The sequence below is a fragment of the Cricetulus griseus genome, chromosome 3 (assembly GCF_003668045.3).
Source record: "Cricetulus griseus strain 17A/GY chromosome 3, alternate assembly CriGri-PICRH-1.0, whole genome shotgun sequence".
NCBI lineage: Eukaryota > Metazoa > Chordata > Mammalia > Rodentia > Cricetidae > Cricetulus > Cricetulus griseus.
Window position 1 is genome coordinate 91,854,576 of NC_048596.1, and position 72,089 is coordinate 91,926,664.

At 40.0% G+C, this 72,089-nt stretch overlaps 4 protein-coding genes and 2 pseudogenes across 4 annotated transcripts; all 6 read left to right on the forward strand.

Annotated features, from left to right (window-relative positions):
- The first annotated feature begins 5,641 nt into the window (after positions 1–5,641).
- Positions 5,642–7,983, forward strand: LOC100774456 (annotated as a pseudogene).
- A 5,914-nt stretch (positions 7,984–13,897) lies between these two features.
- LOC100771748 (olfactory receptor 10A3) lies at positions 13,898–14,872 on the forward strand. Its single transcript, XM_027410339.1, has one exon. The coding sequence runs from the start codon at positions 13,928–13,930 to the stop codon at positions 14,870–14,872; it is 945 nt and encodes a 314-aa protein (XP_027266140.1). The 5' UTR covers positions 13,898–13,927.
- Positions 14,873–32,806: 17,934 nt separating this feature from the next.
- Positions 32,807–33,787, forward strand: LOC100765215 (olfactory receptor 10A3). The gene has a single exon (XM_027410338.1). The coding sequence runs from the start codon at positions 32,807–32,809 to the stop codon at positions 33,785–33,787; it is 981 nt and encodes a 326-aa protein (XP_027266139.1).
- Positions 33,788–43,635: 9,848 nt separating this feature from the next.
- On the forward strand, positions 43,636–44,595 carry LOC100772035 (olfactory receptor 10A6). Its single transcript, XM_027410337.1, has one exon. It carries the CDS (start codon positions 43,645–43,647, stop codon positions 44,593–44,595), a length of 951 nt encoding a protein of 316 aa, XP_027266138.1. The 5' UTR covers positions 43,636–43,644.
- Positions 44,596–45,312: 717 nt separating this feature from the next.
- Positions 45,313–46,453, forward strand: LOC100773196 (annotated as a pseudogene).
- A 5,807-nt stretch (positions 46,454–52,260) lies between these two features.
- Positions 52,261–53,211, forward strand: LOC100773478 (olfactory receptor 10A3). Its single transcript, XM_027410336.1, has one exon. It carries the CDS (start codon positions 52,267–52,269, stop codon positions 53,209–53,211), a length of 945 nt encoding a protein of 314 aa, XP_027266137.1. The 5' UTR covers positions 52,261–52,266.
- The last annotated feature ends 18,878 nt before the right edge of the window (positions 53,212–72,089 follow it).

Sequence of the window (72,089 nt, forward strand, 5' to 3'; positions counted from 1 at the left end):
CTGTGAACCCACTATTCTAATTGTGGTTTTAATTTGTATTTTTCCCATGAATAATAATATTGAGTCTCTACACAGTTTAATTGGTAAATTTTATGTCATTTATTTTGAATTAACTATTAAAATAAAAAGTCTATTTATAAAGATGTTATTGATGATATCCTTCATGGACAAATATTTAAAAACCTCAATAAAATATTTCTTTGAAGCAAATGGAACATGATAATGTATAAAATCACAACTGAGTGGGATTTTTCAAGGTATGGCATTTTAAGGCTGGATAAATATTCAGAATTAATGAATACAATCTATCATATCCATGAGTGAAGAAGAAAAATTATGTGATCATATTAACAAATGCAGAAAGGATACAATTCAAAACCCAACATTTGTTCACAATAAAAACTTGCAGCAACTGAGGCTGTAGCTCAGAGAACAGACTTGCACAGCATGTGTGAATCCTGGGTTTGATCCAAATCACTATGGGAAAAAGAAAACAAACAAGAACTTCTAAGAGATTAGGGGTAGGGGAAAATGTCCTCGGTTTGATAAGAACATCTAGGAAAGCCTATGCTGGTTTTGATGAGAATGGCCCCTGTAGGCTTGTATATTTGAATGTTTGCTTCACACTTGATGGAACTGTTTGGGAAAGAATAGGCTGTGTGGCATTGCTGGAGAAAGTGTTTCACTGGAGATGGGCTTTGAGGTTTCATAGCGCACACACTGGACACAGTCTTTCTTTCTCTGTCTCCATCTTGGGAATAAGATGTAAGCTTTCAGATACTACTCCAGCACCATGCCTGTCTGTCTGTGGCCATCATGTTCATGGACTAAGCCTCTGAAACTGTAAGCAAGCCCCTAACTAAATGCTTCCTTTTATAAGCTGCTTTGATCATGGTGTCTTTTCACAGTAATAAAACAGTAACTAAGACAAAGTCCCGTGGCTTAAAGTATTCATATGAACAATATTCATAGTTCTGAGACATTAAATGCCTTATGACCAGAAACAAGGTAAGCATATCCTCTCTAATACTCCTATTCATGGACATCCTAGTGATGCAATAAGACAAGCAAGAGAAATCTTATTCTAATTGAGAGGGAATAAGTGAAGCAAGAAATCCTTGTTGATAGATGATGCGATTGCCCATGCAGAAAATTCTAAAGAATTTATTTTGAAATACTTCTCTAACATGACTAAGCGACTTATACATGTTAATTATATGTGATATTAGATAATACATGACTAATAATTAAAGCTAAAGGATACAAGCTGAATATGCAAGAGTCTATTGCTTTCTTATATATGCACTTGGAATTTGAAATTAAAAAATACAACAAGCCAGGCAAGATGTTGCATACTTGTGCAACTGTGTGGGAGGCTGATTTGGGAGGATCATCAGTGCCTAAAAGGATAAGGTCATCATGATTGACACAGCAAGCCCTTGTCTCAAAAAAACAAGAGACCTCACACAGCAACATTTACTTAAACACTAAGAAGAGAATCACCTAAGCATAAATCTAGTGAAATATATATGAGATCTTGGAGAGAAAATCTACAAAATGCTGTTGAAATGAAAGATCTAAATGAATGGAGAGCTATTCCATACTCACAAAAGGAGAGTAAATATTGTTATGATGTCAGTTTCCTCCAATTTGACCTATTAATGTAATGCATTCTAAATTAATACAGCTAAGATTTTGTAGATTGAAAGACTGAGGTTCATATGGAATAGCAGAAAGTCAGGAATATGCAAGAAAATACTTAAGGACAAAGCTGGCGGACTGACTTCAAGGCTTGCTATAAAACCTTGACAATCAAGACAGTGTGGTAGTTGTAAAACAATAAATTAACGGAGGAGAATGGAGATCTAGAAATAAGCCCAGGAAACAAGTCAATTGATCTTAGACAGTGGATTAAAGGCTATTTACTTGATGGAGAATAGTGTTGTCAATAGATGATGCTAAAATGACTAGGCATCCACAGGTCAAAGACATAAACCTAGATAATTATATAATAATCCCAAAAATAAAAGAAATCATTAAAAATGAACTTAGTTGTAAAATGCAAATATGTAAAGTTGCTAGAAGACAATGGAAAAAACAATCTAGATTTGGTGATGACTTTTTAAATATAACACTAGGACATTAGCGTATTGAGTCATAGCCACTGTTGAGCCTCCTTCCTTTAGACACAATGCTTTCTTTTTGCTAGGGAGTATTATTTTGTTAAATGTTTTCAGGGAGGTACTGTTGGGGTTGACATCATGCCAAGTTATAGAGCAGCTCTATGAAAATTATTCACCTAGCATCATAATCCATCCCCAAACAATCCTGTACTATAAAGAAACTTCTGAGCCGGGTGTTGGTGGTGCACGCCTTTAATCCCAGCACTCGGGAGGCAAAGGCAGGCGGATCTCTGTGAGTTCGAGGCTAGCCTGGTCTCCAGAGTGAGTGCCAAGATAGGCTCCAAAGCTACACAGAGAAACCCTGTCTCGGAAAACAAAACAAAACAAAACAAAACAAAAAAACAAAAAAAAGAAAGAAAGTTCTGGAGGCATCACCATCCCTGACTTCAAACTCTACTACAGAGCTATAGTAATGAAGACAGCTTGGTATTGGCACAAAAACAGACAGGTGGACCAATGGAACCGAATTGAAGACCCTGATATTAACCCACACACCTATGAACACCTGATTTTTTTTGAACTCCTGATTTTTGACAAAGAAGCTAAAATCATACGATGAAATAAGGAAGGCATCTTCAGCAAATGGTGCTGGCATAACTGGATACTGACATGAAGAAGATTGCATAGATCCATATCTATCATCATGCACAAAACTTAAGTCCAAATGGATCAAATACCTCAACATAAACCCAGCTACACTGAACTTCTTAGAATAGAAAGTGGGACATACCCTTGAACGAATTGATACAAGAAAACATTTCCCGAACATAACACCAGTAGCACAGACACTGAGATCAACAATTGATAAATGGGACCTCCTGAAACTGAGAAGCTTCTGTAAGGCAAAGGACACAGTCAACAAGACAAAACAGCATCCCACAAAATGGGAAAAGATCTTCACCAACCCCACATCTGACAGAGGGCTGATCTCCAAAATATACAAAGAACTCAAGAAGCTAGTCACCAAAGCGCCAAATAATCCAATTGAAAATGGGGTACAGATCTAAATAGAGATTCTCAGTGGAGGAATCTAAAGTGGCTGAAAGGAACTTAAGGAATTGCTCAACATCCTTAGCCATCAGGGAAATGCAAATCAAAACAACTCTGAAATACCATCTTACACCCTTCAGAATGGCTAAAATAAAAAACACCAATTGTAGTGTGAACTTTCTCTGGCCTGGCTAGGTCCTGCTGCCCTTCTCTGCCCCAAAGAAACAGACACTATATTAGTATAAAGTTGTTGGTCTTTAGCTATGACTTCTTATTGGCTAGCTCTGTCATAACCACTAATACATATATTTCTACAAGGTCTTATCTTTCCAAAAATCGACAGACTCATTTGTTCTCTCCTGGGATTACATGGAGACTTCTACTACATTTCCCAGAATCCTCTTTATCTCTTAGTCCTGCCTATGTTGCTTCCCTATTGGCGAACAGAGTTTTATTCATCAACCAATAAGAGAGACATATTTACAGAATGACATCTCTCATCAACCAATGCCAGCTTATGCTGGAGAGAATGTGGAGAAAGGGGAGTGCTCCTCCATTGCTGGGGGGAATGCAAACTTGTACAGCTACTTTGGAAATTAGTATGGTGGTTTCTCAGGAAAATGAGAATTGATCTACCTTAAGATCCAGCAATTTCTATTCTTTGGCATATACCCAAAGGATGCACACTCATACCACAAGGACAACTGCTCAACTATGTTCATAGCAGCATTATTTGTAATAACCAGAACCTGGAAGCAACCTAGCTGCCCCTCAGCAGAAGAATGGATAAAGAAAATGTGGTACATTTACACCATGGAATACTATTCAGTGGTAAAAAACAAAAACAACAACAACAACAACAACAACAACAACAACAACAAAACAATGACATCTTGAAATTCACAGGCAAATGGATGGCACTAGAATAAACCATCCTGAGTGAGGTAATACAGGTACAGAAACACAAACATGGTATGTACCCACTTATAACTGGATATTAGATATAGAACAAAAGATAACCAGCCTACAATCTACAACCCCAGAGAATTTAGGAAACAAGGAGGACCCTAAGAGAGAAATACATGGTCCCCTGAGAAGGGGAAAGGGACAATATCTCCTGGGTAAATTGAGAGCATGGAGGGAGAGGGTAGGGATATAAAAGGGAGAAGGGGAGGGAAGGAGAACATGAGGGATCAGGAAGGTGGACTTGGGGGAAGAACAGAGAAGGAGAGCAAGGAAAGAGATATCTTGATAGAGGGAGCCATTATGGGCTTAACAAGAAACCTCACACCAGGGAAATTCCCAGGAATCCACAAGGATGAACCCCAACTAAGATTCTAAGTATGCCCTTCCTCTATAATAAGATTGATGACTACCTTAAATGCCATCATAGAGTCTTCCATCCAGTAGCTGATGGAAGCAGAAGCAGAGAGTTACAACTTAGCACTGAGCTGAACTCCTGGAATCTAGTTGTGGAGAGGGAGGAGTGATGAGCAAAGGGGTTAAGACCATGCTGGGGAAACCCATAGAAACTGCTGACCTGAGAAAGTGGGAGCTCACAGGCTCCAGACTGAGAAAAGAATTTATGTCTTGGCCACATCATCTGAGTTCTAGAAAAAAGCTAGGTCCTGACTGATTCATCCCTATATCTTCTGAGGCAATGTTCCCATTGATTGGTCAAGTCATTTGAACTAACATTCATGTCCCCTGACTCTTATATAGGGCCCAGGAGAATAAATATGATTATTTTATTTCACTAAAAAATAATAGGAATAGAGAATTTACATGATTTGTTCAAGGTACTATATCTAGCCTAGGTAACTTAAATTTAAGTTAGTAAGGTCCAAGTATGAAAATAATCATAAACACTTTTTTTTTATCCACAAAAAGTTCACTCTGAACTACATCTATTGGTTCTTGGTTTTTGAGAATTATATATATATATATATATATATATATATATATATATATCTCCATTTACCCTTTTAATGCTCTCCATGCCACCCCCATCATGTCCTATTCAACTTCATGTCTGTTCTTAGATCACTAAGTTCAGCTAGTGATGCCCATATATGCATGGGTGTGGGGCTATCCAATAGACCATGGAAGACTTGACAGTTGCCAGATCCTCAATAAAGAATGGTTCTAGCGTAGGAGGCAGACTGAGTGGGCGAGGCCGGGCGGGAAACGTTAGGGGAGCTGTAAGCGCGGGGCTTGGGGTCCGGGCGAGCAAGGACGTCGGGGCCGAGGTCCGGCCTGATGAAGATCCTAGCGGCTGGGCCGATGCTCCCTCAGGTCCGCCAGCCGGGTTGCCAGCACTTCCGGAAAAACATCCCCGGGCGCCGCCCAGCATGCACGGCTGCGGGCCCTCAGAGATGCTGGGCAGTCCGTGGAGGCGCGGCCGCCGGCGGGATGTGCTAGCACGTGACACTGGCCCGGCGCGCTCCAGTCGGATCCGGTCCCCTGCGCAGGATGAATGACATGAATTTGAGCCCAGTGGGGATGGAGCAGCTGTCTTCATCCTCTGTGAGCAATGCCCTGCCAGTCTCAGGAAGTCACCTGGGTTTGGCTGCCTCTCCCTCTCACAGTGCTATCCCTGCCCCAGGTCTCTCAGTGGCAATTCCAAACCTGGGTCCCTCCCTGAGCTCTCTGCCTTCTGCCTTGTCCCTGATGCTCCCCATGGGCATTGGAGATCGAGGGGTGATGTGTGGACTATCTGAAAGAAACTATACCCTACCTCCACCGCGGTATCCTCACCTAGAGAGCAGTTACTTCAGAACCATTCTACCTGGCATTTTATCTTATTTAGCTGACAGACCACCTCCTCAGTACATCCACCCCAACTCTATAAATGTTGATCACAGCAGCCCTTCAGCACTAGATTCCTATCAGGCTAATGGAAATGTTGGATTAGAATTAGGTGTTGTTTCAATAGACTCTCGCTCTGTGAACACACATGGTGCCCAAAGTCTTCATCCTAATGATGGCCACGAAGTGACACTGGACACAACAATCACTATGGAGAATGTTTCTAGGGTTACTAGCCTAATCTCTACAGATGGAATGGCAGAGGAGCTTACAATGTATGGTGTTGCAGTAGAACATTCGCAAATCCCAAATGGCTCCAGAAGTCATGAAACTCTCTCTGTGGATTCTGTGAGCAACAGCAGACATGGTGGTGTGATCCCCATTCATGGGAATGGTTTGGAGCTTCCTGTGATCATGGAGACAGACCACATTGCAAATCGGGTCAATGGGATGTCTGACAGTGCTCTCAGTGACTCCATCCAGAGGGTGGCCATGAGCACCAACTCTGTAAACGTGGCACTCTCTACCTCACACAATCTTGCCTCCCTAGAATCTGTCTCTCTTCATGAAGTTGGCCTAAGCCTAGAGCCTGTGGCTGTCTCTTCCATCACGCAGGAGGTTGCCATGGGGACAGGTCACAGACAGCTTGGCTTTTGTACCACCTTCACTGCAAATGGAAGACTCCAATTCAAACAAGGAAAACATGGCAACCTTGTTTACAATTTGGTGCATACTTTGTGACTGAGCTTACCCCTCAGACTGCCCTGATCACGAACCAGTGACTTTTGTTCCTGACACACCAATAGAGAGCAGAGCAAGGCTGTCCGTCCCCAAGCAACTTGTTTTCTGCCCGTCCATTGTAGGGACAGAAATTGGTGTATGGACTGCAGAACCATTCCTGTGTGAACTTGCTTTGGGCCTCTAATTGGTCAGCAGATCCACTCCATGGAAGTAGCAGAGTGGACAGACAAGGCAGTTAATCAAGACTGGAAGATACACCATAACTGTGTCCTACAATTCTGCATCATTACAACTGATGAAAATGAGTGTAATTGGATGATGTTTGTGCGCAAAGCCAGGGACTGTGAAGAACAGAATTTGGTGGCTTATCCCCATGATGGAAAAATCTATTTCTGTACTCACAAGACATCCTTCCTGAAAATGAGCTGCTTTTCTATTATAGCCAGGATTATGCCCAACAGATGGGTGTTCCTGAGCACCCAGATGTACACCTCTGTAATTGTGAAAAGGAGTGTAATTCCTATTCAGAGTTCAAAGCTCATCTAACCAGCCACATCCATGGCCATCTCCTTGGCCAGGGCCACAGCAGCAGTCATAGGCCAAGCCACAGCAAGGAAAGGAAGTGGAAGTGTTCCATGTGCCCCCAGGCTTTTATCTCTCCTTCCAAGCTCCATGTTCACTTTATGGGTCATATGGGCATGAAGCCCCACAAATGTGACTTTTGTAGCAAGGCTTTTAGTGATCCAAGCAACCTATGGACACACCTTAAAATACATACAGGTCAGAAGAATTATAGGTGTACTTTGTGTGACAAGTCCAGAAGGCTCACCTGGAGTCACACATGGTCGTCCATACAGGAGAGAAGAATCTCACATGTGATTACTGTGACAAGCTGTTCATGCAGAGGCAGGACCTCAAACAGCATGTGCTTATCCACACACAAGAATGCCAGATCAAGTGTCCGAAGTGTGATAAACTGTTCTTGAGAACAAACCATTTGAAGAAGCATCTTAATTCCCATGAAGGAAGGTGAGATTATGTCTGTGAGAAATGTACAAAGGCTTATCTAACCAAGTACCATCTCACTCGACACCTGAAGACCTGCAAAGGGCCCACCTCCAGTTCCTCAGCACAGGATGAGGAGGAAGAGGAGGAGGAGGACGACTCTGATGATGATCTCACAGACTCCATGAGGATGGACGACTGTAGAATGAGCAGTGTTGTTTACTCAGCAGATGAGTCTCTCTCCACACACAAATAAAGAAAACTGCTTTGGATGGGCCATGCATTGGGAAAACACAAAACCAACTCATGATGTGGAATGCTTCTTGATCTTTCCAGCCCACTGTCAAAAGTGGACTGAGCGGGAATAGCTAAAGCACTTACTGAAGAATATCCAAATGAATTCTTTGAGATGGACTGGAGACAAGGCATGTGTCTGTCTTATTTTTAAGTAATGATTGGAGAGGAAAGGGCCAGCTTCTGATACCTGTTCTTTAGTTACATAGTAATTTGGTAGATGTGTTTATGCCTGAGTCAGCCTGGCCTTTTCTTTATACAAACCATGTTTATCTCACATTGTTCCACTTTTTCCTCCAGCCAACGTGACTTGACCCCAGCCATCCCCACTGTTGACCACATATTATGCACTGTTATAAGGTATGCATTTCACAGAGAGAATTGCAGCACAGCAGTGCCAATATTCAGTGACTGTAATTCATTATATAAAAAAAACAAAGACAGAAAGTAATACCTTCTGGCCACTGAGAGTTAAGATACTGTTTCCCCATCTCAGCAGGTGTTGAGGGGGCAGGTAAAGAAGCAGTCATAGGTCAGAGGACAGTGACTGGTAGAAGAAAAGGCCCAGAAAAGCACTTTCAATGGAAGCCAAGGTTAGTCACCTGGTTATGTATACACACATGTCTTTGCAGTCTAGACATGTCTGTCTTCAGGAAAGCCTTTCCATCATTCAGAGAGTACCTGAAACTAACAGTGTCCAAATAATGCGGGCTGTGTAGTCTCCTGTCAGCAAGTGCACATGGACTCCCCTGTCAAGACTGGTACTTCAGCCTACAGGAAGGAGGAAGGCAATGAGCTTTTAAGTAGGTTAACTTTATGAAAACCATTAAAATGTTGCTCTCTGAAAGCAACATGTAGATCCAAATGAATTGGTGGGTTTCAGTTAGGCTTTCCCAGTTGTCTTCCATATTAAAGGTCCTCACCAGCTAAGTGTAGAGAATAGCAAAGGATCTGGAAGACAGAGGCTATCTGTCACCATTTGGGTCTGTTTTCAGGGCTCTGTGAGCAGGCATAGCCAGCTTTTGGCAAGAAGCAGAAACATCTGAAGTTGACAGGATTGATAGAACATGTCTTCCTGCTCAAGGTACAACCTTTCTTGACTTGAGTAGAGGAAGGACTCTGCTGGGAAGGTTTTGCTGCTAATGTATTTATGGGATGAATGTCTGTCATTCGAATCTGTATTCCTTTAGGAAGAATTAAATCCTGTTATAAAGCACATGGCTGGGAAGGTCATAGGCCCTACAACAAAATCTGTCAGTGCTATTTTGCTAAATGTTCATGCTGTGAATTTGTCTTTAAAATTTTTATGCTTGCATTTATAGGCCTGGGTTGCTCTCAAGTTGGCCAGTGAAGTTTCTTGCTCTGCAAGTGGTGGATGGAAAGATTTATAATTGTTCAGAGTACTGAGAATGAGGCTCAGTGTACAGCCCACATTTTATTTTTTATTATTTCTTTTATTTTTTTCTGCAGATTTTTTAAATTTGAGTTAGAAGCAAGATTGTTTTACATGACAATCCCAGTTCCCTCTCCCTCCCCTCTTCCCCTACTACCCCCCCAACTAAAACCCTACCTATCACATATCCTTTCTGTTCCCCTAGATGGTGAGGCCTTCCATAAGGTGTCATCAGAGTGTATTGTATCCTTTGTACAGCCCACATTTTTATGTTCCTAAAGTCTTTCTAGAAAATTTGATGATGATAACCATGTTTTCCATAAAGGAACTTCACATATTTCTAACGTCACACAAGATGTCCACCTCTGATCCGCACCTCCCCTGGATCAGCTTGCTCTCACTTCTCCTTTCTTAGTCCTATTTCTTGGCATTCATTGAATCTCCACTTTAATTTTCTTAATTGGGGAGACAATGGTGAAATTAAATCTCTAGTGTGAAGACATGTTTATTAATCCCCGTAGAAGCCTGGAAGAGGGGTGCAACTAGTTTGCACCATGGTGTTTTCTGATCTCCACAGAGGGCGTGTAAGCTCTCCAGAGAGAAGGCTTCTCCCAGAGCACACAATGTTATAAAATCAATGTGCTCATTCAGCAAATTGTACAGATGGGAATGCTTTTTAGATAAGAGGTCAAACATCTGACCCAGTAGGGGGAACATCAGTTGATAAGTTAGGAGCTAAAGATTATGCTTGAGTTCCTGTCAGTGGCTTCCACCTTCCCGCTCCTGTCAGTGGGATCACATTTCAATTATACTGGCTTTGGAGGTACTTGTTAAATATGAAGCTCAGTTGCTCTGGCTTTCTTCTTCACACAAGGGTCTAGATAATAGCTGGAGCTCTAAGGGCAAGCCTGCACAAGTCATCAGCTCACAAAGGTGTGGAGCTGAGGTGGCCATGGCCAATTTTGTAGAAAGATGAACTCTTAAAGAGAGCTATTTGCTCAAGGTGGTAAGGAAAGTTAATGCTAAAGCCAGTGAAACCTGCTGTGAGTTAGCCAAGTTAGCACCAGCCATTTCATATTAAAGAGACGAGATGGGGCATTCAGGTCCAGTCCTTATACCTCAGGAAGGTATTAGATTTATTTCATAAATTTTCTTTACATCCCACTTATGTTTGTCAATTTAAATAAGATACTCTCTATATTATCTTATATTACAACTTAATTTGTTTTATTCATTAGAAATGGATATAATATGTAACTTTGTCTTTTAGTTAAAGATGATATTTTTCTGCTGAGATTATTTTTCTTATTTTATAAATTTATTGATATCAATAATGTATTATTATAGTTAGTGTAGACATTTGGTATTGGTGTGTGTGTGTGTGTGTGTGTGTGTGTGTGTGTGTGTGTGATACACTTACATTTGGACGCCGACATTGGGTGGCTTCTTCTGTGATTCTCTACCTTACTCATTTTCTTCTTTGAGACAGGGCTAACTGTGTAGCCCTGATGGCCTAGAACTTACTATACTATACTATACCAGGCTGGGCTTGAGTTCAGAGACTCACCTGCCTCTGCTTTCTGGGTGCTGGATTAAAGTCATGCACCACTGTGCCAAGATATTTACCTTATTTTTTTAAAGACAGAGTCACACAGGATCTTGAGCTTGCTGTTTCAGCTACACTGACTGAGAAGTGAGTCTTGGGATCTGCCTGTCTCCCCATACCCCAGTGCTGGTGTTATAGATGTGTACAACTACATAGACCCAGGTATTTCAAGTGGCTGCTGGGAGCAGCATCCAAACTCAGGTTCTTATGCTTGAACAGCAAGCAAGCTACCCACTGAGCCATCTCCCTACCCCTAGGTGTTTGGTTTTAGTGTATCATCATGGTCATATTTAGTGAATCAGTTGGTTTTTACTGTGTGTAAATGTCCTAATAATCTGAACCCAAGCTATCATGTGTTTTCCGTTTGTTATGCAATTCTGTCCTCTGGCTTTCCTAAGTCATGTCCCATACCGTAGTTATGTGTTTTTCTAAAGCCTTAAATAAGGCCAGCGTCCTCTATTCTAGTACTCAGTATTCTAGTACTAGAGTGGCAGGTCTGCCTCACTATGCTTTCTTTCGCTATTCACTGGCCCTTCCACCCTTCACATCTTGTCATGATTCAGTGATGGCTAATCACCCTCACCTCCATGTGGAAGGAACATTCTCCTCATTTATGTTTCTAAAACAGTTATTATCACCCGGGTTTCCTTACGTGATGCCGGATAAATGAACATTTTATTCTGTGAACCAGGGGAGGCCGGAAGGTGTTGGGAGGAAGCATGGAGCTGTTTTGATGGAGGAACAGAATATAGATGGGAAGTCATCAGGGCTGCATGTAATGACGAGAAGGAACAGAGGATCTTGAATGGAGGCAGGGATCTGGGAAGTGTTTGTGGGTTTCTGGTTCTTAAGGTGTGTGAGTATTGACAGGGGGAGAAAGCTGGGAGCAGGGGCAGTTGGTCTAGGTAGTGCAGGGAGGGTGGTGAGCCTTGTCTAGGGAGCCTTGTCGAGGGGAGGAAAAGAGCTCTACATAAGATTGGCTGGCCATAGAGAATCAATAATTTCATGTTGGTTTGCTGCCTAACTTCTATTATTCCACTGACCTCAGTCTAGGCCTCATCTGACTGGAGTGGCAGCCCAAGTCAGAGCCAGAAGGGCTACCCAGGGGCATTTCTGACATACAGATGTGGATCTTCATGCATCGAGATACACAGGCCCAAGATTGGGGTTTGTGGCAGAGTCAGGACTCATTACTAAACCGTTGGTGCTCGCACCCCATAGCAGACTCAAGCTTCTGGAAAAGTCAGACAGTAAATGCAGCCTCTTCTTTGTTCTCTTGTTTTTTCATTATCTTCCCTGTAGACCAGTAGTCATTGAGGGTAGAGTCTGGGTTTTCTTAATTTAAGTATTTATCCATTCATGGATTCATTAAATGTCAACTTAGCCACATTTATCTAATATGTATGTGGTCACTTCTTTTCTGTTCTGAGAACAACACAAAGTATAGAACAAAATTCTTGTTATCATTCAGTTTGTATTCTAGAGGGAAGAACTAGGCATTAAGCATAAATAGATGTGGATTATTTCCATTGGTGGTGACTGCTCTGGCAAAATGATAAAGCCAGTGATTGGAGTTAGATGCCTGGGTGGTGTGAATGCAGTGTGGCTTGGGATGTCTTCTGCATGGCTTAGGTTTCTCTGACAGTGGGTGCTCAACCAGTGAGTGAGTGACACAAACTCCACAGTATGGCTGTATTTTCTTTCAAATGGAGCTAGTGAGTCACAGAATTACAATGCCAGATACGACATTTTCTGTAATCCTAAAAGTCACTTTCTGATTGCAAGAACCAATGGTAGGAAATTGGTTTCCTAAAATTTCTCATTGGGGACAATTTCAATACATTTGGACCAGACCCAAACCAATATTTTGGAAATCATTTGACTTATGTTCACCTGAGGTCAATTTATCTACAAATCAACTTTTTTGGAATATGTTATTTTTGTTCATATATATTATATATATATATAATATATATATATATATATATATGGTTTTGCTTTTCATGTTTAACAAAGTATGTTTTTACTTTGGTATTTATAATAAATATTTACCTATATATTTACATTTAAAATTATCATAGTTTTAATTTGTCTGTATTTTTGTACTATTTGTCCAATTTGAAACTTTATTTAAAATTCATATATGAGTACACAATTAAAATCAACACAGATATGCCTGCACCAGGGTAACACAAATCTTGTGTATGTTCTAAGAATGGGTTTACTAATTTTTTCTACTGAGCAAAACGTTTCTACCTAGCCAAAGACCATTATTCTATTATTTCATTTTTAGCTTTAAACTTATATTGTGTGTGTGTGTGTGTGTGTGTGTGTGTGTGTGTGTGTGTGTGTGTGTGTGTAAATATGGATGTACATATGCCATGGAGAGCTTGTGGAGATCAGAGGACTTCTAGGAATTGGTTTTCTTTTTCCACCATATTAAGGAGAGTTTATTTGGTTTTTGTTGCCTCCTGCACTCTGGGCTAGCTGGCCTGAAAGCTTATAGGTATTTCACTTGGCTTTGCCTTCCATCTTGTCATAGGAGTGTTAGGATTACAGATGAGTGCTTCTATATCAAGCCTTTTTTTTTTTTTAATGTGGGTTTCAGGGATGGAACTGAAGTCAGGCTGTGTGGCAAGTGCTTTTTACCATTGGAGTATTTCACCAGCTGTTTTATATTTGCTAAATGATTTGGTAGCCAAAGTTTTGTAACATGTTCATTTGCATTTTAAAGATTCATTGTTACAACTTATTGGCCATTCTTTAAAACAGACAGTCTGAACCTCTGTCAAAATGGGTATGTCTTTACAACTTCTGCCAAGATGTCCAAATTTGAACTCAGCTCCTTCTCTGTGACTTCATTTATGTATTGTGTTCTTAAGACCAACACAAGGCTCTACTATTGTAATGAGGAGGCAAAATCATAGCTCTGCAGTTGAATTCATCCTCTTGGGGTTTTCTAACTATCCTGAACTTCAAGGGCAGATGTTTGGGACTTTCTTGGTTGTTTATCTGGTGACCCTGATGGGAAATACTCTCATTATTACCATCATCTTCCTGGACCAGAGCCTGCACATCCCCATGTACTTGTTCCTGCAGAATTTATCTTTAGTGGACCTCTGTTTTAGCACAGTCATCACACCTGAAATGCTGGTGGTCCTGACCACTGAGAAAGCAACCATTTCCTTTGGGGGCTGTTTTGTACAGATGTATTTCATTCTTCTGTTTGGTATGACTGAGTGTTTTCTCTTGGGGGCAATGGCTTATGACCGATTTGCTGCAATCTGCCATCCTCTGTCTTACCCAGTGATTATGAACAAAAGTGTCTTCATGAAACTGGCTATGTTCTCATGGATCTCAGGTACCATGATGACTACTCTGCAGACTTCATGGGTGTTTAGCTTCCCCTACTGTGGCCACAGGGAAATTAACCATCTCTTCTGTGAGACTCCTCCAGTGCTAGAGCTTGCATGTGCAGACACGTTCCTGTTTGAAGTCTATGCCTTCACAGGCACCATTTTGATTGTCATGGTCCCCTTCCTGTTGATTCTCTTGTCTTACACCCGAATTCTCTTCACCATCTTGAAGATGCCATCCTCTACAGGGAGACAGAAGGCCTTTTCCACATGTGCCTCTCATCTCACATCTGTCACCCTCTTCTATGGCACTGCCAGTATAACCTATCTACAGCCCAAATCCAGGTACTCACCAGACACCAAGAAACTGATGTCATTGGCTTACACCCTGCTTACTCCTCTGCTCAATCCACTTATCTACAGCTTGAGAAACAAAGAGATGAAAAAAGCTGTGGTGAAATTGTGGCGAAGAAAAGTGGTTTTACACACAGCTTGATTTGTTGGGGGAATTTGGTGTTTTTCTGTCACGCTATTGAACTTTATATGGATTTTGAAGGTGGTGAAAATAGAGTATGTTTTCTGGTTAGAGAATTTTTTTTCTTGATATCTCCATGCTTTCAAATACATCACATTATCCTTTTCTTTTAATACTGTAGTCAATTGTTTTTAAGAAGTGTATGTTTCATAACACACGATTCACAGTTTATTGATCCACCTTCTGTTCTTGACATACAGGTCATTTCTAGAATATTGTCATTAAGACGATGCTTCAGTAAACATCTAATTCCTTATGTTCATGTGCTTGTTATTTTATTTTTATGTGATAGATTCCTCAAGGATACTGAGGAGATGAATTATTGTGTATTTACACACTTTAATAGGTATTATAGATGCCAAGTGAAGTGGCACATGTGGTTAATTCCAGTATGTGGAGGGTAAATGCAGGGAACCCCAGAATTCAAGATCATCCTGGGGTACATGTGCTCCAGAATACTGTGATATATATATATATATATATATATATATATATATATATATATAGAGAGAGAGAGAGAGAGAGAGAGAGAGAGAGAGAAAGAGAGAGAAAGAGAGAGAGAGACTCATCCTGAGAATCAAAGGCTGAGGACATCTCTCAACAATAGAATGCTTGACTAACATGCACTGGTTTGAATCCCCAGTACCACAAGCAAAGCAAGAACAGCAGAATTGCTGTTCACACTTTATGCTGATGTTGAGCCCCAGTGGGTACCACTTGTGTGGGGAGCAACAGGAGACCAATGACATAATATGATTTTTCTAGAGAGAAGATCCATTCCAAGAAAGAGTAACAAATACATTTATTCTAGAGTGCCCAAACCCATTTGAATTCATAGATTCTCAGATTATAATCACAAACTGGGTTACTTTTGGCTATATATATTGCCTAATGGAACCCAGTCATGCTACCCACCTTGCCATGTGGGCAGCAGCACCTAGCATTTGATAAACAAATATGTGATGGGGAGGTGGAAAAGACGACAAAATGGAGCTGTAGGTACATGCACTATGGATAGAGGTGGAACTGGAGATGAGACAGTAGTGACAGTTGAGAGAGAGGACAGGGTTGACAGTGAAACAAGTCATTGCCCAGTAGGGCCAGAGGAATAGTGTGCAGCAGCCTGGAACTTATGAAGGTACAGATACAGCCCTTGAACACACAGACCAACTGTGGGATTGCCCTGGGCAGCGATGGAAGCCCAAGACGAGGAAAGTTTCACAATCTGGATTTGAGTTCCTTGAAGTACCACCATGGCCTGAGATGCTACTGTAGGCCATGATAGTGTTGATGGTTCATGCTGCTGCCCCGGGCTGCAATGAAGCCTGAGATCCATGTGGATATTTAAGGTCTATGTGGCTGACTGAACCCATGCGGATGTCCGTGGACTGTACTGCTGCCGGAGGTCATACTGATTTGAGTGGTTCTTGCTGCCACTGAGGGCCATGTCTGGGTCTATGGTCCTGCTGTGGCTTTGGTCTGTGTTGATGCCTGTGGCCCATGTTATCACCAAAGGCCATGTTGATGTCTGTGGTCCGGATGGCCTTGGAAGGCATTGTCTGGATCCATGGTCCTACTGTGGCTGGGGACATGTTTATGGTCTGTGCTGTCACCAGAAACCATGTAGAAACTCATGAACTGTGTTCCCTGCTGACTGTAAAGAGCAAGGGACCTACTGCATATACACAGCTGAGAAAGAGGGACATGGAAGGCTTCTGTGACAAACCCCCTCATCACCCAACAACACGCCCCCCAACAAAAAAGTAACAGCTTAAGCAGGAAGCATTGAAGACAACTCTGTGATAAGGATGCTGAAATGTAACTCTCCATAACTGATGGCTTCTGCTGAGGGTGTGGGTGTGGGAGGGGAATGACCCACCTCTATTTAAGGGGCAGGCCACTGAGAATTTGATCATGCTCCAGTGAGTATATAGATAATACAAACTGGACTTGTTGTTTTCATTATTTTTCTATTTAAAAATTGGGGGAGTACAAGGGGGGCAGACATGGAAGGCCTGCGAAGTGAGTATGATCAAGGTGTATGATGTGAAATTCCCAAAGAATTAATAAAATGTTAAGTTAATAAATAAGAAGTTAACAACACCGTTTTCCTTTCCAATAATGTGAAGTTATATCAAGTTATGTAGAAAGCCCCTGTTTCAGAAGAACATTATCTCTTTAAAAGTAAGAGGAGGAATCCCTTCCTGTCTATGGAGATATGTGTGCTGATAAGATCTCTATGGATTGTGTAGAATGACAGATACCATAACATATATATTAATATATATATATTAAAATTTGTTCTTTGAGAATTTAATACATGTATGAAATATATTTTGATTGAATTTACCCCCTAATCCCTCTTCCAAGTCCTCTCAGATTTTCCTCGCTATGTCCTCTTCCCAGCTTCATGACCTTTTATTTATTTATTCTTAAGACTCCATTGAGCCTAATTAATGCCACCCATGTCCATGTGGGTATAGGACCATCCTCTGGCACATGGCCACACTTCTTTAGAAAATGACTCTCCATCAGCATCCATCAAATGTCAATAATTATTCAGGTAAAGTTCTTGTGCCCCTCCCTCTTTCATGCAGGAATACGAATTGGCTTGACCCTGTACAGATTTTGTACAGGCAATCATGGCTGCTATGAGTTCATGAGTACAGCAGTTCTGTTATGTACATGAAGATAACTCTCTCTTCCTAGCCTTCCTGACTCCTGTCTCTTACAATCTACAATCTACAATCTACAATCTACAATCTGTTTACCTCCTCTTCTGTGACATTCCCTAAGTTTTATGGGGAATGCATGTCATATAAACATCCCATTTATGAATGAGTACACACATATTTATTTTCTGCACTTTGGCCAGTTGTGAGTCTCTGTATTAACTACTGTTAGTGAAAAAGAAACTTCTCTGATGAAGAATAAGAGTGTAAGCCTCTATTGCTGAAGACACCACATACTTTGGTCACCAGATGGGAAAATCAAGCTATTAGTGATTTGGAAGCTTTCTTCTTTCTAGCTTGTGTTCATAGTACCAGAAGATGCTGCAAGGCTGCTGGAAGATGAAAATTATCACCATTTTTACCCAGCTGTGAACCTTGTGAGATAGAATAAATGAATGGCCTAGCAACAGATGCTCCTGGGTGCAATACATCACAGATGTTATGGGGACAACCGAGCCCTTCCTGACTGGATTTAAGACCTGTGGTATAGAAGGAAATTCATGCCTGATCCTTTAAATCTATTAATCTAGGCTCTAGGAGAGAATATACTTCTATTTTTTCATTGAATAAATAAACTGCTTACTTTTGGTATTCTTACAAACATTTATAAAATATTAGTGGTCAGAAGCTATGTGGGAAGTTCTTGAATTCTCACTTGGCAGTGCTGGTGTGGTTTCCACTTACAAAATAAAATGCCTCACTCATGAATAATAAATTGTTCTTGTCATCTACTGTGAAAAAGTGTCTGTCCTGTTCTCTGTGTTCATTGAGTCAGGTTACCAACTGTGTAGCTTTTTCAGACTGAATACCTCCACAGGTTGAGAAATTCCTAATATTTTCTGTTTACAGCCCTGTGTCTCATTTCCTTGTTGCATTTAGAGAATATGGAGATGTTTGTCTATTGAATCTACACCATGTGAACTATTTTGCTTTTGTATTCTTCTCCATGGATGAAAAAAGGTGTAAAATGTTCTTTTTTCCAAGTTAAATACTATTACAATTGAACCCTAAAACTGATCTACTCAGTCAGAGATTGCGAGCGCGCACCCGTGTGTGTGTGTGTGTGTGTGTGTGTGTGTGTGTGTGTGTGTGTGTATGTGTGTGTAGACAGTGCTGGTGCCCAAGGAGGTCTGAAGCATCAGATCTCTTGGAACCAAGTTGCAGGGAGTTGTGAGCTACCCATTGTCAGGTGTTGGGAACCAATTCAGGTTCTCTGAAGAGGCAGTATGTGGTCTTAAGACAAGAACATCTCTCCAGATGTTGAGCCATCTCTTCAGCCACACCTTACTTATTGACTGATTTTGAAACAGGATCTCCCTTGGAGCTTGGAGCTCACCAATTTGCCTAGACTAGTTGTACAGTGATCTCTAGTAGCCCCCTCTCCCTCTCCAGCATTGGAGTACAGATACGTGCCCTTATTACATTCATGCTGGCAATCCAAACTTAGGTTCTCACGCTTGTACAATAAGCACTTTATGGACTGAGCCATTTCATTAGCCCCTGCTAATGTTTTTGTGAATCTTCTCTTGCAAAATATTGCAGTGATGCATTTGAACTGGCCCATAGGTTTATCATATTTTTTTAGATGCTTTAAATTGAGAGAAATGGTGATGACATATTGAACCTCTACCAGATAGATACAAAGTGCCACAAAATGTGGCTATGTACTTCAATACACATTATAAATAAAACAGCTTCTAGAATAATATGATTGTAAATATCATTTACATGGGGATAATATAAATTTCATGTGCTCTGTGAACTTATTTACATTATCCATACTATTCAACATTATTAATTAAATATAGATAAGGTATCACCATGGCACAGTTTAGTATGAAATTCTGGAATCTTGAGTAAAAATGAAAAAACCCTAACTGGCTCTAGTGGCACATCCCTAGTTATTCCAGCATTTGAGAGGCTGAAGTAGCATCCTAAGTTCCAGGCCAGCCTGGGCTACATAGTATGCCCTGTTTTCAAACCCAAAAAGCAAAATAAAACCAAAGAACAAACAAACAAAAACTCACAAACAAACATATAAAGATAAAAATATCAAAACATGTATGGAAACAATCATTTCAAACGCTGATTCCACCTTCTTCAAGTTCATTGATGTTTATCTCTCTTTGGTGGACTTAAGCTTATTTGCAGAGAAAGGACAGAGTGCTGATGATGGCAACAGTACTTGTATTTAAGAGACACCACAAGGATCAGCTGTACTTGTCTGAGCATAGGACTGTTCCAGACCCCCTGAACGAAGATGTCAGTTTGGAGGGCTGGTTAATCTATGGGGCCTCTGATAGTGGAATAATATTTATCCTTAGTACATGAATAGACTTTGAGAACCCATTTCACATAGAGGGATACTCTCTCAGCCTAGATACTCAGGGGAGAGCCTAGGCCCTGCTCCAAATGATTTGACAGAATTTGAAGATCCCCCATGGAAGGCCTCACCCTCCCTAGGGAGCAGAAAGGGGGTGGAATGGGATTGGTGGGGGCAGGGGAGGAGGGGAGGGAGAAAGAACTGGGAACAACATGTAAATGAAGCTTGTTTCTAATTTAAATAAAAAAAGGAAAAGGGAAACAAAAGGTCTTCGCCTTTCTCATCTTCCCAAAAACTCCACAAGAGATGCTACTCAAGCTCCAATATTGAATCTTTTTTTTTTTTTTTTTTTTTTTTTTTTTTTTTTTTTGTTCATTTCACAGGTACATCAGCTGCACACACACACTGGGTCTTTTTACTCACTTCTCAAGTTTGGGTTTTCCTTTTGCATTATCTGTTTTTTTTTTTTTGTTTTTTTTTTTTCCATCCCAATCCAGGGTCTTATGTAGCTCTGGCTGACCTCAACATTCTTCTGTAGTCTCCTCTCCTGTCTGCACCTGACTGAGTATTTTCCACTCTGTTTTATGTTCATTCTGATTTTATTTTCCTTGCTGATTCTGTCCTCTCTTTAGGACTGTCTTTTCATGTGCTCACTCTCTTTATGCTTTCAACACCGACTTGTGATTTCCTTACATTCATCTCCTGTGAACACTGCAGATCAGATTTTACTTATTTCTGTTGTTCCAGAAAGTCTTCCCTTAGCATTCCTGGTTTTGTTTTGAGCTTTTCTTCAATAAAATTAGTTTCTATGTGAGTTTAAAAAATTGTTAGCTTTATTTTCTTGTCACAATTTATTCCTGTTCCATGTTTCTTTCTCGGATATTTTTTTAATACATCCTATGCTTTTTCTCATCTCTTTTATCCTTCTGTTTGATTTTAGAATGTTACTATGGTGTATGATCACCTTGGGTCAGCTCCCATCTTTTCTCTTGACCATTTATCTGTAGTATTTGTTTGGAGAAAGGCCCACATGTTCCCTGTCAGCAGGAATGACTCAGGATATACAGAAACATTCCCCACAAACTCTCCACTCCGGGTTGAGCCAGGCAGGTTTCATGATTCTAATCTGCATTCCATTAAGCTCTCAGGTGACACCCACACACTTTGAAGCTTGAAACTTGCTGCTCTGTGACACAGATTACATCTTCAGCCTGAAGATGAGGCGTTTTCCTCCTCTGCTCTCCTGTTGTTGGAACACTGGAGCTCACAGAACAAAAGGTCTCACTCAGGCTTTTCTGAAAGCACAGTAGAGTTGAGTGATCTGTGGTCATCCACACCCACTTCCTCTCTTCTGTGAAAACAGGCCCAGGGAAAGCTTTATTGCCATCTTCCCATGCAGTTGTTCTTGCTGGAGCAAGAAGCAAGAGGACCATAGGTTTTGTCCTCCAGGGAATGGCACTGCAATGGTTTAGTGTGCATGAGATGTAGGAGTAGAAGGCTCTGCTGGCATACTCACAGGGACTTCCCAGGCCTGAGAGTTCAATTGACACAAGATGGATTTCAGGGGTAAGAATAAGGAAAGAGGAAACACAGGCAGTCACTCACATACTGGTTTGGACTGGCAATGCCAAATTCTGAAGAAGCAAGTGAGTTATGTGGAAAGCTTAAGGAATGAATGATTTTTCACAGATGTTTGTGGAATCCTCATAGTGTCAGTGTGTCATGCTTGAGGACAAGGATGCTGCATATTCCCCATGAAGACTCCATCTCCTGATTTGAGGGTCAACAGGAAGGTCAGAGTGACCTTGTACCTGCATTCTTTTCAGGGCCTTTAATCTCAGTATTCTACACGTGAGAGAAAAGCTTATTTTATCCCTTCTGAGAATTGCCCAGATAAATAGTAAAACATCTGTATTCCTGTCACACCCTGGAGGTGTGGATACTGTAGGTCTGTTGTGGGATCTAGTAATGCTCTCTAAATACCCTCTGGGGTTCTGATGCTGACGACAGGGGAATAACACTTTGAGAACCCATCTTGGACACCAAGGCTCTTGTCTTGGTCTCTGCTGCTCTTGATGTGTCCTTTCTAATTGCCCTGCTCACACCTCACCACTTTCTTTGACCTCACTGTATCTCTCCTATGTTGTAGGTTATGCCCTGGGATTTTTAAAAATGAAGTTTAGATTACCATTTCTCATTATTTGGGTAGTGTCTTGTATTACAGTGCCATTTTCTCTTTTTGTTTGTTTGTGTTTTTCAGATGAGGTATAGCCCAGGGCAACATTTTTCAGATATTGTTTCAATGTGTAGGCCAAGCTGGCCTTGAACTTGGTATCCTACTACCTCAGTCTCGGAAGTGCTGAGATTATAGATTTGTTCCTTTATCCTGGGGTTGCTTTCCCATTAAATAAGTCTGAATTTCACTCTTTCGCTTAAAAAAAAATCCTTTCATATATTTATTCCAAAAAATAAAAAATTAAGCAGGTGATATCTCAAATAAATTCTGACTGTCTTGCAAAATTCTGCTCACTCTTATTTCCAATGTCATTACTAAAAACAGTTATTTTAAGTTCATTTGTAAATTTTCATACCCTCTGGCATTTCCTGTGGTCTGAAAACACAGTGTGTGTAACATAAGGTATTTCCATGAAACCGGATGGGCATTTACACCCTGCTTGCCTTGTTTTCCTTGTTCCCAAACTTTAGTTAGTTTTTTTTTTTTTTTTTGATTTTTGACTTTGTGCAGATTTAGTGAAATAATGTTTCTTTAATAATCTGTATGATTTTGAAACTTACTGGGATTTCCTTTCTGTGAGAACAATCTATTTTATAAATATTATCGAAACATTTTGGGCTGAAAATATATAGTTATGTATCTACAATGTATTCTTTTCACTTCCTATTTATTTTCATTGCCATATATTAATTTAAGTATTATTTAAATATCTCTGCATGCTACTTATTTGCTCTCATTGAAGAAGCCGAATTTCTCCACATCTTGACTATTGTCATGGCGATGATATTTTTGTTTGACTAACAATTAGTGTTATTATTACCCATTGCCTGTGGGTAATAACAACCCTGGAATTAGCTAATTTTTACTGAGGTATAATGTACTTGTGGAAAGGGCACACACCACCAACTCCAGACATAGAGGATACTAGGGAAGAGAAGTTCCCATGGAAAAATGTGTGCAGGAATAATCAAAGTCATAAAAATCATGATTTAGGAAAGGGCCTGGACTGGACTCTGAAAATGAAAACATCTTTCGTTAGGACATGTGGTCCACTTCACACTGGACATAGATCAGGGAGAATACATCTTCAGCCTATGGCTGCAGGAAGGAAGAACTTTTCTGAGTCTGATAAATAAGGTAAATTATAACTATCTAGTCTTCAACTCCCTCAGAGACCCGAGAAGGAACTAATATTAACTGAGTAGGCAGGAAGTGTGAGAAAGTGACTTACAAAAAATGTGAGAAATGGCAGAAACAGGTGGCTGAGGACAGTCTCTGAAGTTTCTCTGCAACATTGGGGCATCCATCTTTGGCCTACAGGCAGTGAATATCTGACAGACTTTTTTATGAAGCAGGATTTTTGAAGGATTATCCCACTTTGTCTTGACAAGGTTTTCAGTCACTCTCTTTTGTGTCCTGCTTGTCCAATTTGGACAGCCTACTGTCAGCAGTCAAGGCAAGGGCACTTTCTTGCCCAGAGGCTTACTTTTGCCACAAAGAAAGTAAACTCCATGTGGAATTTCTTCAGTGCCCATCATCTTCTCTGAAGTAGATTGGTGCTGACAGAAGCAAACAAGTCTCATTGCCATAAAAAACCCTATGTTTTTAAGACATCTGAAATGTCATATTCTGTAGATCCCTGAAGTGTTTGAAGATGACCTGTCTATCTAAAATATATCTCTGTTTGACCTTGAAAACATACCTAATGTGACTACAGGTTTAATTGTAGTAGGTGACTAATTATTAACCTGCATTTCCTTATTATCCTAAACATTTGGGAATAAATAATAACTTTCAAGGATTAGAAATTTGCATTACATTGTTAAATGTGCTGTATAGGTACAATACCTTGAACAAGATTAGAAATATATGGACAGTATGTTTTAACCAAATTAATCTCAAATTTGTACACAATATACAGAAGTCCAAGCCAGTGTAAAATATTTAAAACTAGTAATTGCTTTTTAAAAGTAGATTCAGTAATCTACCTTTTTATCTTATATCTATATCCTCTTTTTTTTCTTCTCAGAGTAGATTCAATAATCTACCCTTTTAAGCTGGGCGTTGGTGGCGCACGCCTTTAATCCCAGCACTCGGGAGGCAGAGGCAGGTGGATCTCTATGAGTTCGAGGCCAGCCTGGTCTCCAGAGCGAGTGCCAGGATAGGCTCCAAAGCTACACAGAGAAACCCTGTCTCAAAAAACCAAAAAAAAAAAAAAAAAAAAAAATCTACCCTTTTATCCTAGCATATCTATTTTCCCTTTTTTCTTTTCAAAACAAGTACCCTGATTCTAATCTCCTTTGTTTAGCTTTTTTTCTGACCATTACCAATAACAATTTGTAACCAATCCCCTAAACAATGACAAATATCCATAACACATTGAAAAACTAAAAACCACCCACTTTACCTCTTGGGAATATGGCATTGTGTTCTTACATTTACATCCAGCTGTCTGGTGGGTGACAGCATCTTTAGGGGTTCCTGAAAAGAAAAATTTGGGTTAAATGTAAGTCCTGGGAGAGGTAGCTGTGTCATTTGCTTTCCAGCCTCTGTGTAATGGGAAAGGTCAGGGTTTGTCTCAAATCCTGGCTAGTGTAGTCTATGAGGCTGGATCATCTCAGTTAGCCACATCGAAATTGTTCTGAATGGTCCAAAGTCCATCTTTAGGTGCTGTTTTTCAGTTTAGTGGTGTTATCGTCATTGTGGGATTCCATCTTCCTTTTGAAAACTTCAGAGATTACATTAGGTCAGATTGTTTCTTTTCTTGGCAATTTTTTCCCAGGTAGCTCTCCCTTCTTCTTTGGATGTTTATTGTCCAAAGGTCTTAAATTCTTCAAGATTCTTGTTTTTATTTTCCCAAAAAGACCAAATCAAGACCCTTCCCTAACCCTAACTTGGGGCATTTCCCTTTTAGCAAAATATATTTGATCAAATGAAAAGCATTCATTAATCTTATAAGTTAGTTTAGATTGAATGGTTAAGCTGTTTGATGAACTGTGACCTCTTCCAATAAAGAGGTCTCTTGATCAAATTTGATCTTTCAGTTGCTCTGGGAAGGAGTTTCTCTTATGGTGACAGGGAACCACTGAATTGAATTTAGCATAGGGGCCTTCAAGAAGCCCCTCAAGGAGTTTCCCAATGTCAAAGGGTTACCTTTAATGCCCCTTGTTGATCTACATTCATTAGTCCACTTCCTCCCTTTGCCACACCTTCTGCATAATCCATAAAGGAAGAGCATTCTGTTTGGATTATGCTAAGAAAAAACATTGTTTCTAGGAATTCACTGTTTATAGTCTCTTTTACAGTGATCTTGTTTGCCACAACTGAAACACTTGACATTTCAATTTTTCTTCAAACCTTTGGAAATCACCTCTCCTATCCATGCATCATCATGGTCATGAGATTAAATATTGATTGTATCTCAGATCCATTTTTCCAAAGGTGCTGACCTTGCCTTTAAAGGACTAATTATCCTTTTGCATTGTGCATTAGCATTTTCAAAAGTCAGAGATTCAATTATTATTTGTCTAGCTTATGAATTTTATATCATTCTATTTACTGCTGAAGTCAAGCTTTGTAAAAAAAAAATCAGTGAAGGCTTTCTTAGGGCTCTGTATAACTTGAGTAAATGATTCAATTTTCTTTCCTTCTTCTCCAATTTTGTCCCAAACATTCAAAGCTGCTGTATGACATAAATACAAGACATGGTCATCATATAGAGATTGCCTTTCTATAGTAGCATATCCTTCTCCAAGAAGTTGATCTTGGTAGATTTCCATACCTCTAAATTAACTTCATTGTTCAGTGGTCTTAGCCTCTTCTTTGAACCAGGCACTCCATTGTAATTGAGGACAAGGATCTAAAGCAGCTTTAACCAAGTATCTCCAGTCTCTAGTGATAATACTATTACAAAGTTGACCACGAGTTTAGCATCTGCTTCACAAATGGTGAATGCATGCTACACGAGGCTATTGTTTCCTTGAATCTCCTTAGATCTATCATTGCCACAGGAGTTCAATAGAGGCTCTTACAGATACTCTATCATTAGGCAATTCCTGTAAGGTTACTGGATATATTGAGATTGGTTGTTTGAACACCTTAGGCTGGGGACAGGAGAGATGACTCAGATGTTAAGAGCACTTGCTGATCTTCTAGAGGTCCTGAGTTCAATTCCCAGAAACCACATGGTGGTTCACAACTATCTGTAATAAGATCTGGTACCCTCTTCTGGCCTGCAGGCATATAGCACAGGATCACCAGCCTACAATCCATACAACCAGAGAAGCTTGGAAACAAGGAGGACCCTAAGAGAGACATACATGGTACCCTGGAGAAGGGGAAAAGGACAAGATATCCTGAGAAAATTGGGAACATGGAGGAAAGGGAGAGGGAGTTAGGAAAAAGAGAAGGGGAGAAGAGCAAGGGAGAGGAGGACATGAGGGATCAGGAAGATTGAGTTGGGGGAAGAATAGAGGAGAGCAAGATAAGAGATACCATAATAGAGGGAGCCATTATAGGTTTAAAGAGAAATCTGGCACTAGGGAAATGTCCAGAGATCTATAAGGATAACACCAACTAACAATCTAAGCAATAGTGGAGAGGCTACCTTAAATGCTCTTCCCTGATAATGAGATTGATGACTACCTTATATGCCATTCTAGTGCCTTCATCCAGTAGCTGATGGAAGCAGAAGCAGACACCCACAGCTAAACACTAAGATGAACTCTTGGAATCCAGTTGCAGAGAGGGAGGAGCAATGAGCAAAGGGGTCAAGACCAGACTGGAGAAACACACAGAAACAGCTGACCTGAACAAGGGAGAGCTCATGGACCCCAGACTGATAGCTGGGAAACCAGCATAGACTGACCCAGACCCTCTGAATGTGGGTGTTAATTAGGAGTCCTGGACAATCTATGGGGCCTCTAATAGTGGATCAGTATTTATCTCTAGTATATGAATGGACTTTGGGTGCCCAATCTACACAGAGGGATACTCTCTCAGCCTAGACACACGGGGGAGGGCCTAGGCCTTGCTCCAAATGATATGACAGACTTTTAAGATTCCTCATGGAAGGCCTCACACTCCATGGGGAGCAGAAAGGGGATGGGATAGGGGGTTGGTGGGGGGCAGGGGAGGAGGGGAAGGAAAGGGAACTGGGATTGTCATGTAAAACAAGCTTGTTTCTAAGTTAAATTTAAAAAGGAAAAAAAATAAAACAAGCAGAAAGAAATGTTACAATTCAACCAAAATGAAGTTTTACAAAATAGCATGGCCTTTGCAAGCAGTTACCTTCCAAGACTAAAAACCTGAAAGAAAACCTTAGGCTGTTCCTCTCTTATAAAGCAACACTGACTTGGTTTTCCTTTAAATTCCTCTGTCTGTGTTTAAATATCTCTATGATCACTTTTATTAAGTTTTTCTAAGGCTTGTATCTTGACACTCATACAAAACAACTTTTTAAGAGATAAACCAAGAATTATCAAAGCAACAAGGATTATCAAGTTGATAATTAGCAGTATGTCAATCCTGGTTAAGCTGATTATCCCTTTATTTAATTGTTCCAATTTTAAACCATCCATTATGTAATCATACAGAGACCTAACTCTTTCCATTGTAATATTTTTCCCATTTTTCACTGTGGAAAAAAGCTCTCTTTTGTAACTAATTCCTCCCTTTAAGAATTCCCAATTTTCTCACCAAATCTGCCAGTTATGGAGATGTGAAGCTGACTGTTGCTGCATAGAACAGTAAAAGCCTGACCTGATTTCAAGGCAGTTTCCTAGTTTGGCAGCAGCTGGAGAAGTGGGTCTAGGGAAAGCTCCCCCCACCCCCAGAGTAGAAAGAAAAACCTAGCCAGTAGGGTGGAGACTCCAGTCTCAAGTGGATCTGGCCTATGCTGGTGGCTGCAAAGCCACAGGCAAATGGCTTTTTCATGAATTCAGACCCCAAAAGTTGGGCGCCAGATGTTGCACGAATTCTAAATGTTCTTAATAATAAAAATTCAGAGTTAGACATTGGGGTTAATGCTGAAGATCAGAGAAGCAAAGCGGCCAGCCACTACAGAGTTTTTTTTCTCTCTACTAATGCTCAGACCAAAGGGGCGTTCCTGTCCTCAGACAGCCTGCCTAGACTGCATCTGTCTCTATGAAATTTCAGACTGCACTGAACTCCTCTCTCCTCCTACCTTTATATTCCTCTCTAGTGCTGGGATTAAAGGCGTGACACTCCAAGTGCTGGGATCACCTTTGTGTGATATCATTTCTTGTTTAAACTGGATCAATTTTGTGTAGTTCAGGGTGGCCTTGAACTCACAGAGATCTGTCTGCCTCTGTCTCCCCATTGCTGAGATTAAAGGTGTGTGCTACCAATGCCTGGCCTCTATGGCTAACTAGTGTTGCTGCTGGGATTAAGGGTGTGTGCCACCACTGCCTGGCCCCTATGGTTAACAAGTGTAGCTAGCTTTGCACTCTGGTTTTCAGGCAAGCTTTATTTGTTAGATGATAAACAAAATATCACGACAGAACTCTGAGTTACTGAGTCACATATATGCTCTATGAGATTAATAACACGGTTTTCTTTTTCAGAGAAAGTGAGTGAAACAGAGAAGTGTGCTCAAAATTAGGTAACCCTTCAAACATTTGGACTCTTAGGATAAGAATTTCTGTGACTGATATCAACTGTAATGATGTTCATTTTTAAATTTCTTATTTTCCTTCTAGAAAAAGGAAAGATCTGGGCATGGGAGCTGGAAGCTTTCTATCTAGAGTCTTGAATTACCTGCCTTGTTTCCCACCATTGCCCAAACGGTTCTTTCTTCTGATCAGACTCTCTCCCTCCAGATCACAGTCTCTTCCACACCTCCCTTCTTCCTGTTTACAGGATCATTCAGTCTTTGCTTTCATCTCTTTCTGAGAGTGCTACTGTGCTGTCAAATCTCTCATGTAAGGGGAGCTTATTATTCCTCATGGACATTAAAAGGAGTGATGCTCTAAGTTTGTTCTCTAGAATGTTCTCCTCCTAGGGGCCAAATTATGGCCCCTTGAGTAATCATATCAAATATGAGGTTGATTCCAAGTTCTTCAGGGAGCGACTCTCTAAGGAACATGGCTGGAGCCATCTAATGCTATAAAGTCAGCATGGAATCATTGAGTCAAACTACCAGTAAGTGGGTTTTGATCAGTGTTAAAACTGCTGATAATGTATGAAAGTCGTAGAGACAGTCATGAGGTAAGAAAGAGCAGCCTCTGCTTCTGCTGTGTGTCTGTTAGAGGGTTTCCTTCACAGTTCTTACCACTGATGGCTAGAGATGCTGTGAAAGAGACACCTCGGTGTTCAGGGCTTCCCATGTAGAGTCCAGTTGTTTAAATCATCAGTAGAATTGTTTTGATGTCTGTTCATGTTTTTTTCTTTCTTTTTTGAGAGGTAAGTAGACAATGATTTCAGGAATAAGTACTTTGCACACATTACCCATCAAATCCTAGACATTTCTTTTTTCTAAAACTTATGTATTTATGTATGGTGTATGTATGTATGTATGTATGTATGTATGTATGTATGTATGTATGTATGTATTTTACATCCCGGTCACAGTTTCCCCTTTCTCCTCTCCTCCCAATTCCACCCCAACTCCTCTTTGTTCCCATCCCCTTATCCAACTCTCCTCCATTTCTGTTTAGAAAAGGGCAGTCTCCCATGAGTATCTAGTATCAAGTTGCTGTAAGACTAATATGTATCTTCCCATATATTAAGGCTGGGCAAGGTGAACCAGTATGAGGAGTAGGGCCCAAAAGCCAGTAAAAGAGTTGGAGGCTGTCTCTGTTCCCTCTGTTAGGAGTCCCACAGAAGACCTACATAACTGTAGCATACATACAGGGTGCCTAGGTCAGTCACATGCAGCCTTCCTGGTTGTCAGTTCAGTCTCTGTGAGCTCTGACTGGGTCACTCTGTCAGTTCCAACCCTTACTGTTCTCAGTGGGAAGGCTGAAGTTTAAGGAAAGTCCTGCCTGTTTGTGACTACCTGCTGGAGAGTTATTTAAGATATTATGGTCTTTTAATAATTGAGTGACCATTCATGATATTTTTTCCTACCCATGACAGGTTTTTTTTTCTTGTGAAATTTTGGTTTTTTAAAAATATGTATTCTTGCTTTTCATTTGCCATAGGAACTTCACATTTATGAAGTACATAGCCATATTTGTATAGTTGTATACAATGCATAAGGCTCAGGTTAGGACAGTTGGCATTATGTTGCCTCAGATATTTATCTCTTTTTAGGAAAAGATTTATGTGCCTCCTCTCTCTCTCTCTCTCTCTCTCTCTCTCTCTCTCTCTCTCTCTCTCTCTCTCTCTCTCTCTGTGTGTGTGTGTGTGTGTTCACATGAGTGAAGGTGAGGCCAGGGAAGCCAGAAGGTATTTGATTCCCCAGAGCTGGAGTTATAGGTGGCCGTGAGCCTCTTGATGTGGATGCTGGAAACTAAACTCAGGTCCTCTGTAAGAGTAGCAAGCACTTTTAACCACTAAGTCATCTCTTCAGCCTTCCAACACTTTTTCATTTTGCTTTGCTCTGGGAACATTTCAAATCTTTACTAGTTGTTTTGAAATATACAGTGAGTTGTTGTCAGTTACAGGCTTCCTACTGTTATTAAAGATACATTTATTCCATAAAGAGTTTTTACTGAGTACCATAAAGGTTTCCCATTTAAAACTTTTAAAGAAACTTTTGAAATTATAATGTGATCACATAATTTCTCTTTTCCCTTCCTCCCTCCAGCTCTTTCTTCTCTTTAAAAAACATGGCCTCTTTTTCTTTAACTGCTGTTACACACATTTGCATAGGTGTGTATTCCTAAATACACTAAATACAACTGCTCAAACTGTGTAATGTTACAATGTAGTCAGTTTCATATACTTAGAGCTCAGTATACATTGTTGTATTTGTCTCTTGGGAAGGACTTTGAGGTTAGCAGAGTCTGTTTTTTCCTATTTGGGGAGACTTCAAAGCTAAGTGTGTGTGAGCATTCAGGCATTTGGCATGGATATGTAAACATGGTCCAAATCAAGAATAAATGAACTTGTTCTCCACTGTTTGCTAATGCTTTCCAGATCTTCAGTGAAAATAATAACATTTATGTCTGCTGCTGTCAGTGTCAATCTGTACTCCTGGCTTCCTCATCTCTCCTGGTGGATTTGCTCTGCATTTCAGAGCATCACATACAGGCCAGTAGGCTGCATTCTAGACCTCTGCTACATTTCAGGACCCCCTCCTGAATAGGACAAATCAGTCTTCTTGAATCTTTCTCTTCCTGAATTAGGGATTCTTGTATTGCAGCATCCTGAGGTTATTTTCTCCCCATCTCCCACATTCCATACCTTAAAACTTCCCAATTGTTTTCCCAATTGTAATATGTTTTGGTTCCACTTCAGTACATTTTATAGGTAAAGGTAAAAATCTAGATGTTTCTAAGTTCTTTACTCTCAAAATATTGTATTAATGTTTTTTATGAGCCAAGAACTGTTGTAGGCATTGTATGCAAGTAAACAAAATATTTGTTCTCTGTTCTGCTCTAGAGGAGTTAGGTTTTTCCTGTATGAAAAGAAATGCCAGTTGGTAATACCAGGGTAAAACAAAGGGAGAGTTATGGGCTGTGGGAGGGGTCTGTTTGATGTTGCATACTGGTCAAGGGGCAAGCCAATTTCATGCAGCATGATTAGCTTCTATTGATCTCTAGGTTCTAATGTATTTGTGGCCACACAGAACCTGGGGAGTGATGGTTAACCAGAACTTTCAGATCAATTAATATTTTTATGGATTTCTGCATGAAAAAGGAACTGGAGAGGGGGAAGAATGTGACAGAGAAGATTGAGTAGAAACTCTGAGATCACAAGTGCACAGTGACTCAAATGGGCTTAGAAAAAGTCACTAGGGTCATACGAAAGGTACTTGGACATCTATCCCTAAAAATGCCACATCTGGGTTCCTCCTAATAGAACCCAGTAGCACCAAGTCTTGGCAGAGATCTGAAACTGATTTAAATATTATGTGTATCACCTAATAAAAAATTTCAAATACACCTCCTTTGTGTGTTCCTGTAAAATGTTGAAGAGTTTTGAACTGTCAAAATATTCATTTAATTTTCTTTTTGAATGTAATAGATATTTTCAGTAAATATATAATTTTAAAAATTAAATACCAGGTTATAAACATTTTGAAGCTAACTTCAAAAATCTATTTGCTTTTTTATGTTACAGTTTTAGGTGCCTTAAATTTGTATTTATGTATGTTTAAGTAAAATAAATAACACCTACTGAGAGAACAACTAGAGTCATGTAATTTATGTTTACTTTAAATGATATTTAGTTTTTGAATTACTGTATTACTTGCAATAGAAAACTGACAATATTTTTATATATTTCAGAATACATTTTAAACCATAACCTTTTATTTCTTCTTTTACATTTGAATGATTGATTATTGCAAGCGTGTAGCAACTCTCCAAATTGACAATGGGCATTTTTGTGGGGACAGTCTCTTTTTTTATAGTTTGGCAGAATTCTTGCAATGAATGCAGGCTGGAGCTGAGATCATGATTTCTTTCTTACATTTTATGACCCTAAGAACAACATATGGCTCCAGTACTGCAACAAGGGGCCAGAATGACAGCTTTGTGGCTGGGTTCATCCTCTTGGGATTTTCTGCCTTTCCTGAACTCCAAAGGCAGATGTTTGGGGTTTTCTTGGTTATTTATCTGGTAACTCTTATAGGAAATGCCCTCATTATCACCATCATCTTCCTGGACCAGAGCCTGCACATTCCCATGTACCTGTTCCTGCAGAATTTATCTGTGGTAGAAATGAGTTTCAGTGCAGCCATCACACCTGAAATGCTGGTGGTCCTGACCACTGAGAAAGCAACCATTTCCTTTGGGGGCTGTTTTGCACAGATGTATTTCATTCTTCTCTTTGGTGGGACTGAGTGTTTTCTCCTGGGGGCAATGGCTTATGACCGATTTGCTGCAATCTGCCATCCTCTTTCCTACCCGGTGATTATGAACAAAAGGGTCTTCATGAAACTGGTGATGTTCTCATGGATATCTGGGATCATGGTAGCTACTGTGCAGACTTCATGGGTATTTAGCTTCCCCTACTGTGGCCACAGGGAAATTAACCATCTCTTCTGTGAGACTCCTCCAGTGCTAGAGCTTGCATGTGCAGACACGTTCCTGTTTGAAGTCTATGCCTTCACAGGCACCATTTTGATTGTCATGGTCCCCTTCCTGTTGATTCTCTTGTCTTACACCCGAATTCTCTTCACCATCTTGAAGATGCCATCCTCTACAGGGAGACAGAAGGCCTTTTCCACATGTGCCTCTCATCTCACATCTGTCACCCTCTTCTATGGCACTGCCAGTATAACCTATCTACAGCCCAAATCCAGGTACTCACCAGACACCAAGAAACTGATGTCATTGGCTTACACCCTGCTTACCCCTCTGCTCAATCCACTTATCTACAGCTTGAGAAACAAAGAGATGAAAAAGGCTGTGGTGAAATTGTGGCGAAGAAAAGTGGCTTTACACACAGCTTGATTTGTTGAGGCACTTGGTGTTTTTCTGTCATGCTATTGAACTTTATATGGATTTTGAAGGTGGTGAAAATAGAGTACATTTTCTGGTTAGAGAATGTTTTCTTTCTTGATATCTCCATGCTTGCAAATATGTCACATTATCCTTCTCTTTTAATACTGTAGACAATTGTTTTTGAGATGTATATGCTTCTCTAACAAATGATACACAGTTTATTGACCTACTTTCTATTATTGACATATAGATCATTACTAGAGTGTTGTAATTCTTCAATAAACATCTAGTTCTTCATGTTCATAAGCTTGGTGGTTTTATTTTTATGTGCTAGATTCTTCAAATAGTGACTGATGGAATGAATCATATTGTTACTACATATTTAAAATTTAAAATTGTATGTGTTTATTACTTATGTGCATGTAGGCTTGTGAGCATGCCATGATATATGTGGAGGCCACAGGCTCTTATCTAGGAAGTAGGTTTTACATATGATCATAAATGGAACATAGTGGGACCTCTTTCTTATCTTGCAAGAGGTCTATTTGGAGGTCCTAGCTGTTTTAAAGCAAATGGTGTTGGTTTTGTGTGGCTTGTGCTCCATGGCATCCTGTCTGGTTTCCTATAGCCTGATGGAGTTCCTATACACCATCAATATGAGCATCTGCCATGCTAGGCCAGGTGACTTGATGATCATGCAAGACTGTGACCTTCTATGCATTTCAGAAGATTCACAAATAAAACATTAGTCTTACCAGAGCCTTTCTTGGTCCTAAGTCTCTTAAACCCCTGAGAGTAAAGAAGGGGATATTGTGGGTCATGTCTTCACCAAAATTGTGGAGGACCCTGATGATAACCTCATGGACAGACTGCTTGTGCAATGTTCATACCAAGGCCTCCGTTTGACCCAGAAGCTGATAGACCAGGCCCAATGGCCCATGACTGAGAACTTCAGTGCCAAGTATATGTCCCTGTACGACAGAAAGATGAACCAGGCTGCCTTGCACCTTTGTTCTGACACCCTCAGCTTCTAGGCTGGTGAGGAAGAACCCAGCTAACTGTGCAGATGGAAAGATGCATTTACTGTGAAGTGGCATGCACGTCTCTTAAAAGATGAGTGAACTGAGATGGCAGCTGATGTGAGGAAGAGTAGATATGTGGTTCTGGGAGTCGAGGAGAGCTGATGGAAAGTTCAGGGCAGCACACTTGGTTCTGAAGAGCTTGTCTGCAGGGGGATCTGGCTGGAAAGGACAGTGGCAGGGGCAGGGACAGGACTAATGTCCAGGGCAGTTCACAGGATCCAGATTCCACTACCTAGAGCCTGCTCAAACACCAGAGGTTTTAGTCACATTTACATTCGGGCTCCTGACTGTCTGTTTTGCAATATCTGCCTTGAGGTCCTCTCTCAGTAATGTGAATGGTCTCTACTCTGAAGACTGCCATGACCTACCATGACCGCAAAGGCACACAGAACCTGCTGTGAAGGCACCAAGGAAGCTGGAGACCTGCCATGATTAACCTTCCTTGGCTGGCTTAGCCCATGCTGGTTTTGTTTGCTGTATCCTAGGCTGGGTTGTAGTGATCTTGTGGGGTGTCTCCTAGAATATGATACAGGAAGCACTGGCAAGTCTTAAAGCATTTACCACTTTATATGTTTTATATTCCTGGGAGCAATCAGGACCACCAAGTTAGATCTCATGCCCTATTTCCTTCTTTCCAGTGTGTTAACTGTTCATTCCTGCTTTCTATCCTTGGAAGTCTGTACTTTCTCTACATTTTCTTGTGGGGTCTCCTGTAACCCCAGGTGGCCTCAAATGTCATCTGTAGCTGGTTCTGATCCTTCCTCCTCCACCTCCACCACTCTTGGCTGAGTGTGTTTTTCACACTTATTTTAAGGTCTTTGATTCTCGTTTTACTTTGCCTGACTGTTCTATTCTATCTCTAGCTCCATCTTTCCTTATCTATGTTCCTAATCTGTATTCTGGACATTGTAGTTTGATTTTTAAAAACTAATCTCCTTTGCATACCATTAGTTGTTGGTTTATCCATTTTTATTGTTCTGTAATATTGTCTTTGAGTATTTATCATTTTTAGTTTTGTGATTTTATTTCATAAAATGGTTGTTCCATGAGTTTTTAGAAATTCTTAGCTCTTGGGCAAGGAAGATTGTTCAGTGTGTAAAAGGCATTGGCTACTAAGCCTGAAAACTGAGTTTGATCACCAAGACCCAGGAAAGAACTTATTGTAGCAAGTGGTTTCTCAACTTTCATGTGTGCAAAGTGGTATCATGTGCGCGTGCGCGCGCGTGCACACACACACACACACACACACACACACACACACACACACACACACGACACACTTGCATGCACAGGCTCTTATGTGCACACACACATAAAAACATATACTTAACTCTTTTTTTTTGTGACAGCTGTGTCTGCTTCCTATTACTTTCTTAAATACTCTTTATGTCTCCTTTAGTTTTCTCATTCTTTTCATCGTCTACTGTTCAATGCAATGTGCAATATCTTTGGGTCAACACCAATCTTTTCTCTTGATCATTTATCTGTGATGTTTGTTTGGAGAAAGGCCCCATATATTTCCTGCCATCAGGAATGACTCAGAATATACAGAAACATTCACCACAAAAGTCTCCACTCTGTGTTGAGCCAGGTAGGTTTCATGATTTCAATCTGAATTTCACTAAGCTCTCATGTGAAACCCACTTTGAAGCTTTAAACTTGCTGCTCTGTGACACAGATTACATCTTCAGACTGAGGATGAGGCGTTTTCCTCCTCTGCTCTCCTGTTGTTGGAACACTGGAGCTCACAGAACAAAAGGTCTCACTCAGGCTTTTCTGAAAGCACAGTAGAGTTGAGTGATCTGTGGTCATCCACACCCACTTCCTCTCTTCTGTGAAAACAGGCCCAGGGAAAGCTTTATTGCCATCTTCCCATGAAGTTGTTCTTGCTGGAGCAAGAAGCAAGAGGACCATAGGTTTTGTCCTCCAGGGAATGGCACTGCAATGGTTTAGTGTGCATGAGATGTAGGAGTAGAAGGCTCTGCTGGCATACTCACAGGGACTTCCCAGGCCTGAGAGTTCAATTGACACAAGATGGATTTCAGGGGTAAGAATAAGGAAAGAGGAAACACAGACAGTCACTCACATACTGGTTTGGACTGGCAATGCCAAATTCTGAAGAAGCAAGTGAGTTATGTGGAAAGCTTAAGGAATGAATGATTTTTCACAGATGTTTGTGGAATCCTCATAGTGTCAGTGTGTCATGCTTGAGGACAAGGATGCTGCATATTCCCCATGAAGACTCCATCTCCTGATTTGAGGGTCAACAGGAAGGTCAGAGTGACCTTGTACCTGCTGTTTTTTCAGGGCCTTTAATCTCAGTATTCTACATGTGAGAGAAAAGCTTATTTTATCCCTCCTGAGAATTGCCCAGACTAATAGTAACATCTGTGTTTTTTGTGTCACACCCTGGAGGTGTGGATACTGTAGGTCTGTTGTGGGATCTGGTAATGCACTCCTCTACATGCCCTCTGGGGTTCTGATGCTGATGACAGGGGAATAACACTTTGAGAACCCATCTTGGAGACCAAGACTCATGATCTATCTCCTTTGGCCTCCCTCCACCCACTGTCTTTGACCTCACAAAATATCTCCCATGTCATAAGTTATACCCTTGTTTTAAAATATGAAGCTTAGATTCTAGGTTTTGAAGCTTAGATATTTTTTTGGTGATGTTTATAAGAGGACAGATCTCCATCTCTCTCTTTCTATGTTTTTCATTTTTGTTTGTTGTATATTTTTCAGATGGGTTTTCATTGTGTAGCCCAAGATAACCTAGGACTTGGAATCCTTTTGCCTCTAGAATGCTGGAACTGCAGGTGTGTTCAACCATGCCCTTTCTATTAAAAACATTCAAACATTTTTCCTGGCTCACAAACCTTGTTTTAATTTATCACAAAAGAAATTCTGCAGGAAATGCGTTAAATAAATACAAACCACTTCTCAAAAGTCTCTGTTCTATCTTTTCCACTGCCATTCCCAGGAACAGTTCTTTCTAAGCTCATATGTGCCCTCTGACATTTCCTGTGCTCTAAAAACACTGGCTTGTGTACATGTTAATTGATTTTTTTTGAAAAAATAAAATTAGGGCAAGTGTTTACATCCTAGGCTTAGCTTTAGCTTTTTGACCTATGACTTTAGTTCTTCTTCTTTTTTTTTTTTTTTTTGAGTTTTGATTTGCTACAGTTTTCGTGGAATAGTGCTCTCATATAATTCCTAAGATTTTGGAATGTACAGAGATCACACATCACATTCCACACAGTATATATATTTAAATCTTTGTATATAGCTAAGCTATAGAATGGCTTTAAAGTGTTCCGAGGTCATAGTAGAGTTTTAAAGGTTTCAGAAGTAGGTGGATAGAAACCCAAGTAGAGCCTGTGTTGATAAGATAAAGACCAGAACAGCTGCAGATAAGAGCCTGAGGAAGTGGCAGATATCCTGGGCATAACAGGCTTAAGATGAGAGTTATGGAGTTGAGTTCAGGTACAGAGGTGGAAGGGGAAGCGCAGGATCAGAGACAGAATGGGTGGGTGGGTGGCTTGATGGTGGGTTCGCAGGAGCAAACAGGATGACTGGCATATAACAGTTGAATAGTGTGATGATATTTGGTTAATGATCTAACAAATAAAGCTTATCTGAAGATCAGAGAGCAAAGCTAGCCACAGTCAAAGAGGCCAGGCAGTGGTGGTACACACCTTTAATCCCAGCAGCCACACTAGTTAGCCACAGAAGCCAGGCAGTGATGGTATATACTTTTAATCCTAGCACTCAGGAGACAAATGCTGATGGATCTCTGTTAGCTTAAGGCCATCCTGAGCTACACAAAATTAATCCAATCTAAAAGAGGAACAAATCTCAAACACAGGTGACCTCAGCACTTGGGATCCCAGCACTAGGGAGGGATATAAGGCAGGAGGAGACAGGAGCTGAGGGAAGTCTGAGGTTTGGTGAAGACTGGTGCAGTATGAGGAGCAGTGCAGTCTGTAGATGCAATCTGAGGACAGGATAGCCCTTTAAGTCTGAGATAGAGGTGAGAGCTAGTGGTTGTCTGTTTTGCTTTTCTGGTCTTTAGCTTTAACCTCAATATCTGCCTTTGGGTTTTTATTATTTATGCTATAGTGTAGATTCCTGCAACAGTACAGGCTGAACAGTTGGGAATTCTCTGTCAGTGGGTCCTATATGATGACAGGTTAGTAGGGGCCACCTCCATCACAGTTTTAACTGTCCATCTCATTGTGGGGTCCAGATGAGGACAGGATACCCATTCCAAGTCTTGCACTTCTCATATCTATTGGGACTGATTTCTTTACATAATCTTAATATACTCATGTAATTCTACAGTATCAATTCCCCTAAATAAATTTATAGATTGGCATCTTATCTACTCCCGGGAATATCATTTATCAATCTGTGCTGTGTGACTGGTATTGGACAGATGGTGCCATTTACCTATGAAGTCAGGTGAATAGTCATGCCCCATGCTCAAAATGGAGCCAAATGCTGCTTGTAAGAAATATTGATCAAAACTCATAGGGATAAAGGTCTCTAATGGCAAGGTGCAGTCTGAGAATCCATTGTTTTATACAATATGGAGCAACTTAGAGCAGATTAACTTGGTCTCAACAGATATTCCGGGGTAAGAAAAATGGAAGTCTATGTTTTGCTGCTTCCTGTCCCTGAGGCATGTAACTGGTGTATGCTTGGACATGTCATTCCACTATAGTGATTAATTCAGGTGTGTGTGTGTGTGTGTGTGTGTGTGTGTGTGTGTGTGTGTGTGTGCGTGTGTGTGTGTGTGTGTGTGTCCTTGGAGTGGTTCATTTCACAGTTGACACATATCAGAGAGAACTCATCTCTGTTATACACAGTCTAATTGATGTAAGAAGGGAAGGCTTTCTTGGAATGAAAGATCCTCTCCAAAATCAGAGGTAAGAAGTAGGAAAGGAGAACTTTGGTGTACATCCCCTGACTTCTGGCAAGGCCCCACTTGCAGGCTTATGTAACTAACTATGTTTCCTTCAGAGTTGTGAACGGTGTCCCACTGCTCTAGCCAGCATTGTCAGAATCTTGAGTTCCTGGTTTATATATGCCCTATGAGATTAATAATAGTATTTCCCTTTTACAGAGAAAGTGACAGAAGCAGAGAAGTTCAGCTCAAAGCCATCCAAGTCAGTCAAGCATTCATGTCTGAGTTCAATTGTAACGAAATTTTTTGTAGAGCATTTCAGTTATTCCATTAGCTTCTATAATAGGTTGAAGCTCTGGTTGTGGGACATGCAGGGTTTCTACAGAATCATATATCTATCTGCCTTGCTTCCCACCATTGTATAGACTATGCATTCTGTCCAACCAAATCCCCTCTCTCTAGACCATATCTTCACCCACCCCTCCATTTTTCCATGTTATGCCTCTTCATTTAGCCTCTGATTATCAATTCCTATTGGGAGATGTCATGGTGAAGTCAAGTCTCCTATATAAGAGTTGTTTATTCACCATGGACTTTTGAAGAGTAAGTACTAAGCTTATTCTCCTGAGCTTTCTCACCTGAGAGACCAAGTTATAAAGTCTCTTGAGTCACAATATCAAATATGGGAAGATCTATATATAGTGATTCCAAGTTCTTCAGGGAGAGATTCACTAAGGCATATGACTCCATGCTATGTAATATTATAAAACAGTATTGAGTCACTAAATCATATTATGAGTAAGTGATTTTTGATCAGTGTTAAAATAACTGATAATGTAGTATGAAAATCCTAGAGACAGTCATGAAGGAAGAGATCACAGCCTCTGCTTTTGTTGCTGTTTCTGTTAGAGGATTTCCTTCACAAATCTTGTCATTGATGACTGGAGATGCTGTGGAAGAGTGATACGTCAGTGCTCAGGGGTCACTAGGTGTGGTTGAGTAATCCTGTCAAGAGACATTTTGATTTGATGTCTGCTAATTCCTTCCTTCCTTCCTTCCTTCCTTCCTTCCTTCCTTCCTTCCTTCCTTCCTTTCTTTCTTTCTTTCTTTCTTTCTTTCTTTCTTTCTTTCTTTCTTTCTTTCTTTCTTTCCTTCTTTTGAGGAGAGCAGACAATGATTTCAGGAATAAGTACTTCATATGCATTAACCATCAAATTCTAGAAGTTTCTGACTGGTGTACTAGGTCAGTGAGTCCACCTCTTACCTTTCTTTGTGTACAAGGTGAAACTTAAAGAAAAGAGAGCCTGCCTAAAACTACCTGTTAGAGTTATTTAGAACAATGTAAAAGTGTTCTAAAAATTGAGAAAACATTTATGATCAGTTCATCTTAATCCTCATGATAGTTCTTTTGCTTTTAGCTTTTAAAGATTTTGTTTTCATTTTCTCATAGTAATTTCACAGACTTATGAAGAACAGAGTCATATATCAGTACTTGTAAAAAATGTGTAATGATCACGTCAGGACAGTTGGTGTTTATGTCACATCAGACATTTATCTTTCCTTTTTGCTGGTGACATTCCAAGTCTTTGCTAGCTGTATTGAAATGCACAATGAATTGTCTGCTATAGCCATTCTATCATGCTACTAAAGACAGTATTATTCTATTGTACATTGCTAGTTGGTCCAATGAAGGTTTTAAAAATAAAATAATAGTTAAAAAACTCATAACCAATCACTTTTATACATTTAGAACTGAGTACACATGAATTTTGAATTTTCTCAGAATACATATTACCTGTTGTAGGAGGTGTGTGTGTGTGTGTGTGTGTGTGTGTGTGTGTGTGTGTGTGTGTGTGCTCTCATGCATGCACACAAGGGCATACTTGCTTGTGTGCTTGCATGCATGTGGAGGCCAGAGCTCAATGCTGTATGTTCCTCAGGAGCTTGTTTTTTTGACATAAAGTGTACTAGTGAGTCATGGGGCTTGATGATTGGCCAGTGAGTCCCAGGGAACTTCTTGTCTCTACTTGTTCAGAGTTGGAATTAGAATTGTACACCACAATGCCAGACTTTTTGTGTGGATTCTAGTGATTGAATCTCGGGTTCTCATGCTTGCACAGCAAGCACATTACCAATGGAGCTATTACCCCAGCCACAACACCAATTTTAGGAGTTTTTTTTTCTGACAGTCAAAATATGTGTAAGTACTGATTTTGGATACAGGCAATTGTCTTGAATCAATGACCACAGGCCAACTTAAGGATAAACAAGCTTGTCTTCTACTCTTTACTAATGTCCTACAGATCCACACTGAAGGTCATATTATATATCTTCAAATGGCTGTATCTCTCTGGCTTCTTCATCTTCCTTGGTCAACTGCCTATGTGTTTCAGAACACCACACAGAAAGCAGAAGGCTCCATTCTAACCCTGCGGCACCATCTCAGGACCTTCTGAGTTGAACACAGCAGTCTTCATCCTTCTGTCTGTCTTCTCTCACCCTCATGATCCTTTTAAAATGGCAACCTGTGGTTATTATTGTTATCTTTTCTTGCCATCTATACACAAAGGGGTTCTCTCATTTAATTTCCCAAGCCATATCTTACTACTTCTCAATTTCTCCCACTCTGTTATGACCAGCTTCCCCTTTCTGTTAGACACTCTTCATTAAAGATAGTGCCTAAATTTTCCCAATTTCTTTTATTCTAGAAATATTGTCTTCATATTCCTTATGTTCCAGGGTCTGTTGCAGGCATTGTACATATATGCAAGAAGCCAACACAAATCTTTGTTTTCCATAGTTGTGTTCTTGTATGGGGTGGGGTAGGATTTTTATATATGAAAATACTATGTCAGTTGGCAATAAGAGGAAACAGAGGCAGGGAGCCCTGAGGTATGTTAGAGATTTTTTTAATGTGCCATGCTTGTGGAGACTCATGTCTGTTTATACAATGCCCTTAACTCTTGCTGAATTTTAGAAGCTAACAGAACAGTTGTGACTCTACAGTGCCTGGAAAATGGTAGCTACTTAATCAGGGCTTGCTGAATGATTACTTAATGATGTCATGAACTTTCTCATGCAGAGGAAATTAGGTAGAGGGACAAGAGATAAAGAGGAGTAGAGAGTGGAAACTTTCAGGTAAAAGTTTCTTAATGACCCCCAGATGAAGTTTTCCTTTTGTTTTCATAATCCCAAGCAGGGACCCAAGCATTTAGTCCTAAAAAATTCACACTTAGATAAATTCTAAGAGAATTGACCACTTCCATTCTAGTCTGAAACTAGTAAGCTTGAAACTCATTCAAACATGTTAGTGTCACCTAATATAGATACATTTAATATACAACCCTTCTATGAGCTTTTATGGAATGTTGACCATGAGCTGTCAAAACTACCCTAGTTTTAAATGTAGTGAATATGTCAAACAAATGTGCATAACACTGTTATAATTGAATGATTAATCTATCTTTTCTATATGTTATCTTCCATACGTACAACTAAGTAAAATACGTATCTCTAACGATAGAATGAAGCCAGGAATAGAATTATAAATTATTTGTATTTACTTTAGCGCTATGTTTTAATTCATAGTATATAGTATATATACTATGTATATATATATGTATATATATAGTATACTGATAGCATTTTATGATTTTAAGACTATATTTCTAAGCAGAATCTTTATTTCCCCCTTTTATGTATAAAAGATTCATTAACCCAAGTATTTAGCCATTTTCCAGAGTTGAAATGGATAATTTTTTGAAGACAGTTTTCTGTAATTCTTTGTCAGAATTCCTCAGGTAAATGGAAGCTGGAGCTAGAACTGTGGTTTTATTTTTATACACTATGTTTCTAAAATGGCCCAGGGTTCCACTATGACAATGAAGGGGCAGAATGACAGCTTTGTGGCTGAGTTCATCCTTCTGGGATTTTCTAACTATCCTGAACTACAAGGGCAGATGTTTGGAGCTTTCTTGGTTATTTATCTGGTGACTTTGATGGGAAATGCCGTCATTATGTCTGTCATCTTCCTGGACCAGAGCCTACACATCCCCATGTACCTGTTTCTGCAGAACTTGTCAGTAGTGGAAACTGGATTCAGCACAGCCGTTATGCCTGAAATGTTGGTGGTCCTGACCACTGAGAAAGCGACCATTTCCTTTGGGGGCTGTTTTGCACAGATGTATTTCATTCTTCTCTTTGGTGGGACTGAGTGTTTTCTCCTGGGGGCAATGGCTTATGACCGATTTGCTGCAATCTGCCATCCTCTGTCCTACCCAGTAATTATGAGCAAAAGAGTTTTTACGAAATTAGTGATGTGCTCATGGCTCTCAGGAACCATGATGAGTACTCTGCAGACGACATGGGTGTTTACTTTTCCCTACTGTGGCTCCAACGAAATTAATCACATCTCATGTGAAACCCCAGCAGTGCTGGAGCTTGCATGTGCTGACATTTTTTTCTTTGAAATCTATGCCTTCACAGGCACTATTCTGATCATTCTGACTCCCTTTCTGCTGATTCTCTTGTCTTACACCCGAATTCTCTTCACTATCTTGAAGATGCCATCCTCTACAGGGAGACAGAAGGCCTTTTCCACATGTGCCTCTCACCTCACATCTGTCACCCTCTTCTATGGCACAGCTAGTATGACCTATTTGCAGCCCAAATCCAGGTACTCACCAGACACCAAGAAACTGATGTCACTGGCTTACTCTCTGCTTACCCCTCTGCTCAATCCACTTATCTACAGCCTGAGAAACAAAGAGATGAAAAGGGCTGTGATGAAACTATGGGAAAGAAAAGTGGTTTTCAACACAACCTGATTTTCTGAGGAGTCACGTGATATTCAGATAGATCATAATTGATCTGTGTATGCATTAAGATGAAAACACTAAATTTCTTGGTGGGAATATGTTTAAAATTACTTTTTTATTTTTTAATATAATGTTTTTATAATCTAGTCTGAAAATTTAATGTAAAAATTTAATTCTTTATTTCTAAAACAATTATTTTAAAATTATTCCATATTTTAAAACTGAATCAGGTCATTACTCTCTTTAAACCTGTAGTCTATTGTTTCCAAGAGCTACATGTTTCCATAATACTTAGTATAACAATTTATTGATTTATTCTTGTACTGTTGATATATACAGGTAATTGTAGAGCTCTGCTATTAAGACAATGCTTCAATAAACATGTTGTTCCAAATGTTCATAAGTTTGGTGATCTTACTATTTATTCTATGGCAGATTCCTGAAATGACAACTGATGGAATGAGGCTCTCTGTGGTTATATATTTTAACCATCATTGTGAGGTGTTATATACTTGTAATCCAAGCACATGGAAAATCATGGCAGGAAGCCATGGAGTTCAAGGCCAGCTTACTCTCTTAATAAGTTCCAGGTCAGCTTGAATTTCATAGTGAAACTTTGTCTCAATAAATCAAGAACGTCCTGTGCTTTGTGCTTGTGGTTGAGGATGTGAGCTCTCAGCTTCCTGCTGTCCTGACTATGGCTTACTGCCATGCTTACTTGCCATGATGGACTCAGATCCCTCTGTATCTGTAAGCTCAAATAAACTCTTCTATAAGTTGCCTTGATCATTGTGTTTTATTATAGGCACAGAAAGTAACTAATATAGAAGAAGTTGGTACCAGAGAGTGGGGTGTTGCTATGAAGAACTTGACCATATTGCTTTTTGAAGAAATGTAGAAGACTTTGGTACTTTGGGCTAGAAATGTGGCTGAATTCTGCTAGAAGAAGAACTTAAAGGGCCATCTCTTGGGAGCAACAACGTATGACTGATATGCTTCAATTTTCTAACCTCTGTCCTACCCAGTGATAATGAGCAAAAGGGTCTTCGAGAAACTAGTAATGTTCTCATGTGTCTCAAGTACCATGATGACTACTGTGCAGACCACATGGGTGTTTAGTTTCCCCTGCTATGGCCACAGGGAAATTAACCATCTCTTCTGTGAGACTCCTCCAGTGCTGGAGCTTGCATGTGCAGACACGTTCCTGTTTAAAGTCTATGCCTTCACAGGCACTATTTTGATTGTCATGGTCCCCTTCCTGTTGTGTGATATTTTTTATTACATTCTCACAATAAAGTTTGATTCAGAGGGCAGACCTAGCTATTAGTGGATCAAAATTGATCATAGAGGTTATGTAGTACTGAGGACAGATAGAGAGACAGGAATTTATAGGGTAAGGGTTAGAGAGGGTCTCTGCCCTTTTGGATGGAGATAGGAGGCCACTGGTCACTTCTCTGCCCCTTTTTTGATCATTCAAATTCTTACTCCAATAGCGGATTCCTGAGTTTTTATTGACAAAGAATAATTAGATGAACACATCACCTTGTTGTTGATTCTCTTGTCTTACATCTGAATTCTCTTCATCATCCTGAAGATGCCATCCTCTACAGGGAGACAGAAGGCCTCTTCCACATGTGCCTCTCACCTCACATCTGTCACCCTCTTCTATGGCACTGCCCAATCCAGTGCCCAAATCTATCTACAGCCCAAATCCAGGTACTCACCAGACACCAAGAAACTAATGTCACTGGCTTACACCATGCTTACCCCTCGGCTGAATTCACTTATTTACAGCCTGAGAAACAAGGAGATGAAAAGGGCTGTGATGAAATTATGGGAAAGAAAAGTGGCTTTACATACCATCTGAGTTGCTGAGAAGCCATGTGGTATTTGGAAATCACCCATGGATACTCTGCCTTAGATTAGTAAATTATGGAAAAAGGATCTATCTCTTAAATACTTCAGTCATTTGTTTTCAAGAAATATTTACATTTTTTTTGCTCCTTCTTCGATATCTGCTTATTTCCAGAGAAAAATCCTGGGCAGGGACAAAGAGATCATTCTAGGATTGTCATACTCGTAATATTATGACAATGCTGCCCACTCTATAGAAGCTATGAAATACTTACAGTCAAGGCTATACCCCTTGAGCTTTAGCCAGGGCCCTGCCACACACTAATAAAGAATTCCATGGTCTCTCTGAGTGCCTGGTTGAATTCCTTGCTTGTCTGAATGTCTCATTGCTTGGGTATCTGGGCATCCTATGTGGGAACACTTCCAATCTTTGTTCCTTTATGTTTGTTTCCTTATCTTCATGGATGATAAATCTGTAAAACATGCAGAGGTCAGCACTGTATAATGAAAAGTTTTCCAAGCAAATGGTAGTTGGCCTCCAATTCGGCAGCCAAGGGGATGTGAAATGAAATTTGCAATGCAAGAAGAGATTCCACCACTTTTATCAAATGTTGTATTCGGAAGAGATTGGTTGGTTTGCTTGTTAGAGTTTCCTGTGAATTGAAACACTCCATCTTGGAAAGAGGTTCATTAATAAAGGACACTTATAAGGCTCAGAAAGCCCACAACTCACCAGTCTCAGGAAGTTACAAGATTCACAAGACCCCTCCCTAAGGTTATATAAACAGGAACACTTGCTGAGGGAGACTCTCTGACCTTTTAGTTACCTGTTCACAGAATCTCCAGGATTGCAGTTTTCATCCTTGTTACCCATTCTTCTTCATCTACCTTTGAGTCATTCCTGCTTCTGTAAGTAACCCTGGACAGTAAGAAACTCATTGATTTACTAAGTTGGACTTTGGTAGAACCGTTATTTTGGCTTATTGTCAGTTCCCTATCTATGGTGGTGAGTAGACATTTTTTAATGTCTCACCAAGAAGAGCTAGCACAGTGTGGTTACAGAGGTGTGAATGAATGCTGTGCCTTTATTCAGCTCTTTAGCATGGACGTCATCCTCTATTTTCCTTCTTCTCCCAATACCAATGTGAAGTCCATCATTGCACAGAGATGGGCTAAGAGGGCCTTGCTTTCACTCAAAATGGAGTCAAATGCTGTTTCAGCCAAGGTGAGGCACAGTTCCAAAACCATTATTTTATATAATGTGAACTTGTAACTATCCTGGCAAGAGTTAAGATTATTTTAAAGAGACACATGTTTCTCCTCTTTCTAGTTCTCAAGACTGTCAAAACAATGGAGTCCAAGAATCTGGAATTTCCCCCAAAAATCTCATTCTGGGGGAATAAAATGAGTAGTGGTAGCCACAGAGGAAGCTTGTCTCACAGAAAGAATTCTATTAATTCTTATCCTTTTTCAATTTACCTTGCAGGATAGACTACAGCCTAGACAACAATGATGGGTAGGGCTATATCCTGGCCAGGGCAGATTACTTATGCATACTCCTTGTTCGATATTTAAGGCTAAACTTCAGGTAAAGACCCCAATGGTGGACTTGAGGATTCATTTGACTTCTTTTTCTTCTTTCCCAGGTAGCTATGTTGAATAAATTTCCTTTCTCTGCTATTCACTATTTAATTGGCCTGTTGAGGGTGGGTGGATGAGCCTGGTTTGTCAAGGTTTTGATTCTAACAACTCTGGTAACTGTTAAATATAAAGAAGCACTAGAGATATTGCTCTTGAAAGGAAGCTAACACATAATTCCCTGCAGGAATGACATTTATTGGAGTAAATAGGCCTCAAAGCTATGATTGAGGGTTGGGTGTTTGTGGTGGGGGAGAAGTGCATTAGACAGAAGCAGTCCACTGTATGGAGACAAAAACATGCTGAAGTCTTAAATGGAAAGAGAGGCTTAACCTTTAAAATCTTGAAAGGAATTTTATTAAGATTGAAAATAAGAGACATAAATATAGATAGATGGATGATAGATAGGTGATAGGCAGATAGACTCATTTAGCCTCTTCAGAAAGAAGCCTTCAGAACATTTCCCCAAGTAACCCTCCCGCCCCAAAGAGTCTCTAAACCAATGGTTCTCAACCTGTGGGTGAGAGCCCTTTGGGAGTCAAATGATCCTTTCACAGGGGTTTCATATTAGATGTTTATATTATGATTCATAACAATAGCAAAATTGCAGTTATGAAATAGCAACAAAAATAACTATGGTTGGGAATCTTCACAATATGAGAAACCCTATTAAAGAGTCACAGCACCAGGAAGGTTGGGAACCATTGCTCTAGCCCAATCTTCAGAATAAATGGAAAATCTACCTTATATAATATTTTAGGGGTGGTGGGAAGTTTCCACTCATGCAATTTAGTTCAACATAGCTTGTATGACAAAGAGCATTGAGGAGTAAAGCACTGTACACCAAGAGCTGTCAAGTCATATTACTGACTCCTTAACTGTGTCCCAAAGAGCTGCAGGGGGACTAGACTTAGGCTATTGGATATGGTCTAACAGTAACAAAATAACTTAGAATATTAAATAGTGCCTTTTAAAACTTTTGCTAAATAAATGATATTTTGGTCTTGATGTTGTTGCTGTTTTCTTTTTAATACACTATTGCATGCATATAATGTGTGCCCCTTTTATTTGAAATCTAACATATACACATAGAAAGGGCACAAATAATTCTACATTTTGATGACTTCTCACAAACTGTTTACACTTAGCAAACATCATCAATGACATGGTGATAGAGATTATAATGGTATAAATGCAAGCTCTTATGAGATACATTGGTGAAGGAAATGAAAATTCATGTGGAGCAGCATATCCCATATCTGGGGCATGCTACCACTGCATGCCTGGGCATGTCATCCCATTAAGTGATTTATTTAGGAGGGGTGCTTGCATTGAGTACTGAGAATGAAAACCTCTTCCCTGAGGTTATGTGGTATAATTCCTTTTGGATCCAGAATACATAGAATATGGTTCTTTTATTTTTATAAAGAAAGTAAAGAATCATGGCTCAGTGAGGTTCTCAAAGTCAAGTCAGCTGGTCCCAATTTCTGACTACAGCCTATTTACACAGGAGATCACCTATGAGGATATTTTTCTCATGGTTTTTACAACTCCTTTTTTATTTTTGGAAAATGTAGAAATTCTGGGTCAGGGATACCCAGGCTTTCTATTGCCCAGGCTTGCCCAGGCATGTGCTTGAAAATTGTTTCTCTTCATTGCAGAGACTGTATGCTGTCTAATGAAATCCTCTACATCGCATTCTCATCCCATACATCTCTGCTTTCCTGCTTACAATGTTCATTCTGTCTCTGTTTTAATTTCTATATGGAGATGTCATGGTGAAGTCTCTCGTGTAAGAGAGATTTAGCCCCGGTGGACACAGGGAGGAGAGATGCTTCAAGCTTCTTCCCTAGAGCTCTCTCACCTAAGGGATCAAATTCAAGGCTGTTTAGTTTACCACAGAGTAGAAGAATATCTACATGCTGCAATTTCAAGTTCCTTACAGAGAGAATGACTAAGGCACACAACTGTCATGTAATTTTACAAAATCAGTGCCCTGAGTCATATTTGTGAACAGGTGGCTTCAGAGCATGGGGATTACTGACACAGAGACACTAGGTAAGGAAGTGCAGCTTCTGCTTGTAACTAGGTTTTTCCTTTAAAGTTGTCCTCTCTGACTGCTGGAGGCCTTCTGCAAGAGACACCTCAGTGCTCAGGGATCATAGGCACAGCTGAATCATTTGACTCTTAAGGGTTTGTGTCTGATAATTTCATTTGTGTTTTTCAGAGAAGAACGGACATAATTTCAGGGATCAACACTTTGGTGTACTAATCATAGCTTAGAATTTCTGACTAGAACACTTTGTCACTGAGTCCAGAGTTTACCATTTTCATTCAGAGATTGAAACCTAAGGAATGAATTGCCCACTGCCACTATTTTTCTGAGTTATCCAAGACATTAGTGTCTTTAAGCTATTAAGAGATCAGTTGTTCAATTGTTCTTTATTACTCATGGTAGTATTTATTTCATTTTTTGTTTAGGTTTTAAACTCACACACATATAATATACACACATATACATATCTCTATATATTCTTTCTCTGTATATTCACACATAATAATTGCATGTATATATTGGCTGTAGTGCTACACCTCAATTTATAAAGTGTACAATGGTCAGATAAAAACAATTAGCATTTCTATTACTTGAGGTGTGCATTTCTCTGTGTTGGGGGTATTCTAAACTTTTACTACCCCGTTTTGGAATGAACAGCAGGTTGTTGTGAGTGCTAGCCCTCCTCTTGTGCTAGGAATATTGTCTTAATATGTCTTACAGACTAAGGACTGTTGTAGACTAGATGTTGTGCATATCTCCAAGAAGCAAACAAAAACTTTTGTTTTTCATGGCTATGTTCTTAAGATGGGTTACATTTTTGTATATAGAAATACATTCTGAAATAAGAAAAGAGGGGTGAGAGTCAGAGTTCTGAAGTTGGAATAGCACCCTGTTAAAAAGCCATGCTTGTCTCCTGTAGCATGCTAAGTTTTTACTGATTTCTGGACTTCAATGTGTTTGGGACCATATAGAGCCTAGAAAATAGTTGGTTGCTGATCAGAACTTGTTGAGTACTTAATGATTTCATGAACTTTTGGGACAGGAGGGGACTGAAGGAAGTAGAGAGACAAGAGAGGGAAGAGTGGAAATTCTCAAATTACAGCTTTGTGATGACCTTTAGGGGGGCTTTTTTTTTTTTAAAGCCATCATGGCCACAAAGATGGACATTGATATTTATCCCTCAAAATGTCACATCTGGATAAATTCTAATAGAAGTGGCTAGTTCTGGTCTTGGTAGAATTTAATAAGCTTGATGTCAATTCACACAAACTGTATCACCCAATACAAGCACATTGAAAATACAACCTCCTCTATGTGTTTATATACAGTGTTGTTACTTTTAACAGCGACATCCAATTTTGTCAAACTTGAATGCTATGAATTTTAAAGATGTATCTAAGACAGATATTATAATATTATAATAATATTATATGGACTGAGCAGTTATAGTTAGGAATAATATGTATATGCATGTACACATGCATGTAACATATATCCTCGAAAAAAGTGGCCATGAAGTAATTAAAAAGTATATAACATTTCCATAACTGAATTGTTAGGTTATTTTGAAATTTTTTGTTAGGTTTTAAATATTTAATCTATGTACTTTATTTTTTATGGTCTTAAGTTTTATATTTACCTAATATTGCCTATAATGATGGTATAGAGTTAGAATAGGCATTGGAAAACATTTCTTTTTTTTTTTTTTTGGTTTTTCGAGACAGGGTTTCTCTGTGTAGCTTTGGAGCCTATCCTGGCACTGGCTCTGGAGACCAGGCTGGCCTCAAACTCAAAGAGATCCACCTGCCTCTGCCTCTCGAGTGCTGGGATTAAAGGCGTGTGCCACCAACATCAGGCCATGGAAAACATTTCTATTAACTTTAAAGCTGTTTAGTTTTCAAACCACACAGCATACAACCTGTGTTAGAAAATGGACAGTATTTTATGTTTCAGACTGGATTTCTTAGCAAGAATTCTCCATTTATATTTCAAGGACTCACTAATTCAAGTTTTTAACTGTGATGCTGGTCTCTTCTTTTCATGCTCTGCATTAGGGACAAGGTAGCTATTTGACTGGGACTTCTTTTGTTGTACACTGTGTTCCTGAGAAAATGTAGGACTCCACTCCTGCAATGAGGAGGCAGAATGACAGCTCTGTCACTGAGTTCATCCTCTTGGGCTTTTCTCACCTTCCTGAACTGCAAGCACACATGTTTGGAGCTTTCTTGGTTATTTATCTGATGACTGTTACAGGAAATGCTACAATTGTCACTGTCATCTTCTTGGACCAGAGCCTGCATATCCCCATGTACCTGTTTCTGCAGAACTTGTCTGTGGTGGAAGCGAGCTTTAGCACAGCCATTATGCCAGAAATGCTGGTGGTCCTGACCTCTGAGAAAGCAACCATTTCCTTTTGGGGCTGTTTTGCACAGATGTATTTCATTCTTCTCTTTGGTGGAACTGAGTGTTTCCTCCTGGGGGCAATGGCTTATGACCGATTTGCTGCAATCTGCCATCCTCTGTCCTACCCGGTGATTATGAACAAAAGGGTTTTTGTGAAACTGGTGATGTGCTCATGGGTCTTGGGCATCATGGTGGCTACTGTACAAACCACATGGGTGTTTAGCTTCCCTTTTTGTGGTCCTAGTAAAATTAATCATATATCATGTGAAACCCCGGCAGTGCTAGAGCTTGCATGTGCAGACACGTTCCTGTTTGAAGTCTATGCCTTCACAGGCACCATTTTGATTGTCATGGTCCCCTTCCTGTTGATACTCTTGTCTTATACTCGAATTCTCTTTACCATCCTGAAGATGCCATCCTCTACAGGGAGACAGAAGGCCTTTTCCACATGTGCCTCTCACCTCACGTCTGTCACCCTCTTCTATGGCACAGCCTGCATGACTTATCTACAGCCCAAATCCAGGTACTCACCAGACACCAAGAAACTGATGTCAATGGCTTACTCTCTGCTTACCCCTCTGCTCAATCCACTTATCTACAGCCTGAGAAACAAAGAGATGAAAAAGGCTTTGGTGAAATTATGGGAAAGAAAAGTAGCTTTACATACCATCTGAGCTGCTGAGAAGTCATGTGGTATTTGGAAATCACCCAAAGAAACTCTACCGTAGATTAGTAAATCATGGAGTAGGGATCTGTCTCTTAATACTTCAGTCATTTGTTTTTACTAAATATATACACTTTATAGAAGGATGTAATAGTTTTTGGATTTTTGTGAATTTTATACATACAGATTATCTTTACAATTTTGTCATTGAGATGATGCTTCAATAAGATCTAATTCACATATTCATGTTTGTTGCTTTGTTCTCAGGGCATACAATGGGATGGATGATGTCTTTCTATGTATGACATCTATCTATCTATCTATCTATCTATCTATCTATCTATCTATCTATCTATCTATCATCTATCACTTATCATTCAATGTAGTTTGATCTGGTATGTGTCTCTGTGTTTGATTGTACATCCATTTCTGGGAATTAAACTCACAGCCATACTCTGGTTAAGCAATTGCTCTGTCTCTGTGCTATTACCCCAACCAGTATTCATCAACTTGAATAACTAATGTAGAATTACTTTTAAAAATTATTAAAAATGCTTTAGACTGACCAAAAGGTACATTGAGACTCACTAACATCCAGAATATCAAGAAAATAACAGATATATTGATGACATTTGATGTTTCTGGGATGAAAGTGTATGAGTTAAAAAAATCCACAAATTTACTTGGGAGGCTCAGACTAGTCCTCATTTCTGTGATGGTCTCTATTTGCTTAAAGAGAGGCTTCTTTGATGAGGGTTGCTAATTATACTTTTCTGTGGGTGTAAGGATACGATTTGGAATATAGTAAGGAATTATGCTGCTCTAGCAAAGTCTCAGAAGCAGATTTTTTCTAAGGTCCATGACATTACTGGTCCTAGGGAGTTGACTAAGTTTTCAGTACCAGGCATGATTTCTGACCTGGTGATTGGGCCATAAGTCCAATTAGACAGCTATTGGTTGCCACTGACCTGTGAATGCAATAAAAGTACGTTTTAATAGCACAGTAGAATATCATTGCTGACATCTTAGTGTGCTCTGCAAAATAAGTAGTAGGTAAGATTTTGAATGCCCCCCCACCCAAAATAATAAATGATAAATGTCTAAGGTAGCAGAAATGCTAATTGTCTTGTTATGGTCATTAAACAATGTATACATGATAAGAAATATTGTGTACCTCAAAATAACAGGCAAATAATGCATGGCAATTAATATATATATATATATATATATATATATATATATATATATATTATTGCTGTGTCTGCTTAGCTTCCTCACCTTTCTGGTCAATTTCTTCTGTATCTTAGAGCATCATACAAAGACTAGTAGGCTCTGTTCTTGTCCCATGATGTCAAAAGTGACATTCTGACTTTAGCATGCCTATTTTCCTCCTCCAACCTTTAGTGTTGACTAGGATGCTGTAAAATAGAACACCCAAAGCATCTAAATCAGTAAACTATTTGGTGTTATGCTTTTCTTTTTAAAATTTTTATTTATTCATTCTTTTCTTATATACCACATCCCAGGGCCAGCCTCCCCTCTCTCCCTTACCCCACCCTAGACCCACTGTTCCTCTGTTTCTCTTCAGAAAAGAGCAGGCCTCCCATGGTATCAACTGAACTTGACATAATAAGATGCAATAAATAACACTAGGCATATACCCTCATATTAAGGCTGGATGAGGCAACTTAGTAGGAGGAAATAGGTCTCATGAGCAGGCAAAAGAGTCATAAATACCCCCACTGCCATTGGTAGGAGTCCAACAAAACTCCCAAGTTAAGCATGTATGAAGAGGGCCTAGAAGACTCTGTGGTTGCCACTTTAGTCTCTGTGAGCCCCTGTGTGCCCTGCTTAGTTGACCCTGTGGGCCATGTTTTTCTGGTTTTATGCTATTCAATTTCTTACAACTATCACTACAGGAATTTAAGAAAAAAACAAATTCTGGAGTTATTGTTAGTTCCTTTAATTGTCACATACCACTCTCTTTATTTTGAACATAATTAGTGTTTTGAATAAAGGCATCTCAATGTCCTAATAGCTGTATTATCATGCTGTTTGGGTTATGGGTGTGGCTTCTGATGTTATAAGGAGACATATTCTCACAGCTAAATCTCTGATACTCTGACTTTTGTTTATGGAACCTGGTGGAATTATAGAGAAAATATATCCCTGAGGCGGTCAAAGAATATGTAGGTCTTTATCCCCACTGTGGGATACAAATGTGATTGTTTAACTATTTCTATTTTGTTTAATTTTTGAAATTAAGATTTATTCTGCCTGCCACCTCTTTTACAGAATAAATAGGCATTTTGCAATAATGTTCAAATTTCCAGACTCTAGAACTATAGAACAAAAACTTCTTTTGTTAATGTCATCCAATCTTCAATGCATTACTACATTAGCCCATGGAAACCAGAGTGCATATAGTTTTGGAGGTATTTCATTCTATTCCTCATGATATATAATGTTTATTAAAGAAGACTTATTAAAAAATCCATGACTTAGAGTCAACTGAACAATTGCTACTTTATAATCTGTAAATATATATATTGAAAGTATGATCTGTCTAGGTTTTGTTTTCTACTGTGTTTTCTGATAATATAAGCTCTTACAATTAGAAATTTTGATCTTTTCCTGTTATGTGAAAAGTTTCTTTGAATGCCTGTCATCATTGTTTCTGTTCTGATTATTGTGACATAATGGAATGCCTCTTAACAGTGTGGCTTCCTTGCTGCTTTAGAATGGTGACAAGATTCCCATTCATCAGTGCCTTTCTTGGGGAGGATCCCTCTTATACCACGAGCTTGCTTTGTCACTGATCTTAGCTCACTTTTATGCCATTTATCCAGTAGCAGAGGCCTGAAGCAATCACATTTTTGGTGGTATTCTATAAATAACACCCACAAAGTCATCCTGCTAATGTTCCATCTATATATATCTGTTGAGTTCTAGTAACCATTAACTCACTGGGCCTAACAAATTAAGCACAATGGGGTTATCCTGTGAAGGGAAGATTTTAGTGTTTGTAAAATGGCACCTACGGATAGGCACTGTGCCAGCAAGAAAAGAAAGATAGTATAATGAGAGAAACTCGTTTTAAGCAAATGAAACATGTATTTAAACATTTTTACAATTATAATGGTTGTAAAGGAAACAGAGGATACCACGATGCAATAACAAGAAGGTCTTGGCCACTTCTCTCCTGGGAAGGCATAGGGGTGACAGAAGAGGGATTAATAAGAAAAGGGAAAGATTCTTTGAGAAAGTGAGCTTTTAAACCTTTGCAGGGGTCCTTAAAGGCTGATACAAGAGCTAGAAAGATCACTGGGACAATAGACGGTGGAACAATCCAGGAGGAAGGGACAGAGTGTTTACAGGTCTCAGTGTGAATCATTCCAGGAAAGAAAGATCTGTAGAGGACATGGGGGTAGGGAGTGGTGTGGAGAGCTGAGCAAAATAAAACATGAAGTTTCAGGGACAGTGAGAAGCCTGCATTTCACTTAGTAGCTATAGTTGGATAATGAAAAGCTTTGTGCCAAGGAGAGACATTGATGGGGGATGTCCTTCTGTATATATGTTTCTCTTGTTTGTTGATGAATAAAACACTGTTTGTCCATTAGCCATGCAGAAAGGATAGGCGAGGCTACAAGAGGAAGGAGAGAGGCAGAGAGAGGCTGTGGAGAGACGCCGTGCTGCCTGCAGAGTAACATGCTGGATTATGGGTAAGCCACAGGCTCCTGGTAATATACAGATTAATAGAAATGGGTTAATAATTAAGACAGAGCTTGCCAGTAAGAAGCTCTCAACATCAGCCAACAGTTTATAAATTAATATAGTGTCTATGTGTTTATTTGGGGAGGTGGGACCTGGTGGAACAGAAACCTCCATCTTCAAGACATGACCATATTTGCACTTTTGAAATATCATCCTGGCTGGTGAATAACTGATAGGAAGAATGAAGGAGTGGAAATAGGTAAGGAAGAGTCAAAGTCTGCTACCCAAGCCAGAAGGATGCTGGCTCAGTCTAAGAGGTTGGTGGAGGAATCAGAAATGAGAGTGTTTCTATGCATACTTAAGAAATCATACTGACTGACTTGGTATGGCTGGATCAGATAAAAGAGAAGGCAGTGTCAGGGATGAGACTATATTTCAGGGTGGAGCATAGGTAGAGGCTTTGATTATCGAGAAATGAAACATTAGCAGAAAAGACTATTTGTGGGCAGTTGCAATCCACTTTTGAGCAAGTAACACTTAGGTTGCGTGTGTGAAAGTAGTCAACCAGCCTGGCTCAGAGCAGTGATCTGAATTCTGGGAGGACAGAATTATAGGGCAAAATCTGGGAAGGGATGCTGACTCTGGGAAGGTATCTTTGAAAATTCATCATTATTGTTTATTATGTGAATTTTTGCAATACAAACAAAAGATGGATAGAAATAAATGCAGAATGGTAACTTTTTATTTTTCTATTTAAGATGTCATTAGTCCCATTTCTAGTAAAACTGAGTAATGGTAGAAACAGGTTGGTCATTAGCTTCACAATTTGCCTAGAAATGATCCACAAATGCATGTTCTCTCTGTGTCTTACCAGAAAGTGCAAACTTGGAGTTAGAAGGAAAGTTTCCTTGTTAGTTCCTACCACATGAAATGTAATAAATATGTGCTTCTAGGCTCTATGTTCAGAGCCACCCTGGTCTATATAATGAGTTCCAGGCCACCCAATACTACAAATTGAGACTTTGTTTAAAAAAAACCAAAAAAAAAAAAAAAACCAAAAAAGCAAGCAATCCCCAGCAACATCAACAAACAAAACCCAAAAGTTTCAATCAAAATTGGTATGGCGCTTCCTTCCCTTTCCTCTCACAGATCCACAAGGAGGAGTGAGCCTCTGCTCTTACCCAACCCCAGTCCAAACCATCATTCACCCCGACCTCCCTGGGCCTGCGCCTGCTTGGGGTAGACATGCCCAGACAGAGAGTAGCTCCCTGAATCTGGAAACACCCCACTCTTCCATCCCTTTCCGCCGACCGATCCACAACGAGAGTGAGGAGACTACCAGGAGAGCCAAGAACATCCAGAGTTGTGGACATTGAATTCCTGGCCCCCACACACCACTGGGTCACAAGAGAAGATAGAGAGACCCCACCTGCACCCACTAAAAGAAGATATGGGAAGAAGACAGAATAAGATTTCATGCAACAACAGAAAGACCAATATGACACCACCAGAATCTAGGGACTCCACTCCAGCAAGATCTGAAAAGCCCAACACAGAGCATGAAGATGAGATGGACCTCAAAAATTATCTCAGCAAGATGATAGAGACCTTTAAAGAGGAAACAAGAAAATCCCTTAAAGAAATAGAAGAAAAAGCAAACAAAAAATTACATGAAATGGAGGAAAAGACAAACCAAAAAATTCAAGAAATAAACAAATCTCTTAAAGAATCTAAAGAAACCCCCCAAAAACCATCCAAACAAGTGAAGGAAGTTCTTGAAACAGTTCAAAGCATGAAAGCTGAAATAGACACAATAAAGAAAACACAGAATGAGGCGATGCTGGAAATGGAAAGGCTGGATAAACCATAAGGAACTAAAGATGTGAGTATAGCAAATAGAATTCAAGAGATGGAAGAGAGAATCTCAGCTATTGAAGACTCGCTAGAGGATATACATTCATCAACCAAAGAAAACCTCAAGTCCAACAAATCCCTAACACAAAATATCCAGGAAATATGGGACACCATAAAAAGACCAAACCTAAGAATAATAGGTATAGAAGAAGGTGAAGAAACACTGCTCAAAGGTACAGAAAACATATTCAACAAAATTATAGAAGAAAACTTCCCCAACCTACAGAAGGATATGCCTATGAAAGTACAAGAAGCTTACAGGACACCAAACAGATTGGGCCACAAAAAGAAATCCCCATGACACATAATAATCAAAACACCAAATCTACAGAATAAAGAGAAAATATTAAGAGCAGCAAAGGAAAAAGGCCAAGTAACATATAAAGGCAAACCAATCAGAATCACACCCGACTTCTCAATGGAAACTCTGAAAGCCAGAAGGTCTTGGATAGATACCCTACAAGCACTAAGGGAGCATGGATGTCAACCCAGACTACTGTACCCAGCAAAACTTTCAATCACTATAGATGGAGAAAACAAGATATTCCATGACAAAAACAGATTTAAACAATACATATCCACAAATCCAGCACTACAGAAGGTTCTGGAAGGAAAACTCCAACCCAACAAACATAACTACACTCACAAAAACACTGGCAATAGATAATCTAATTTTACCAAACACAAAAAGAAACAGGAGGGCGAAATCCACACAGAATGACACCACCAACAATAAATCCAAAACAAAGAAGAACCAATGAACAATGGACATTAATAATCCCTAAATGTCAATGGTCTTAACTTACCCATAAAAAGATATAGGCTAACAGAATGAATACGAAGACAGAATCCATCCTTCTGCTGTTTACAAGAAACACACCTCAATTTCAAAGACAGGTGATACCTCAGAGTAAAAGGATGGGAAAAAAATTTTCCAATCAAATGGGCTCAAGAAACAAGCTGGGTTAGCAATCCTAATATCTAACCAATTAGACTTTAAAATCAATCAAAAGAGATGAAGAAGGGCATTTTAAACTCATCACAGGAAAAGTCCATCAAGATGAAATCTCAATCCTGAACATCTATGCTCCAAATAAGAAGGCACCCACATTTGTAAAAGAAACATTACTAAAGCTAAAACCACACATAAAACCACACACACTTATAGTAGGAGACTTCAACACCCCCTTACACCACTAGACAGGACCACCAGACAGAAACTTAACAAATAAACAAAGGATCTGACAGAAGTTATGACCCACCTGGTTTTAACAGATATCTATAGAACATTCCATCCAAACACAAAAGAATATACCTTCTTCTCAGTGCCACATGGAACCTTCTCAAAAATTGACCACATAGTTGGCAGCAAAGCAAACCTCCACAGTTACAAAAGAATTGAAATAACCCCCTGTATTTTATCAGACCACCATGCATTAAAGCTAGAATTCAACAGCAATATGAATTGCAGAAAACCTACATTCGTGTGGAAAATGAATAACACCCAATTGCACCATTCCTGGGTTGAGGAAGAAATAAAAAAAGAAATTAAAGACTTCCTAGAATTTAATGAGAATGTAGACACAACATACCCAAACTTATGGGACACTCTGAAAGCAGTGCTAAGAGGGAAGTTCATAGCACTAAGTGCCCACATGAAGAAACTGGAGGAAAGTCACATTAGAGAATTGACAGAACAACTGAAAGCTTTAGAGCAAAAAGAAGCAAAATCACCAAGGAGGAGTAGATGCTAGGAAATAATCAACCTGAAATCAACAAAGTAGAAACTAGGAAAACAGTACAAAAAATCCATGAAAAAAGAGCTGGTTCTTTGAGAAGATCAATAAGATAGACAAACCTCTAGCCAAACTAACCAAAAGGCAGAGAGAGAGCATGCTAATTAACAAAATCAGAAATGAATAGGGGGATACAACAACAGACACTGAGGAAATCTAGAGAATCTTTAGGTCATACTTTGAAAACCTGTACTCCACAAAATTCGAAAATCTAAAGGAAATGGACAGTTTTCTGGATAAATATCACTTACCAAAATTAAACCAAGATCAGATAAACAGTTTAAATAGACCTATAACCCCTAATGACATAGAAGCAGTCATCAAAAGCCTCCCAACCAAAAAAAGCCCAGGGCCAGATGGCTTCACTGCAGAATTCTACCAGAAATTCAAACAAGAACTAATTCCAGTTCTCCTCAAACTGTTCCGCAAATAGAAGCAGATGGGATATTGCCAAACTCTTTCTACGAGGCTACAATCACTTTGATACCCAAGCCACAAAAAGATATGATTAAGAAAGAGAACTACAGACCTATATCCCTCATGAACATCGATGCTAAAACACACAATCAAATATTGGCGAACCGAATCCAAGAACATATCAGGAATATCATCCACCATGATCAAGTAGGCTTCATCCCAGGGATGCAAGGATGGTTCAACATATGAAAATCCATCAATGTAATCCACTATATAAACAAACTGAAAAAGAAAAACCACATGATCATCTCATTAGATGCTGAAAAAGCCTTTGACAAAATCCAACATCCCTTCATGATAAAGACCTTGGAGAGAACAGGAATAACAGGAACATATCTAAACATGATAAACGCAATATATACCAAACCAATAGCCAACATCAAAGTAAATGGAGAGAAACTCAAAGCGTTTCCTCTAAAATCAGGAACAAGACAAGGCTGTCCACTCTCTCCATTCTCTTCAATATTGTACTTGAAGTTCTAGCTAGAGCAATAAGACAAGAAAAGGGGATCAAAGGGATACAAATTGGAAAGGAAGAAGTCAAACATCCACTATTTGCCGATGACATGATAGTCTACATTAGTGACCCGAAAAACTCTACCAGGGAACTCCTACAGCTGATAAACACCTTCAACAAGGTAGCAGGATACAAAATCAACTCAAAAAATCAGTAGCCCTACTATATACAGATGATAAATCCAATGAGAAAGAAATCAGGGAAGCATCGCCTTTCACAATAGCCACAAGCAACATAAAATATCTTGGGGTAACACTAACCAAAAAAGTGAAAGACCTGTACAATAAGAACTTTGAGACTTTAAAGAAAGAAATTAAAGAAGATACCAGAAAATGGAAAGATCTCCCATGCTCTTGGATAGGTAGAATTAACATAGTAAAAATGGCAATCCTGCCAAAAGCAATCTACAGATTCAATGCAATCCCCATCAAAATCCCAACACAGGTTTTCACAGACATTGAAAGAACAATACTTAAGTTTATATGGAAAAATAAAAAGCCCAGGATAGCCAAAACAACTCTTTACAATAAAGGATCTTCTGGAGGCATCACCATTCCCGACTTCAAGCTCTACTATAGAGCCATAGTTCTGAAAACAGCTTGGTATTGGCACAAAAATAGACAGATAGACCAACGGAATCGAATTGAAAACCCTGATATTGACGCACCCACCTATGAATACCTTATTTTTGACAAAGGTGCTTAATCTGTACAATGGAAAAAAGATAGTATCTTCAACAAATGGTGGTGTCACAATTGGATTCGGAATGCAGAAAATTGCAGATAGATCCATACCTGTCACCATGCACAAAACTTAAGTGCAAATGGATCAAAGATCTCAGTATAAATCCAGCCACACTGAATCTTCTAGAAGAGAAAGTGGGAATTACCCTTGAACAAATTGGCACAGAAGACTGCTTCCTGAACATTACGCCAGTAGCACAGACATTGAGGTGTGCAATTAATAAATGGGACCACCTGAAACTGAGAAGCTTCTGCAAGGCAAAGGAAACAGTCAGTAAGACAAAACGACCACCCACTGAATGGGAAAAGATTTTCACCAATCCCACACCTGACAGAGGACTGATTTCCAAAATATATAAGGAGCTCAAGATGCTAGCCACCAATACACCAAACAATGAAATTAAAAAGTGGGGTGCAGAACTAAATAGAGAATTCTCAAAAGTGGAATCTGAAATGGCTGAAAAACACTTAAGAAAGTGCTCAAAATCCTTGGCCATCAGAGAAATGCAACTCAAAACAACTCTGAGACACCACTTCACACCTGTCAGAATGGCTAAAATCAAAAATAACAATGACAATCTATGCTGAAGAGGATGTGGAGAAAAAGGAACACTCCTCCATTGCTGGTGGGAGTGCGAACTTGTAAGACCACTCTGGAAATCAGTATGGCGGTTGCTCAGAAAAATCGGAATCAGTCTACCTCAAGATCCAGCCATTCCTTTCTTGGGTATATACCCAAATAATGCATGTTCATACAACGAGGACATATGTTCAACCATGTTCATAGCAGCATTGTTTGTAATAGCCAGAACCTGGAAGCAACCTAGATGCCCCTCAACTGAAGGATGGATTGAGAAAATGTGGTACATTTATACCATGGAGTACTACTCAGCAGAAAAAAAGCAATGGAATCTTGAAATTCGCAGGCAAATGGAGGGAACTAGAGGAAACCATCCTGGGTGAGGTAATCCAGTTACAAAAAGACAAACATGGTATGTACTCACTGATATATGAATTTTAGACATACAGCAAAGGATTACCAGCCTATAATGCTCTTCACCAAAGAAACTGGGAAACATGAAGGACTCCAAGGTATAAATGGACCCCAGGAATGGGAAGTGGCATGAACTCCCGAACTAATTGGGAGCTTGAGGGTAGGGGAGAGGGAGCTGCCACAATAAGAGCAAGAGAAGAGTAGAGGAGAGGAAATGGAGGAGCAGAAATATTGAGTTGGAGGAAGAACAGAGGAGAGAGAGCAGGATGAGAGATACTATATCAGAGGGAGCCACTATAGGTCCGTGAAGAGATCTGGAACTAGGGAGATCTCAAGAGACTACAAGGATGACATGATCTGACAATGCAGGCAAGGGTGGAGAGGATAACCTATAAGCCCTTCCCCTAAAATGAGATTGATGACTTCTCTTTATGCCATCCTAGAGCCCCCAACCAATGGCTGTTGCAAGCAGAGACAGACATCCACAGAAATACACTGAGCTGAAATCTGGAATTTAGTTGAAGAGAGGGAGGAATGAAGATCGAAGGGGTCTGTATCAGGTTGGAGAAACCCACAGGAACAGTTGACCTAAACAACGGAGAACAAATCGACCCCAGAATCTGTCTGGGAGGACAGTACAAGACTGATCCAGACCCCTGAACATGGATTAGTATTTTCCCTGGTGCAAGAAGGGACTTTGAGAGCCCATCCCACATGAAGAGATACACTCCCAGTACAGGAAGATTTGGTGGACACTGCAGAGCCCCCATTGAGGGCCCTACCCTTCCTGGGGAGTGGTGGGTGGATGGGGTGGGGGTAAGTTGGGGGTGGGGGAGGAGAGATGGGGGTGAGGTGAGGGAGAGGGAGAAGGGACTTACTTGTGAAACAAGCTTGTTCCCTAACTTGAACTAATAAAAACAAAACAAAACAAAACAAAACACTGGTATTGCAGAGATGGATTGAATTTTTACTGCCACCTAGTGGCTTGAGTATGTAATTGATATACTATTTTACACATACTTTGAAAGTCCGGAATTAAACTTGGTCATGGTTTTCATATATATATATATATATATTATATATATATATATATATATATATATATTATAAAAATCGGTTTAAATACACTACTTCCAGGCACAATGAATTTTGGCATGTGTGATGGCTATTCTTGGTTGTCAACTTGACTATATCTTGGAATGAACTATAATCCAGAAATGGCAGGCAACTGTGACCTGGTTCTTGAGGCAAGAAGACAATATGCCTTTGATCTGTCTCTTGAGGCTGGAAGACACACGGCTTTAATCCAGACCTTGAGGCTGGAAGGCACACTTTTGTTGTGGAGTTTTCTTGTCTCACCTGGTCCTGAGGCCTCTTCAGCCCCAAATAAACACACAAAGACACTACATTAATTATAAATCTGTTGGCCAATGACTAGGGCTTCTTATTGGCTAGCTCTGTCTTAATTATTAACCCATTTCTATTAATCTAAGTATTTCCACATGGTCTTATCTTACTGGAGGAGTGTCTGGACCTTTGGCGGCCTACATGGTAACCCCTCTACCTACCTTTCCCAGAATTTTCCTTGTCTTCTAGACCTGCCTATCTTCCTGCCTCATTGGCCAAACAGTGTTTTATTCATTAACCAATAAAAGAAACATATATACAGAAGGACAACCCTCATCACACCTTTAATCTGGGCCACACTTTCTGCAGGGAGCCTATATAAGGACAATGGAAAAAGGAAGGGCTCATTCTTTGCCTGCTTGCCCTTGCCATGTTAGCACATTCATCCCTTAACTGGCATTGGAGCCTACTTCTTCGGGATCCCAGAATATACAGAAGACCAGATGAGACACCCAGCTTCATGGGACTGAGCAGCTACTAGCTTCTTGGACTTTCCATTCACAAATAGCCATTGTTTGACTGTGCCCTGTAAGTCATCCCAATAAATTCTGTGACTCTAGAGAACCATAATTAATATGGCAGGTGAAAAATTCAGAGGTAAATTTTAAGTTCTTAGCAGGTTTTAGGCTTAGTAGGTATTCAGGATGGCTGAAGTAATCTTCATTGTGCTATCTCTTTTCCCAGTATTTCTCTTTCACCACCATTACCACCATCAGCAAGACCACTAGCATCATCAGTGTTACCACATCTGTTATAACCACAGCCATCACCATCACTGTTACAATCATGGACACCATCAACATCATCAGCATCACAACTTCTATTTTTACCACAGATGCCGCCATCACCATCATGTGTTGAATGCCCCATGATCATGGATGCCAATGGGGAGGCCCCTGCACTCCTGGGTGCCTCCGGAGGTGGACTGGTTTTTTGCCCTGGTGTGTGGGGGGGGACTTTGAGAGCCCATCCCACTTGAAGGGATGCACTCTGTCTCTGAACACATGGGGAGGGACCTAGGCCCAGCACAGGAAGATTTGGTGGACTTGGTGGAGCCCCGGTTGGGGGCCCTACCCTGCCTGGGGAGTGGTGGGTGGATGGGGTGGGGGGTAGGTTGGAGGTGGGGGAGAAGGAATGGGGGTGAGGGGAGGGAGAGGGAGAGGGGAATTACATGTGAAACAAGCCTGTTCCCTAACTTGAATTAATAATAATAATAATAATAATAATAATAATAATAATAATAATAAGAAAAAAAGAGTCTTAAAAAAAAAAAGAATCTACTCACCTCACTTCATACTGAAATAATAGGGAAGCCGTTTGCTGTCTTGAGGGCAAGAAACCCTCCCACAGAATAATCCGGAATATGAAACTGAAAATCCATTTGAAAGTGTTTCCTTTAAAAAGAGAGTGCCTAGGAAGATAAAGCCTACAGAGTGTTCTACTCTAGATGCATAGGCACCTTAAGGATACTGCAGATGTGGTAATAGGGTACGCAGTATATTTCAAGCCAACAGAGTTTGCCATGACTTATATAGTGCTGTTATGCATGCACAAAGAATGCAAAAGGTATTGAGACTTCCATCAAGATTCCAGAAAAGAACTGATGAGGCCAGGCAATGTGCAGCAAGGTTGAAGTTCTCGAGGAGACGCCCTGAGAGGCCAGTGTTTGGAGCTGTAAATCTGAGTCCTGAGTTGAAATGGAGAGCTCCGGATGTTGGAGACGTCATGGATGTGGGACATCTGTATAGGGAAGTTGTGGGCAGCATATGGAGCTTGCTTAATAGAGATGCAATACTACTTCAGGAGTCAGGGCCACAGGAGTGGGGATACTCAAGCTCCTAAGGACCCAGATGATGCCACCGTGGGCTCCAACTTCTGGACAGAGACCTGAAGGGTTTGATATTTACCCTTTTAGATAATGTTTTTGCTCTGGCCTGGCATTCCCTTGCCATTCTCCCATTCTTCCCTTTTGGAAAAATGAATGTTTGTTTACTCTGAATCTCTCTACATTAGGACTATGTAGCTTCAAAACGTTTATTGTACTGGGGTTCACTGTTAAGAGTTTGCCTTGAATCTTGGAAAAGTCTTTGGATTTTTAAACAATACTTGGGACACTTAGATTATGGGAGTTTTGAAGTCTGGCTAATTGAATCTGGCTCTATAAGATGGCCACGAGCCTATGGGCACCACGGACTGAATTATATGATTTAAATATGGAATATACCACATGGGCTCTTGTGTCTTTAACACCTGGTGGCTCTGTTTTCAAGGTTGTGGAAGCTTTGGGACATATGACCTTCTTGGTTGTCTTAGGACACTAAGGTTGAGCCCCAAATGTTAGAATCCAGCACTGCCTCTTGGCTGAGCCATTTGCTGGTGGCAACATGTTAAAATTCATGGCAGAAAGCTCCTACTGCCACGGACCAAGCTGCTTTGACCACCATGCCTTCTCTGCTATGACATTATTAGCTAAACACACTTCTATTCTATCGAGTTGCTTCTGTTTTTTGACAAAGCATTGAGAAAAATAGCTAATACATTGGTAAATTCTTGTGGGAACTCAGAAGATTGTAATAGTTACAGAAATGTGGACAATGGAAAAGTTCCAGTCAAGAACATGCCTACATTTTGTCTATACCCTGAGACTTCAGGGGAGGATGATTTTAGAGGTGTGAGATTAATTAATCTGGCAGAGGAATTTCAATACATCTCACCTTTCAACATGTGGTATGGTTATTGATGGTTTCTTTAAGATAGATTTGCAGTGAGAATCAAGAGCAAAAATGAGAGAAAAGAGACTTGAAAAGTGTAACTTATCCAGAGAAGATAAAACAAAAGTTGTAGAAAAGAAAGGTGATTAGGACCACTAAAAACAAGCCAAGTACTGGGACAATACAAATGTTTAAAAGCTTTTTGGATAGTTTTATTTTATTTTTGACAATTTCATGCATGGGCACTACATCTACATCATTGCATTATTCTTGCTGTCCTCTCTCCTCCTCTAAAGCCTATGTCATTCCTCCCAAATTCATGATCTCTTATTTAATTGTTGTTACATGTATATACATAAATGTATTTATATATATGTATATAATCTACTGATTCCATTTAGCTTTGCTTATATGTACATGATGTGTCTAGGATTGCCCACTTGGGATTGGACAGCATATGTCCTTGGAGACAGGCAATTATCTCTTTTTCAACAGCCATTATCCACCTGCAGCTCTTCATCTAGGGGTAGAGCAATGTAGAATTCCCCTGCCTGCATTGGTGTACCAACTGGTGTTGTCATTTATGCTGGCCTTGTTTAAACAATCAGCAGATGGAGACTATTGCAGAGATACACAATTGGTTAAAATGCAGAAAATAATTGACTGTGAGGTTCCCAACCCCAACTGATACATATACAAATGCAACTTCTACATCTAAGCTTCAAGAAAAATCATGGAAGAATGGTTAAAAAGATTATAAAAGCCAGGGGCTCAGGATGTCTGTTGGCTTACCATGTCCTCTAGACATTACAGGGAAAATGCACCTATGCACTTTCAACAACAATGTAAAGTTTTTTGAATGAATCTTAGAAATTGGCAGACTTCATCCATCACAGGATCAAGAATGTAAAGGTTTTAATTTTTTAAAAATATTTTTCTTTGGGAAGGGAGCTTTGGGGCACCCTGTTTATACAAGGCAACCTAGGGAGATGTTTTACTATGTTTGGCTATCTAGGAACTCAGGCTGCTATAGCTAGGGGAACTAGGAAACTTCTTAAGATACTGGCAGATCTTGATATTGTCCATATGATGCTATTGTGTGTGGCATGCATGACGGCTTTCTTTAAGATTTGAAAGGAAGGATTGAGGAACCAGTAATAAGTGACAGGACCAGGATCATTGATTGCCATTCCTGAAAGAAAATGAACCAACCTATGAGGATGAAGTCTAACCTTTATTGTAGACCTCCAGTATGTTGGAGATGCCAGGTATGTAAAATGTCTGCTAAGGACAGCTACATGCATGTTTACTGAAGCCAGCCCCCAAAAGAGGCCATGTTAGATGTAAATGACAAGGCCATATATATATTGGGCTTCCAAATCCTTTGTAGATTCAGATTGTGCCATTATGTACCCAGGATGCTGTACAGCAAGCTACAGGATACAGTGTTTCTCATGCAGGGGTTTGATCTAATTTTGACCCCATGCTTTCCTTTTATGCCCCATCCTTCCCTTTTAGAATAGGAATGTTTACTTTGTGCTATTGTTTCTTTTCAATTGTTTAAAATATTTATTTATTTATTTATTTTTTGTTTTTTTGAGACAGGGTTTCTCTGTGGCTTAGGAGGCTGTACTGGAACTAGCTCTTGTAGACCAGGTTGGTCTCGAACTCACAGAGATCCACCTGCCTCTGCCTCCCGAGTGCTGGGATTAAAGGTGTGCGCCACCAACGCCCATCGCTTATTTTTTTTTATATATGATTGTTTTGCCTGCCTGTATGGCAGGCATTGTGGAGGCCAGAAGAGGGCATTGGGTCCATGTGGATTGGTTCAAGCAACCATGGAATAAACTCCATGAAACTGTGAGCAAAACCTTTTATTCCCTAAGTTGTTCCATCAACCCTTGGTGACTGTGACAAGACAAAGTAACCAACACAATCATAATTAATCACCACTATCTCCACCACTATCATTATTATTGCTGCACTCACTATGGCATACCTGTCATTGCCACCATTATTACCATAACCACCACTACCATCACCAACACTTTCACTATTGCTACTATGTCTACTAACACACTAACACTGCTACACCATCATCATCATCACCATCGTCATCATCACTACCATCACAATGGTGACTGCCATTTCACATTTACATATTACAAATTCAAAATAATACATTATATGTGGTATCTTATTTGAGTAATATTCATAAATTTAAGACAATTTATTTGGTACTTAACACGTGCCCATTGCCATAGTAGATATTAGACATGAAGGTTAGGCACACTCATTTATTTATAGGTCTTAAAATTGAAAAATTGTGAACCCCAGACTGCTGTCTGGGAGGCCAGCATGGGACTGATCCATACCCCTAAAGGTGGATGTCAACAAGGAGGCCTCCACACTCTGATCCCTGGTAGTGGATCAGTATTTTTTTCCCCTGGTGTAAGAAGGGACTTTGAGAGCCCATCCCACGTGAAGGGATGCTATCTTGGCCTGGACACATGGGGGAGGGCCCTACCCTGCCTGGGGAGCAGAGGGGGGAAGGGATGGGGACTAGTGGGGAGTTGTGGGGGAGGGGAGGGAGAGGGAGAAGGGATTGACATTTGAAGCAAGCTTGTTCCTAATTTGAACTGGAATGCAATAGTATCCCTCCATAGGGAATGGGCTCCCAAAGTCCATTTGTGCTCTAGGAACTGGCTACGCTGTTAGAGGTCCTGGCCTCTAGACAGTCTGTTAGACAGTCTTGGCCTCCTAGCTGGCACCAACATTCAGAGGGCTTGGTTTGGTCCAATGCTGTTTCCCCAGCTTTATGACTAGGGTCTCCATGCTATCAGTAAGTCAGGTCCACTGTTTCTGTGGGTTTCTCGAGCCCAGTCTTGGCTCCTTTGCTCATCCCTCCATCTCCACAACTGGATTCCAGTAGTATGGTTCAGTGCTTAGCTGTGGGCACCTGCATCTGCTTCAAACAGCCTCTGGATGAAGGCTCTAGGAATGGTAACCAAGGTGGGCATCAATCTCATTATAGGGGAAGGGCATCAATGGCATCTTCTCCACCACTGCCTGGCTTCTTAGTTGGGGTCATCCCTGTGAATTCCCTAACATTTTCCCTGTGCCAGACTTCTCTCTCCAAACCTGTACTGTCTCCCTCTATCAAGACATCTCCTTTCTTGCCCTCCTCTATTCTTCCCCTGTCTCAGTTCTCTTGTTCTCCTCCCCCTCCCCTTTTTGCCTTCCTACCCCCTTCCTCCCCTCTTCGGCTCCCACTTTGGTCAGGGGTTCTTGTCCCCCTCCCCTTCTTTGAGGGACTATGGAATCTTCTCTTGGGGTCCTCCTAGTTTCCTAGTTCCTCTGGCAATGTGGATTGTAGACTGGTAAACCTTTGCTCTTTGTCTAAAAATCAAAGATACCAGAAAATGAAAAGATCTCCCAAGCTCTCAACATAGTAAAAATGGCAATCTTGCCAAAAGCAATCTACAGATTCAATGCAATTTCCATTAAAATCCCAACACAATTCTTCACAGACCTTGAAAGAACAATACTCAACTTCATATGGAAAAACAAAAAACCCAGGATAATCAAAACAATCCTGTACAATAAAGGAACTTCTGGAGGCATCACCATCCCTGACTTCAAGCTCTATTACAGAGCTATAGTCCTGAAAATAGCTTGGTATTGGCACAAAAATAGACAGATAGACCAATGGAATCGAATTGAAAACCCTGATATTAACCCACACACCTATGAACACCTGATTTTTGACAAAGAAGCTAAAGTTATATAATGGAAAAAAGAAAGCATCTTCAACAAATGGTGTTAGCATAACTGGATTCGGAGATTCGGACATGTAGAAGATTGCAGTTAGATCCATATCTATTGCCATGCACAAAACTTAAATCCCAATGGATCAAAGACCTCAACATAAATTCAGCCACACTGAGGCTCCTAGAAGAGAAGGTAGGTGGTACCCTCAAAAAAATTGGTACAGGAGACCACTTTCTGAACATAACACCAGCAGCACAAACATTGAGATCAACAATTAATAAATGGGACCTCCTGAAACTGAGAAGCTTCTGTAAGGCAAAGGACAGCCAGCAAGACAAAATGCCAGCCCACAGAATGGGAAAAGATATTCACTAACCCCACATCTGACAGAGGGCTAATCACCAAAATATACAATGAACTCAAGAAGCTAGTCTCCAAAACACCAAACAATGCAATTAAAAGTTGGAGTGCAGAACTAAATAGAGAATTCTCAACAGAGGAGTCCAAAATGACTGAAAGACACTTGAGAAAGTGCTCAACATCCTTAACCATCAGGGAAATGCAAATCAAAACAACTCTGAGATACCATCTTACTCCTATCAGAATGGCTAAAATAAAAAAACACTAATGACAATCTATGCTGGAGAGGATGTGGAGAAAGAGGAACTCTCCTCCATTGCTGGTGGGAGTGTAAACTTGTACAAGCACTTTGGAAATCAGTATGGCGGTTTCTCAGGATAATGGGAATCAGTATACCTCAAGATCCAACAATTCCTCTCTTGGGCATATACCCAAAGAATGCACACTCATACAATAAGGAGATATGTTCAACTATGTTCATGAC

What these genes read in the sequence shown, in the direction of transcription:
- LOC100772035 (XM_027410337.1), top strand. Translation starts at nt 43,645, where the DNA reads ATGACAATGAAGGGGCAGAATGACAGCTTTGTGGCTGAGTTCATCCTT.
- LOC100771748 (XM_027410339.1), top strand. Translation starts at nt 13,928, where the DNA reads ATGAGGAGGCAAAATCATAGCTCTGCAGTTGAATTCATCCTCTTGGGG.
- LOC100773478 (XM_027410336.1), top strand. Translation starts at nt 52,267, where the DNA reads ATGAGGAGGCAGAATGACAGCTCTGTCACTGAGTTCATCCTCTTGGGC.
- LOC100765215 (XM_027410338.1), top strand. Translation starts at nt 32,807, where the DNA reads ATGACCCTAAGAACAACATATGGCTCCAGTACTGCAACAAGGGGCCAG.